At 46.0% G+C, this 72,089-nt stretch overlaps 2 long non-coding RNA genes and 1 pseudogene across 2 annotated transcripts; all 3 read left to right on the top strand.

Moving 5' to 3' along the window:
- The first annotated feature begins 2,024 nt into the window (after positions 1–2,024).
- LOC132958761 (putative uncharacterized protein DDB_G0271606) lies at positions 2,025–2,664 on the top strand (annotated as a pseudogene).
- Positions 2,665–51,699: 49,035 nt separating this feature from the next.
- On the top strand, positions 51,700–52,537 carry LOC132958086 (uncharacterized). Its single transcript, XR_009666715.1, has 3 exons — positions 51,700–51,940; positions 52,140–52,204; positions 52,368–52,537. It is a non-coding gene; the product is annotated as an uncharacterized LOC132958086 (long non-coding RNA).
- Positions 52,538–52,711: 174 nt separating this feature from the next.
- Positions 52,712–54,059, top strand: LOC132958457 (uncharacterized). Its single transcript, XR_009666777.1, has 4 exons — positions 52,712–52,887; positions 53,008–53,072; positions 53,162–53,310; positions 53,404–54,059. It is a non-coding gene; the product is annotated as an uncharacterized LOC132958457 (long non-coding RNA).
- Positions 54,060–72,089: the final 18,030 nt, after the last annotated feature.

Here is a 72,089-nt window from a genome sequence, read left to right as displayed (position 1 = left end):
CTACAGCAGCTCCAACAACGGCGACAGCAGCTTCAACAACAACCACAGCTGCTCCAACACCAACCACAACGACAGCAGCTCAAACAAGAACCACAGCTGCTCCAACACCAACCACGGCTGCTCAAACAGCCAGAACAGCAGCTCCAACAACAACCATAGCAGCTGCAACAACAAAAGCAGGTCCAACAACAACCACAGCAGCTCCAACAACGACGACAGCAGCTCCAACACCAACCACGGCTGCTCCAACAGCCAGAACAGCAGCTCCAACAACAACCATAGCAGCTGCAACAACAAAAGCAGGTCCAACAACAACCACAGCAGCTCCAACAATGACGACAGCAGCTCCAACAACAACCACAGCTGTTCCAACTACAACCACAGCTGCTCCAACAACCACAGCAGCTCCAACAACAACCACAGCAGCTCCAACAACAACCACAGCAGCTCCAACAACAACAGCAGCAGCTCCAACAACAACCACAACTGCTCCATCAACAACCACAGCATCTCCAACAACAACCACAGCCGCTCCAACAACAACCACAGGAGCTACAACAACAACAGCAGCTCAAACAACAACCACAGCAGCTCCAACAACAACAGCAGCAGCTCCAACAACAACCACAGCAGCTCCAACAACATCCACAGCAGCTCCAACAACAACAGCAGAAGCTCCAACAACAACAACAGCATGTCCAACAACAACCACAGCCGCTCCAACAACAACCACAGCCTCTCCAACAACAACCACGGCCTCTCCAACAACAACCACTGGAGCTCCAACAACCACAGCCGCTCCAACAACAACCACGGCCTCTCCAACAACAACCACGGCCTCTCCAACAACAACCACGGCCTCTCCAACAACAACCACTGGAGCTCCAACAACCACAGCCTCTCCAACAACAGCATCTCCAACAACAACCAAAGCAGCTCAAACAACCACCACATATGCTCCATCAACAACAACAGCAGCTCCAACAACAACCACAGGAGCTTCAACAACAACAGCAGCTCAAACAACCTCCACAGATGCTCCAACAACAGCATCTCCAACAACAACCACGGCCTCTTCAACAACAACAGCAGCAGCTCCACCAACAACCAAAGCAGCTCAAACAACCACCACATATGCTCCATCAACAACAACAGCAGCTCCAACAACAACCATAGCCGCTCCACAAACAACCACAGTACATACAAAAACCGCCACAGCTGCTTCAACAACAACAGCAGCTCAGACAACCTCCACAGATGCTCCAACAACTGCCACTGCTCCTCCAACAACAACCACAGGAGCTCCAACAATAGCCGCTCCAACAACAACCACAGCACCTCCAACAACAACCACAGTTGCTCCTACAACAAAAACAGCTCAAACAACAATCACAGCTGCTCCAACAACAACCACAGCAGCTCCAACAACGACGACAGCAGCTCCAACAACGACGACAGCTGTTCCAACTACAACCACAGCTGCTCCAACACTAACCACAGATGCTCCTACAACCACTACAGCAGCTCCAACAACGGCGACAGCAGCTTCAACAACAACCACAGCTGCTCCAACACCAACCACAACGACAGCAGCTCAAACAAGAACCACAGCTGCTCCAACACCAACCACGGCTGCTCCAACAGCCAGAACAGCAGCTCCAACAACAACCATAGCAGCTGCAACAACAAAAGCAGGTCCAACAACAACCACAGCAGCTCCAACAACGACGACAGCAGCTCCAACACCAACCACGGCTGCTCCAACAGCCAGAACAGCAGCTCCAACAACAACCATAGCAGCTGCAACAACAAAAGCAGGTCCAACAACAACCACAGCAGCTCCAACAATGACGACAGCAGCTCCAACAACAACCACAGCTGTTCCAACTACAACCACAGCTGCTCCAACAACCACAGCAGCTCCAACAACAACCACAGCAGCTCCAACAACAACCACAGCAGCTCCAACAACAACAGCAGCAGCTCCAACAACAACCACAACTGCTCCATCAACAACCACAGCATCTCCAACAACAACCACAGCCGCTCCAACAACAACCACAGGAGCTACAACAACAACAGCAGCTCAAACAACAACCACAGCAGCTCCAACAACAACTGCAGAAGCTCCAACAACAACCACAAGTGCTCCAACAACAACCACAGCATCTCCAACAACAACTACAGATGCTCCAACAACAACCACAGATGCTCCAACAACATCATCTCCAACAACAACCAAAGGAGCTCAAACAACCACCACATATGCTCCATCAACAACAACAACCAGAGAAGCTCCAACAACAACAACATCATCTCCAACAACAACCACAGCCGCTCCTACAACAAAAACAGCAGCTCAAACAACTTCCACAGATGCTCCAACAACAGCATATCAAACAACAACAGCAGCAGCTTCAACAACGACTACAAGTGCTCCAACAACAACCACAGCATCTCCAACAACAACCACAGCTTCTCCAACACTAACCGCAGCTGCAACAACAAAAGCAGTTCAAACAACAATCACAGCTGCTCCAACAACAACCACAGCAGCTCCAACGACGACGACAGCAGCTCCAACAACAACGACAGCTGTTACAACAACAACCACGGCCTCTCCAACAACAACCACTGGAGCTCCAACAACCACAGCCGCTCCAACAACAACCACGGCCTCTCCAACAACAACCACGGCCTCTCCAACAACAACCACGGCCTCTCCAACAACAACCACTGGAGCTCCAACAACCACAGCCTCTCCAACAACAGCATCTCCAACAACAACCAAAGCAGCTCAAACAACCACCACATATGCTCCATCAACAACAACAGCAGCTCCAACAACAACCACAGGAGCTTCAACAACAACAGCAGCTCAAACAACCTCCACAGATGCTCCAACAACAGCATCTCCAACAACAACCACGGCCTCTTCAACAACAACAGCAGCAGCTCCACCAACAACCAAAGCAGCTCAAACAACCACCACATATGCTCCATCAACAACAACAGCAGCTCCAACAACAACCATAGCTGCTCCACAAACAACCACAGTACATACAAAAACCGCCACAGCTGCTTCAACAACAACAGCAGCTCAGACAACCTCCACAGATGCTCCAACAACTGCCACTGCTCCTCCAACAACAACCACAGGAGCTCCAACAATAGCTGCTCCAACAACAACAACAGCATCTCCAAAAACAACCACAGCCGCTCCAACAACAACCACAGCACCTCCAACAACAACCACAGTTGCTCCTACAACAAAAACAGCTCAAACAACAATCACAGCTGCTCCAACAACAACCACAGCAGCTCCAACAACGACGACAGCAGCTCCAACAACGACGACAGCTGTTCCAACTACAACCACAGCTGCTCCAACACTAACCACAGATGCTCCTACAACCACTACAGCAGCTCCAACAACGGCGACAGCAGCTTCAACAACAACCACAGCTGCTCCAACACCAACCACAACGACAGCAGCTCAAACAAGAACCACAGCTGCTCCAACACCAACCACGGCTGCTCCAACAGCCAGAACAGCAGCTCCAACAACAACCATAGCAGCTGCAACAACAAAAGCAGGTCCAACAACAACCACAGCAGCTCCAACAACGACGACAGCAGCTCCAACACCAACCACGGCTGCTCCAACAGCCAGAACAGCAGCTCCAACAACAACCATAGCAGCTGCAACAACAAAAGCAGGTCCAACAACAACCACAGCAGCTCCAACAATGACGACAGCAGCTCCAACAACAACCACAGCTGTTCCAACTACAACCACAGCTGCTCCAACAACCACAGCAGCTCCAACAACAACCACAGCAGCTCCAACAACAACCACAGCAGCTCCAACAACAACAGCAGCAGCTCCAACAACAACCACAACTGCTCCATCAACAACCACAGCATCTCCAACAACAACCACAGCCGCTCCAACAACAACCACAGGAGCTACAACAACAACAGCAGCTCAAACAACAACCACAGCAGCTCCAACAACAACAGCAGCAGCTCCAACAACAACCACAGCAGCTCCAACAACATCCACAGCAGCTCCAACAACAACAGCAGAAGCTCCAACAACAACAACAGCATGTCCAACAACAACCACAGCCGCTCCAACAACAACCACGGCCTCTCCAACAACAACCACGGCCTCTCCAACAACAACCACTGGAGCTCCAACAACCACAGCCGCTCCAACAACAACCACGGCCTCTCCAACAACAACCACGGCCTCTCCAACAACAACCACGGCCTCTCCAACAACAACCACTGGAGCTCCAACAACCACAGCCTCTCCAACAACAGCATCTCCAACAACAACCAAAGCAGCTCAAACAACCACCACATATGCTCCATCAACAACAACAGCAGCTCCAACAACAACCACAGGAGCTTCAACAACAACAGCAGCTCAAACAACCTCCACAGATGCTCCAACAACAGCATCTCCAACAACAACCACGGCCTCTTCAACAACAACAGCAGCAGCTCCACCAACAACCAAAGCAGCTCAAACAACCACCACATATGCTCCATCAACAACAACAGCAGCTCCAACAACAACCATAGCCGCTCCACAAACAACCACAGTACATACAAAAACCGCCACAGCTGCTTCAACAACAACAGCAGCTCAGACAACCTCCACAGATGCTCCAACAACTGCCACTGCTCCTCCAACAACAACCACAGGAGCTCCAACAATAGCTGCTCCAACAACAACAACAGCATCTCCAAAAACAACCACAGCCGCTCCAACAACAACCACAGCACCTCCAACAACAACCACAGTTGCTCCTACAACAAAAACAGCTCAAACAACAATCACAGCTGCTCCAACAACAACCACAGCAGCTCCAACAACGACGACAGCAGCTCCAACAACGACGACAGCTGTTCCGACTACAACCACAGCTGCTCCAACACTAACCACAGATGCTCCTACAACATCATCTCCAACAACAACCAAAGCAGCTCAAACAACCACCACATATGCTCCATCAACAACAACAACCAGAGAAGCTCCAACAACAACAACATCATCTCCAACAACAACCACAGCCGCTCCTACAACAAAAACAGCAGCTCAAACAACTTCCACAGATGCTCCAACAACAGCATATCAAACAACAACAGCAGCAGCTTCAACAACGACTACAAGTGCTCCAACAACAACCACAGCATCTCCAACAACAACCACAGCTTCTCCAACACTAACCGCAGCTGCAACAACAAAAGCAGTTCAAACAACAATCACAGCTGCTCCAACAACAACCACAGCAGCTCCAACGACGACGACAGCAGCTCCAACAACAACGACAGCTGTTACAACTACAACAACAGCTGCTCCAACACTAACCACAGATGCTCCTACAACCACGGCAGCAGCTCCAACAACGTTGACAGCAGCTTCAACAACAACCACAGCTGCTCCAACACCAACCACAACGACAGCAGCTCAAACAACAACCACAGCTGCTCCAACACCAACCACGGCTGCTCCAACAACCAGAACAGCAGCTCCAACAACAACCACAGCAGCTCCAACAACGACGACAGCAGCTCCAACAACAACCACAACTGCTCCAACAACAACTACAGCTGCTCCTACAACAACCACAGCAGCTCCAACAACAACCACAGCTGCTCCAACAACAACCACTGCAACTTCAACAAAGACGACAGCTGCTCCAACACCAACGACAGCTGCTCCAACACCAACGACAACTGCTCCAACAACCATGACAGCATCTCCTACAGCCACAACTGCAGCTCAATCAACAACAACAGCTGCTCCTACGACCACAACAGCAGCTCACACAACCATAGCAGCTCCTACAGTCACAACAGCAGCTCAATCAACAACCACAGCTGCTTCAACCACAACCACAGCTGATCCAACAACCACAGCTGCTCCAACAACGACAGCTGCTCCAACAACCACGACAGCCACTCCAACAACCACGACAGCAGCTCCAACAACAACCACACCTGCTTCTAGAACTATGACAGCAGCTCCAACAACAACAACCACAGCAGCCCCACAAACCACCACAGCAGCTCCAACAACAATCACAACTGCTCCAGCAACAACAGCTGCTCCTACAACCACTACATCTGCTTCTAGAACTATGACAGCAGCTCCAACAACAACAACCACAGCAGCCCCACAAACCACCACAGCACCTCCAACAACAACCACTGCAGCTCCAACAACAACAATAGCTGCTCCAAAAACAACAGCTGCTTCAACAATCAGAACTGCTCCAACAGCCACAACAGCTGTTCCAACAACAACCACAGCAGCTCCAACAACAACCACAGCTGCACCAACAACAACCACAGCAGCTCCAAAAACGACAACAGCAGCTCCAACAACAACCACAGCTGCTCCTACAACCACTACAGCAGCTCCAACAACATCCACTGCAGCTCCAACCACAACCACAACTTCTCCAACAACTACCACTGCAGCTCCAACAACCACCACAGCCGCTCCAACAACAACCGCATCCGCTCCAACAACAACGACAACTTCTCCATCAACTACCACTGCAGCTCCAACAACAACCACTGCAGCTCCAACAACAACTACAGCTGCTCCAACAACCACAGCTGCTCCCACAACCATAACAACAGTTTCAACAACAACAACACCGACTCCAACAACAACAACAGCCGCTCCAACAACCACAGCAGCTCCTACAGCCACAACAGCAGCTCAATCAACAACCACAGCTACTCCAACCACAACCACAGCTGCTCATACAACAACAGCAGCAGCTCCAACAACAACCACAGCTGTTCCTACAACAACAACAACAGCAGCTCCAACAACAACCACAACTGCTCCAACACCAACGACAGCTGCTCCAACAACAACCACATCTGCTTCTAGAACTATGACAGCAGCTCCAACAACAACAACCACAGCAGCCCCACAAACCACCACAGCAGATCCAACAACAACCACAACTGCTCCAGCAACAACAGCAGCTCCAACAACAACAGCTGCTTCAACAATCACAACTGCTCCAACAGCCACAACAGCAGCTCCAACAACAACCACAGCAGCTAAAACAACAACCACAGCTGTTCCAACCACAACCACAGTTGCTCCAACAACAACAGCTGCTCCAACAACAACCACATCAGCTCCAACAACAACCACAGCAGCTCCAACAACGACAGCAGCCGCTCCAACAACAACTACAGCTGTTCCAACAACAACCACAGCAGCTCCAACAACAACCACAGCAGCTCCAACAACAACTAAAGCTGCTCCAACAACAACCACAGCAGCTCCAACTACCACTGCAGCTCCTACAACCATTACAGCACCTCCAACAACAACCACTGCAGCTCCAACAACAACAATAGCTGCTCCAAAAACGACCACAGCTGGTCCAAAAACAACCACAGCTGCTCCAACAACAACAGCTGCTTCAACAACCACAACTGCTCCAACACCAATGACAGCTGCTCCAACAACCACAGCTGCTCCAACAGCAATAGCTGCTCCTACAACCACGACAGCCGCTCCAACAACGACGACATCAGCTCCAACAATAACCACAGCTGCTCCAACTACAACCACACCTGCTCCAACAACCATGATAGCAGCTCCAACATCAACCACAGCAGCTCCAACAACAGCACCTGCTCCAACAACCATGACAGCAGCTCCAACATCAACCACCGCAGCTCCAACAACAACCACAGCTGCTCCAACAACAACCACAGCTGCTCAAACAACAACCACAGCTGATCTAACAACAACCACCACAGCTCCAACAACAACCACAGCAGCTCCAATACCAACCACAGCAGCTCCTACAACAACAGCAGCTCCAACAACCACAGCTGATCTAACAACAACCACCGCAGCTCCAACAACGACGACAGCAGCTCCAACAACAACCACAGCTGCTCAAACAACAACCACAGCTGCTCCAACACCAACCACAGCAGCTCCAACAACAACCACAGCAGCTCCTTCAACAACAGCAGCTGCTCCAACAACAACCACAGCCACTCCAACAACAACCACAGCAGCTCCAACAACGACAACAGCAGCTAAAACAACAACCACAGCTGTTCCAACCACAACCACAGTTGCTCCAACAAGAACAGCTGCTCCAACAACAACCACATCAGCTCCAACAACAACCACAGCAGCTCCAACAACGACAACAGCAGCTAAAACAACAACGACAGCTGTTCCAACCACAACCACAGTTGCTCCAACAACCACATCTACTCCAACAACCACAGCTGCTCCAACAACAACCACATCAGCTCCAACACTAACCACAGCAGCTCCTACAACAACAGCCGCTCCATCAACAACCACAGCTGCTCCAACAACAACGACAGCTGCTGCTCCAACAACAACCGCAGCAGCTCCAACATCCACAGCTGTTCCAACCACAACCACAGCTGCTCCTACAACTATGACAGCAGCTCCAACAGCAACAACCACAGCAGCCTTACAAACCACCACAGCAGCTCCAACAACCACAGCAGCTCCTACAGCCACAACAGCAGCTCAATCAACAACCACAGCTGCTCCAACCACAACAACAGCTGCTCAAACAACAACCACAGCTGCTCAAACAACCACAACAGCAGCTCCAACAACAACCACAGCAGCTCCAACACCAACCACAGCAGCTCCAACACCAACCACAGCAGCTCTGACAACCACAGCTGCTCCAACAACAACCACAGCAGCTCTAACACCAACCACAGCAGCTCCTACAACAACAGCAGCTCCAAAAACCACAGCTTCACCACCAACAACCACCGCAGCTCCAACAACAACCACAGCCGCTCCAACAACAACCACAGCAGCTCCAACAACGACAACAGCAGCTAAAACAACAACCACAGCTGTTCCAACCACAACCACAGCTCCTCCTACAACTATGACAGCAGCTCCAACAGCAACAACCACAGCAACCTCACAAACCACCACAGCAGCTCCAACAACCACAGCAGCTCCTACAGCCACAACAGCAGCTCAATCAACAACCACAGCTGCTCCAACCACAACAACAGCTGCTCAAACAACAACCACAGCTGCTCAAACAACCACAACAGCAGCTCCAACAACAACCACAGCAGCTCCAACACCAACCACAGCAGCTCCTACAACAACAGCAGCTCCGACAACCACAGCTGCTCCAACAACAACCACAGCAGCTCTAACACCAACCACAGCAGCTCCTACAACAACAGCAGCTCCAAAAACCACAGCTTCTCCACCAACAACCACCGCAGCTCTAACAACAACCACATCTGCTCCAACAACAACCACAGCCGCTCCAACAACAACCACAGCAGCTCCAACAACGACAACAGCAGCTAAAACAACAACCACAGCTGTTCCAACCACAACCACAGTTGCTCCAACAACCACAGCTGCTCCAACAACAACAGCTGCTCCTACAACCACGACAGCCGCTCCAACAACGACGACAGCAGCTCCAACAACGACAACAGCAGCTAAAACAACAACCACAGCTGTTCCAACAACAACCACAGCTGCTCCAACAACAACTACAACTGTTCCAACGACAACCACAGCAGCTCCAACAACAACTACAGCTGCACCAACAACAACCACAACAGCTCCAAAAACGACGACAGCAGCTCCAACAACAACCACAGATGCTCCAACTACAACAACAGCAGCTCCAACAACCATGACAGCAGCTCCAAGAACAACCACAGCTGCTTCAACAACAACCACAGCTGCTTCATCAACAACCACAGCTGCACCAACAACAACCACAGCAGCTCCAACAACGACGACAGCAGCTCCAACAACAACCAAAGCAGCTCCTACAACAACAGCAGCTGCTCCAACAACAACCACAGCCGCTCCAACAACGACGACAGCAGCTCCAACAACAACCAAAGCAGCTCCTACAACAACAGCAGCTGCTCCAACAACAACCACAGCCGCTCCAACAACAACCATAGCAGCTCCAACAACGACAACAGCAGCTACAACAACAACCACAGCTGCTCCAACAACCACAGCTCCTCCAACAACAACCACATCAGCTCCAACAAGAACCACAGCAGCTCCAACGACAACAGCAGCTAAAACAATAACAACAGCTGTTCCAACCACAACCACAGTTGCTCCAACAACCACAGCTGCTCCAACAACCACAGCTGCTCCAACAACAACCACATCAGTTCCAACAACAACCACAGCAGCTCCAACAATGACAGCTGTTCCAACCACAACCACAGCTACTCCAACAACCACAGCTGCTCCAACACTAACCACAGCAGCTCCTACAACCACAGCTGCTGCTCCAACAACAACAGCTGCTCCTACAACCACGACAACAGCTCCAACAACAACCACAGCAGCTCCAACAACAACAACCACAGCAGCCCCACAAACATCCGCAGCAGCTCCAACATCCACAGCTGTTCCAACCACAACCACAGCTGCTCCTACAACTATGACAGCAGCTCCAACAGCAACAACCACAGCAGCCTCACAAACCACCACAGCAGCTCCAACAACCACAGCAGCTGCTACAGCCACAACAGCAGCTCAATCAACAACCACATCTGCTCAAACAACAACCACAGCTGCTCAAACACCCACAACAGCAGCTCCAACAACAACCACAGCAGCTCCAACACCAACCACAGCAGCTCCTACAGCCACAACAGCAGCTCAATCAACAACCACAGCTGCTCCAACCACAGCTGCTCAAACAACAACCACAGCTGCTCAAACAACCATAACAGCAGCTCCAACAACAACCACAGCAGCTCCAACACTAACCACAGCAGCTCCTACAACAACAGCAGCTCCGACAACCACAGCTGCTCCAACAACAACCACAGCAACTTTAACACCAACCACAGCAGCTCCTACAACAACAGCAGCTCCAAAAACCACAGCTTCTCCACCAACAACCACCGCAGCTCCAACAACAAACACAGCTGCTCCAACAACAACCACAGCCGCTCCAACAACAACCACAGCAGCTCCAACAACGACAACAGCAGCTAAAACAACAACCACAGCTGTTCCAACCACAACCACAGTTGCTCCAACAACCACAGCTGCTCCAACAACAACCACATCAGCTCCAACAACAACCACAGCAGCTCCAACAACGACAACAGCAGCTAAAACAACGACAGCTGTTCCAACCACAACCACAGTTGCTCCAACAACCACATCTACTCCAACAACCACAGCTGCTCCAACAACAACCACAGCAGCTCCAACACTAACCACAGCAGCTCCTACAACAACAGCCGCTCCATCAACAACCACAGCTGCTGCTCCAACAACAACCACAGCTGCTGCTCCAACAACAACAGCTGCTCCTACAACCACGACAAAAGTTCCAACAACAACCACAGCAGCTCCAACAACAACAACCACAGCAGCCCCACAAACAACCGCAGCAGCTCCAACAACCACAGCTGTTCCAACCACAACCACAGTTGCTCCAACAACAACAGCTGCTCCAACAACAACCACATCAGCTCCAACAACAACCACAGCAGCTCCAACAACGACAACAGCAGCTAAAACAACAACGACAGCTGTTCCAACCACAACCACAGTTGCTCCAACAACCACATCTACTCCAACAACCACAGCTGCTCCAACAACAACCACATCAGCTCCAACACTAACCACAGCAGCTCCTACAACAACAGCCGCTCCATCAACAACCACAGCTGCTCCAACAACAACGACAGCTGCTGCTCCAACAACAACAGCTGCTCCTACAACCACGACAACAGTTCCAATAACAACCACAGCAGCTCCAACAACAACAACCACAGCAGCCCCACAAACAACCGCAGCAGCTCCAACATCCACAGCAGCTCCTACAGCCACAGCTGTTCCAACCACAACCACAGCTGCTCCTACAACTATGACAGCAGCTCCAACAGCAACAACCACAGCAGCCTCACAAACCACCACAGCAGCTCCAACAACCACAGCAGCTCCTACAGCCACAACAGCAGCTCAATCAACAACCACAGCTGCTCCAACCACAACAACAGCTGCTCAAACAACAACCACAGCTGCTCAAACAACCACAACAGCAGCTCCAACAACAACCACAGCAGCTCCAACACCAACCACAGCAGCTCCAACACCAACCACAGCAGCTCTGACAACCACAGCTGCTCCAACAACAACCACAGCAGCTCTAACACCAACCACAGCAGCTCCTACAACAACAGCAGCTCCAAAAACCACCGCAGCTCCAACAACAACCACAGCTGCTCCAACAACAACCACAGCCGCTCCAACAACAACCACAGCAGCTCCAACAACGACAACAGCAGCTAAAACAACAACCACAGCTGTTCCAACCACAACCACAGTTGCTCCAACAACCACAGCTGCTCCAACAACAACCACATCAGCTCCAACAACAACCACAGCAGCTCCAACAACGACAACAGCAGCTAAAACAACGACAGCTGTTCCAACCACAACCACAGTTGCTCCAACAACCACATCTACTCCAACAACCACAGCTGCTCCAACAACAACCACAGCAGCTCCAACACTAACCACAGCAGCTCCTACAACAACAGCCGCTCCATCAACAACCACAGCTGCTGCTCCAACAACAACCACAGCTGCTGCTCCAACAACAACAGCTGCTCCTACAACCACGACAACAGTTCCAACAACAACCACAGCAGCTCCAACAACAACAACCACAACAGCCCCACAAACAACCGCAGCAGCTCCAACAACCACAGCTGTTCCAACCACAACCACAGTTGCTCCAACAACAACAGCTGCTCCAACAACAACCACATCAGCTCCAACAACAACCACATCAGCTCCAACAACGACAACAGCAGCTAAAACAACAACGACAGCTGTTCCAACCACAACCACAGTTGCTCCAACAACCACATCTACTCCAACAACCACAGCTGCTCCAACAACAACCACATCAGCTCCAACACTAACCACAGCAGCTCCTACAACAACAGCCGCTCCATCAACAACCACAGCTGCTCCAACAACAACGACAGCTGCTGCTCCAACAACAACAGCTGCTCCTACAACCACGACAACAGTTCCAATAACAACCACAGCAGCTCCAACAACAACAACCACAGCAGCCCCACAAACAACCGCAGCAGCTCCAACATCCACAGCAGCTCCTACAGCCACAGCTGTTCCAACCACAACCACAGCTGCTCCTACAACTATGACAGCAGCTCCAACAGCAACAACCACAGCAGCCTCACAAACCACCACAGCAGCTCCAACAACCACAGCAGCTCCTACAGCCACAACAGCAGCTCAATCAACAACCACAGCTGCTCCAACCACAACAACAGCTGCTCAAACAACAACCACAGCTGCTCAAACAACCACAACAGCAGCTCCAACAACAACCACAGCAGCTCCAACACCAACCACAGCAGCTCCAACACCAACCACAGCAGCTCTGACAACCACAGCTGCTCCAACAACAACCACAGCAGCTCTAACACCAACCACAGCAGCTCCTACAACAACAGCAGCTCCAAAAACCACAGCTTCTCCACCAACAACCACCGCAGCTCCAACAACAACCACAGCCGCTCCAACAACAACCAGAGCAGCTCCAACGACGACAACAGCAGCTAAAACAACAACCACAGCTGTTCCAACCACAACCACAGCTGCTCCTACAACTATGACAGCAGCTCCAACAGCAACAACCACAGCAGCTCCAACAACGACAACAGCAGCTAAAACAACAACCACAGCTGTTCCAACCACAACCACAGTTGCTCCAACAACCACAGCTGCTCCAACAACAACAGCTGCTCCTACAACCACGACAGCCGCTCCAACAACGACGACAGCAGCTCCAACAACGACAACAGCAGCTAAAACAACAACCACAGCTGCTCCAACAACAACTACAACTGTTCCAACGACAGCCACAGCAGCTCCAACAACAACTACAGCTGCACCAACAACAACCACAACAGCTCCAAAAACGACGACAGCAGCTCCAACAACAACCACAGCTGCTCCAACTACAACCACAGCAGCTCCAACAACAACCACAGCAGCTCCAACAACGACAACAGCAGCTAAAACAACGACAGCTGTTCCAACCACAACCACAGTTGCTCCAACAACCACATCTACTCCAACAACCACAGCTGCTCCAACAACAACCACAGCAGCTCCAACACTAACCACAGCAGCTCCTACAACAACAGCCGCTCCATCAACAACCACAGCTGCTGCTCCAACAACAACCACAGCTGCTGCTCCAACAACAACAGCTGCTCCTACAACCACGACAACAGGTCCAACAACAACCACAGCAGCTCCAACAACAACAACCACAGCAGCCCCACAAACAACCGCAGCAGCTCCAACAACCACAGCTGTTCCAACCACAACCACAGTTGCTCCAACAACAACAGCTGCTCCAACAACAACCACATCAGCTCCAACAACAACCACAGCAGCTCCAACAACGACAACAGCAGCTAAAACAACAACGACAGCTGTTCCAACCACAACCACAGTTGCTCCAACAACCACATCTACTCCAACAACCACAGCTGCTCCAACAACAACCACATCAGCTCCAACACTAACCACAGCAGCTCCTACAACAACAGCCGCTCCATCAACAACCACAGCAGCTCCAACAACAACGACAGCTGCTGCTCCAACAACAACAGCTGCTCCTACAACCACGACAACAGTTCCAATAACAACCACAGCAGCTCCAACAACAACAATCACAGCAGCCCCACAAACAACCGCAGCAGCTCCAACATCCACAGCAGCTCCTACAGCCACAGCTGTTCCAACCACAACCACAGCTGCTCCTACAACTATGACAGCAGCTCCAACAGCAACAACCACAGCAGCCTCACAAACCACCACAGCAGCTCCAACAACCACAGCAGCTCCTACAGCCACAACAGCAGCTCAATCAACAACCACAGCTGCTCCAACCACAACAACAGCTGCTCAAACAACAACCACAGCTGCTCAAACAACCACAACAGCAGCTCCAACAACAACCACAACTGCTCCAACAACAACTACAGCTGCTCCTACAACAACCACAGCAGCTCCAACAACAACCACAGCTGCTCCAACAACAACCACTGCAACTTCAACAAAGACGACAGCTGCTCCAACACCAACGACAGCTGCTCCAACACCAACGACAACTGCTCCAACAACCATGACAGCATCTCCTACAGCCACAACTGCAGCTCAATCAACAACAACAGCTGCTCCTACGACCACAACAGCAGCTCACACAACCATAGCAGCTCCTACAGTCACAACAGCAGCTCAATCAACAACCACAGCTGCTTCAACCACAACCACAGCTGATCCAACAACCACAGCTGCTCCAACAACGACAGCTGCTCCAACAACCACGACAGCCACTCCAACAACCACGACAGCAGCTCCAACAACAACCACATCTGCTTCTAGAACTATGACAGCAGCTCCAACAACAACAACCACAGCAGCCCCACAAACCACCACAGCAGCTCCAACAACAATCACAACTGCTCCAGCAACAACAGCTGCTCCTACAACCACTACATCTGCTTCTAGAACTATGACAGCAGCTCCAACAACAACAACCACAGCAGCCCCACAAACCACCACAGCACCTCCAACAACAACCACTGCAGCTCCAACAACAACAATAGCTGCTCCAAAAACAACAGCTGCTTCAACAATCAGAACTGCTCCAACAGCCACAACAGCTGTTCCAACAACAACCACAGCAGCTCCAACAACAACCACAGCTGCACCAACAACAACCACAGCAGCTCCAAAAACGACAACAGCAGCTCCAACAACAACCACAGCTGCTCCTACAACCACTACAGCAGCTCCAACAACATCCACTGCAGCTCCAACCACAACCACAACTTCTCCAACAACTACCACTGCAGCTCCAACAACCACCACAGCCGCTCCAACAACAACCGCATCCGCTCCAACAACAACGACAACTTCTCCATCAACTACCACTGCAGCTCCAACAACAACCACTGCAGCTCCAACAACAACTACAGCTGCTCCAACAACCACAGCTGCTCCCACAACCATAACAACAGTTTCAACAACAACAACACCGACTCCAACAACAACAACAGCCGCTCCAACAACCACAGCAGCTCCTACAGCCACAACAGCAGCTCAATCAACAACCACAGCTACTCCAACCACAACCACAGCTGCTCATACAACAACAGCAGCAGCTCCAACAACAACCACAGCTGTTCCTACAACAACAACAACAGCAGCTCCAACAACAACCACAACTGCTCCAACACCAACGACAGCTGCTCCAACAACAACCACATCTGCTTCTAGAACTATGACAGCAGCTCCAACAACAACAACCACAGCAGCCCCACAAACCACCACAGCAGATCCAACAACAACCACAACTGCTCCAGCAACAACAGCAGCTCCAACAACAACAGCTGCTTCAACAATCACAACTGCTCCAACAGCCACAACAGCAGCTCCAACAACAACCACAGCAGCTAAAACAACAACCACAGCTGTTCCAACCACAACCACAGTTGCTCCAACAACAACAGCTGCTCCAACAACAACCACATCAGCTCCAACAACAACCACAGCAGCTCCAACAACGACAGCAGCCGCTCCAACAACAACTACAGCTGTTCCAACAACAACCACAGCAGCTCCAACAACAACCACAGCAGCTCCAACAACAACTAAAGCTGCTCCAACAACAACCACAGCAGCTCCAACTACCACTGCAGCTCCTACAACCATTACAGCACCTCCAACAACAACCACTGCAGCTCCAACAACAACAATAGCTGCTCCAAAAACGACCACAGCTGGTCCAAAAACAACCACAGCTGCTCCAACAACAACAGCTGCTTCAACAACCACAACTGCTCCAACACCAATGACAGCTGCTCCAACAACCACAGCTGCTCCAACAGCAATAGCTGCTCCTACAACCACGACAGCCGCTCCAACAACGACGACATCAGCTCCAACAATAACCACAGCTGCTCCAACTACAACCACACCTGCTCCAACAACCATGATAGCAGCTCCAACATCAACCACAGCAGCTCCAACAACAGCACCTGCTCCAACAACCATGACAGCAGCTCCAACAACAACCACCGCAGCTCCAACAACAACCACAGCTGCTCCAACAACAACCACAGCTGCTCAAACAACAACCACAGCTGATCTAACAACAACCACCACAGCTCCAACAACAACCACAGCAGCTCCAATACCAACCACAGCAGCTCCTACAACAACAGCAGCTCCAACAACCACAGCTGATCTAACAACAACCACCGCAGCTCCAACAACGACGACAGCAGCTCCAACAACAACCACAGCTGCTCAAACAACAACCACAGCTGCTCCAACACCAACCACAGCAGCTCCAACAACAACCACAGCAGCTCCTTCAACAACAGCAGCTGCTCCAACAACAACCACAGCCACTCCAACAACAACCACAGCAGCTCCAACAACGACAACAGCAGCTAAAACAACAACCACAGCTGTTCCAACCACAACCACAGTTGCTCCAACAAGAACAGCTGCTCCAACAACAACCACATCAGCTCCAACAACAACCACAGCAGCTCCAACAACGACAACAGCAGCTAAAACAACAACGACAGCTGTTCCAACCACAACCACAGTTGCTCCAACAACCACATCTACTCCAACAACCACAGCTGCTCCAACAACAACCACATCAGCTCCAACACTAACCACAGCAGCTCCTACAACAACAGCCGCTCCATCAACAACCACAGCTGCTCCAACAACAACGACAGCTGCTGCTCCAACAACAACCGCAGCAGCTCCAACATCCACAGCTGTTCCAACCACAACCACAGCTGCTCCTACAACTATGACAGCAGCTCCAACAGCAACAACCACAGCAGCCTTACAAACCACCACAGCAGCTCCAACAACCACAGCAGCTCCTACAGCCACAACAGCAGCTCAATCAACAACCACAGCTGCTCCAACCACAACAACAGCTGCTCAAACAACAACCACAGCTGCTCAAACAACCACAACAGCAGCTCCAACAACAACCACAGCAGCTCCAACACCAACCACAGCAGCTCCAACACCAACCACAGCAGCTCTGACAACCACAGCTGCTCCAACAACAACCACAGCAGCTCTAACACCAACCACAGCAGCTCCTACAACAACAGCAGCTCCAAAAACCACAGCTTCACCACCAACAACCACCGCAGCTCCAACAACAACCACAGCCGCTCCAACAACAACCACAGCAGCTCCAACAACGACAACAGCAGCTAAAACAACAACCACAGCTGTTCCAACCACAACCACAGCTCCTCCTACAACTATGACAGCAGCTCCAACAGCAACAACCACAGCAACCTCACAAACCACCACAGCAGCTCCAACAACCACAGCAGCTCCTACAGCCACAACAGCAGCTCAATCAACAACCACAGCTGCTCCAACCACAACAACAGCTGCTCAAACAACAACCACAGCTGCTCAAACAACCACAACAGCAGCTCCAACAACAACCACAGCAGCTCCAACACCAACCACAGCAGCTCCTACAACAACAGCAGCTCCGACAACCACAGCTGCTCCAACAACAACCACAGCAGCTCTAACACCAACCACAGCAGCTCCTACAACAACAGCAGCTCCAAAAACCACAGCTTCTCCACCAACAACCACCGCAGCTCTAACAACAACCACATCTGCTCCAACAACAACCACAGCCGCTCCAACAACAACCACAGCAGCTCCAACAACGACAACAGCAGCTAAAACAACAACCACAGCTGTTCCAACCACAACCACAGTTGCTCCAACAACCACAGCTGCTCCAACAACAACAGCTGCTCCTACAACCACGACAGCCGCTCCAACAACGACGACAGCAGCTCCAACAACGACAACAGCAGCTAAAACAACAACCACAGCTGTTCCAACAACAAACACAGCTGCTCCAACAACAACTACAACTGTTCCAACGACAACCACAGCAGCTCCAACAACAACTACAGCTGCACCAACAACAACCACAACAGCTCCAAAAACGACGACAGCAGCTCCAACAACAACCACAGATGCTCCAACTACAACCACAGCAGCTCCAACAACCATGACAGCAGCTCCAAGAACAACCACAGCTGCTTCAACAACAACCACAGCTGCTTCATCAACAACCACAGCTGCACCAACAACAACCACAGCAGCTCCAACAACGACGACAGCAGCTCCAACAACAACCAAAGCAGCTCCTACAACAACAGCAGCTGCTCCAACAACAACCACAGCCGCTCCAACAACGACGACAGCAGCTCCAACAAAAACCAAAGCAGCTCCTACAACAACAGCAGCTGCTCCAACAACAACCACAGCCGCTCCAACAACAACCATAGCAGCTCCAACAACGACAACAGCAGCTACAACAACAACCACAGCTGCTCCAACAACCACAGCTCCTCCAACAACAACCACATCAGCTCCAACAAGAACCACAGCAGCTCCAACGACAACAGCAGCTAAAACAATAACAACAGCTGTTCCAACCACAACCACAGTTGCTCCAACAACCACAGCTGCTCCAACAACCACAGCTGCTCCAACAACAACCACATCAGTTCCAACAACAACCACAGCAGCTCCAACAATGACAACAATAGCTAAAACAACAACGACAGCTGTTCCAACCACAACCACAGCTACTCCAACAACCACAGCTGCTCCAACACTAACCACAGCAGCTCCTACAACCACAGCTGCTGCTCCAACAACAACAGCTGCTCCTACAACCACGACAACAGCTCCAACAACAACCACAGCAGCTCCAACAACAACAACCACAGCAGCCCCACAAACATCCGCAGCAGCTCCAACATCCACAGCTGTTCCAACCACAACCACAGCTGCTCCTACAACTATGACAGCAGCTCCAACAGCAACAACCACAGCAGCCTCACAAACCACCACAGCAGCTCCAACAACCACAGCAGCTGCTACAGCCACAACAGCAGCTCAATCAACAACCACATCTGCTCAAACAACAACCACAGCTGCTCAAACACCCACAACAGCAGCTCCAACAACAACCACAGCAGCTCCAACACCAACCACAGCAGCTCCTACAGCCACAACAGCAGCTCAATCAACAACCACAGCTGCTCCAACCACAGCTGCTCAAACAACAACCACAGCTGCTCAAACAACCATAACAGCAGCTCCAACAACAACCACAGCAGCTCCAACACTAACCACAGCAGCTCCTACAACAACAGCAGCTCCGACAACCACAGCTGCTCCAACAACAACCACAGCAACTTTAACACCAACCACAGCAGCTCCTACAACAACAGCAGCTCCAAAAACCACAGCTTCTCCACCAACAACCACCGCAGCTCCAACAACAAACACAGCTGCTCCAACAACAACCACAGCCGCTCCAACAACAACCACAGCAGCTCTAACACCAACCACAGCAGCTCCTACAACAACAGCAGCTCCAAAAACCACAGCTTCACCACCAACAACCACCGCAGCTCCAACAACAACCACAGCCGCTCCAACAACAACCACAGCAGCTCCAACAACGACAACAGCAGCTAAAACAACAACCACAGCTGTTCCAACCACAACCACAGCTCCTCCTACAACTATGACAGCAGCTCCAACAGCAACAACCACAGCAACCTCACAAACCACCACAGCAGCTCCAACAACCACAGCAGCTCCTACAGCCACAACAGCAGCTCAATCAACAACCACAGCTGCTCCAACCACAACAACAGCTGCTCAAACAACAACCACAGCTGCTCAAACAACCACAACAGCAGCTCCAACAACAACCACAGCAGCTCCAACACCAACCACAGCAGCTCCTACAACAACAGCAGCTCCGACAACCACAGCTGCTCCAACAACAACCACAGCAGCTCTAACACCAACCACAGCAGCTCCTACAACAACAGCAGCTCCAAAAACCACAGCTTCTCCACCAACAACCACCGCAGCTCTAACAACAACCACATCTGCTCCAACAACAACCACAGCCGCTCCAACAACAACCACAGCAGCTCCAACAACGACAACAGCAGCTAAAACAACAACCACAGCTGTTCCAACCACAACCACAGTTGCTCCAACAACCACAGCTGCTCCAACAACAACAGCTGCTCCTACAACCACGACAGCCGCTCCAACAACGACGACAGCAGCTCCAACAACGACAACAGCAGCTAAAACAACAACCACAGCTGTTCCAACAACAACCACAGCTGCTCCAACAACAACTACAACTGTTCCAACGACAACCACAGCAGCTCCAACAACAACTACAGCTGCACCAACAACAACCACAACAGCTCCAAAAACGACGACAGCAGCTCCAACAACAACCACAGATGCTCCAACTACAACCACAGCAGCTCCAACAACCATGACAGCAGCTCCAAGAACAACCACAGCTGCTTCAACAACAACCACAGCTGCTTCATCAACAACCACAGCTGCACCAACAACAACCACAGCAGCTCCAACAACGACGACAGCAGCTCCAACAACAACCAAAGCAGCTCCTACAACAACAGCAGCTGCTCCAACAACAACCACAGCCGCTCCAACAACGACGACAGCAGCTCCAACAAAAACCAAAGCAGCTCCTACAACAACAGCAGCTGCTCCAACAACAACCACAGCCGCTCCAACAACAACCATAGCAGCTCCAACAACGACAACAGCAGCTACAACAACAACCACAGCTGCTCCAACAACCACAGCTCCTCCAACAACAACCACATCAGCTCCAACAAGAACCACAGCAGCTCCAACGACAACAGCAGCTAAAACAATAACAACAGCTGTTCCAACCACAACCACAGTTGCTCCAACAACCACAGCTGCTCCAACAACCACAGCTGCTCCAACAACAACCACATCAGTTCCAACAACAACCACAGCAACTTTAACACCAACCACAGCAGCTCCTACAACAACAGCAGCTCCAAAAACCACAGCTTCTCCACCAACAACCACCGCAGCTCCAACAACAAACACAGCTGCTCCAACAACAACCACAGCCGCTCCAACAACAACCACAGCAGCTCTAACACCAACCACAGCAGCTCCTACAACAACAGCAGCTCCAAAAACCACAGCTTCACCACCAACAACCACCGCAGCTCCAACAACAACCACAGCCGCTCCAACAACAACCACAGCAGCTCCAACAACGACAACAGCAGCTAAAACAACAACCACAGCTGTTCCAACCACAACCACAGCTCCTCCTACAACTATGACAGCAGCTCCAACAGCAACAACCACAGCAACCTCACAAACCACCACAGCAGCTCCAACAACCACAGCAGCTCCTACAGCCACAACAGCAGCTCAATCAACAACCACAGCTGCTCCAACCACAACAACAGCTGCTCAAACAACAACCACAGCTGCTCAAACAACCACAACAGCAGCTCCAACAACAACCACAGCAGCTCCAACACCAACCACAGCAGCTCCTACAACAACAGCAGCTCCGACAACCACAGCTGCTCCAACAACAACCACAGCAGCTCTAACACCAACCACAGCAGCTCCTACAACAACAGCAGCTCCAAAAACCACAGCTTCTCCACCAACAACCACCGCAGCTCTAACAACAACCACATCTGCTCCAACAACAACCACAGCCGCTCCAACAACAACCACAGCAGCTCCAACAACGACAACAGCAGCTAAAACAACAACCACAGCTGTTCCAACCACAACCACAGTTGCTCCAACAACCACAGCTGCTCCAACAACAACAGCTGCTCCTACAACCACGACAGCCGCTCCAACAACGACGACAGCAGCTCCAACAACGACAACAGCAGCTAAAACAACAACCACAGCTGTTCCAACAACAACCACAGCTGCTCCAACAACAACTACAACTGTTCCAACGACAACCACAGCAGCTCCAACAACAACTACAGCTGCACCAACAACAACCACAACAGCTCCAAAAACGACGACAGCAGCTCCAACAACAACCACAGATGCTCCAACTACAACCACAGCAGCTCCAACAACCATGACAGCAGCTCCAAGAACAACCACAGCTGCTTCAACAACAACCACAGCTGCTTCATCAACAACCACAGCTGCACCAACAACAACCACAGCAGCTCCAACAACGACGACAGCAGCTCCAACAACAACCAAAGCAGCTCCTACAACAACAGCAGCTGCTCCAACAACAACCACAGCCGCTCCAACAACGACGACAGCAGCTCCAACAAAAACCAAAGCAGCTCCTACAACAACAGCAGCTGCTCCAACAACAACCACAGCCGCTCCAACAACAACCATAGCAGCTCCAACAACGACAACAGCAGCTACAACAACAACCACAGCTGCTCCAACAACCACAGCTCCTCCAACAACAACCACATCAGCTCCAACAAGAACCACAGCAGCTCCAACGACAACAGCAGCTAAAACAATAACAACAGCTGTTCCAACCACAACCACAGTTGCTCCAACAACCACAGCTGCTCCAACAACCACAGCTGCTCCAACAACAACCACATCAGTTCCAACAACAACCACAGCAGCTCCAACAATGACAACAATAGCTAAAACAACAACGACAGCTGTTCCAACCACAACCACAGCTACTCCAACAACCACAGCTGCTCCAACACTAACCACAGCAGCTCCTACAACCACAGCTGCTGCTCCAACAACAACAGCTGCTCCTACAACCACGACAACAGCTCCAACAACAACCACAGCAGCTCCAACAACAACAACCACAGCAGCCCCACAAACATCCGCAGCAGCTCCAACATCCACAGCTGTTCCAACCACAACCACAGCTGCTCCTACAACTATGACAGCAGCTCCAACAGCAACAACCACAGCAGCCTCACAAACCACCACAGCAGCTCCAACAACCACAGCAGCTGCTACAGCCACAACAGCAGCTCAATCAACAACCACATCTGCTCAAACAACAACCACAGCTGCTCAAACACCCACAACAGCAGCTCCAACAACAACCACAGCAGCTCCAACACCAACCACAGCAGCTCCTACAGCCACAACAGCAGCTCAATCAACAACCACAGCTGCTCCAACCACAGCTGCTCAAACAACAACCACAGCTGCTCAAACAACCATAACAGCAGCTCCAACAACAACCACAGCAGCTCCAACACTAACCACAGCAGCTCCTACAACAACAGCAGCTCCGACAACCACAGCTGCTCCAACAACAACCACAGCAACTTTAACACCAACCACAGCAGCTCCTACAACAACAGCAGCTCCAAAAACCACAGCTTCTCCACCAACAACCACCGCAGCTCCAACAACAAACACAGCTGCTCCAACAACAACCACAGCCGCTCCAACAACAACCACAGCAGCTCCAACAACGACAACAGCAGCTAAAACAACAACCACAGCTGTTCCAACCACAACCACAGTTGCTCCAACAACCACAGCTGCTCCAACAACAACCACATCAGCTCCAACAACAACCACAGCAGCTCCAACAACGACAACAGCAGCTAAAACAACGACAGCTGTTCCAACCACAACCACAGTTGCTCCAACAACCACATCTACTCCAACAACCACAGCTGCTCCAACAACAACCACAGCAGCTCCAACACTAACCACAGCAGCTCCTACAACAACAGCCGCTCCATCAACAACCACAGCTGCTGCTCCAACAACAACCACAGCTGCTGCTCCAACAACAACAGCTGCTCCTACAACCACGACAACAGTTCCAACAACAACCACAGCAGCTCCAACAACAACAACCACAGCAGCCCCACAAACAACCGCAGCAGCTCCAACAACCACAGCTGTTCCAACCACAACCACAGTTGCTCCAACAACAACAGCTGCTCCAACAACAACCACATCAGCTCCAACAACAACCACAGCAGCTCCAACAACGACAACAGCAGCTAAAACAACAACGACAGCTGTTCCAACCACAACCACAGTTGCTCCAACAACCACATCTACTCCAACAACCACAGCTGCTCCAACAACAACCACATCAGCTCCAACACTAACCACAGCAGCTCCTACAACAACAGCCGCTCCATCAACAACCACAGCTGCTCCAACAACAACGACAGCTGCTGCTCCAACAACAACAGCTGCTCCTACAACCACGACAACAGTTCCAATAACAACCACAGCAGCTCCAACAACAACAACCACAGCAGCCCCACAAACAACCGCAGCAGCTCCAACATCCACAGCAGCTCCTACAGCCACAGCTGTTCCAACCACAACCACAGCTGCTCCTACAACTATGACAGCAGCTCCAACAGCAACAACCACAGCAGCCTCACAAACCACCACAGCAGCTCCAACAACCACAGCAGCTCCTACAGCCACAACAGCAGCTCAATCAACAACCACAGCTGCTCCAACCACAACAACAGCTGCTCAAACAACAACCACAGCTGCTCAAACAACCACAACAGCAGCTCCAACAACAACCACAGCAGCTCCAACACCAACCACAGCAGCTCCAACACCAACCACAGCAGCTCTGACAACCACAGCTGCTCCAACAACAACCACAGCAGCTCTAACACCAACCACAGCAGCTCCTACAACAACAGCAGCTCCAAAAACCACCGCAGCTCCAACAACAACCACAGCTGCTCCAACAACAACCACAGCCGCTCCAACAACAACCACAGCAGCTCCAACAACGACAACAGCAGCTAAAACAACAACCACAGCTGTTCCAACCACAACCACAGTTGCTCCAACAACCACAGCTGCTCCAACAACAACCACATCAGCTCCAACAACAACCACAGCAGCTCCAACAACGACAACAGCAGCTAAAACAACGACAGCTGTTCCAACCACAACCACAGTTGCTCCAACAACCACATCTACTCCAACAACCACAGCTGCTCCAACAACAACCACAGCAGCTCCAACACTAACCACAGCAGCTCCTACAACAACAGCCGCTCCATCAACAACCACATCTGCTGCTCCAACAACAACCACAGCTGCTGCTCCAACAACAACAGCTGCTCCTACAACCACGACAACAGTTCCAACAACAACCACAGCAGCTCCAACAACAACAACCACAACAGCCCCACAAACAACCGCAGCAGCTCCAACAACCACAGCTGTTCCAACCACAACCACAGTTGCTCCAACAACAACAGCTGCTCCAACAACAACCACATCAGCTCCAACAACAACCACAGCAGCTCCAACAACGACAACAGCAGCTAAAACAACAACGACAGCTGTTCCAACCACAACCACAGTTGCTCCAACAACCACATCTACTCCAACAACCACAGCTGCTCCAACAACAACCACATCAGCTCCAACACTAACCACAGCAGCTCCTACAACAACAGCCGCTCCATCAACAACCACAGCTGCTCCAACAACAACGACAGCTGCTGCTCCAACAACAACAGCTGCTCCTACAACCACGACAACAGTTCCAATAACAACCACAGCAGCTCCAACAACAACAACCACAGCAGCCCCACAAACAACCGCAGCAGCTCCAACATCCACAGCAGCTCCTACAGCCACAGCTGTTCCAACCACAACCACAGCTGCTCCTACAACTATGACAGCAGCTCCAACAGCAACAACCACAGCAGCCTCACAAACCACCACAGCAGCTCCAACAACCACAGCAGCTCCTACAGCCACAACAGCAGCTCAATCAACAACCACAGCTGCTCCAACCACAACAACAGCTGCTCAAACAACAACCACAGCTGCTCAAACAACCACAACAGCAGCTCCAACAACAACCACAGCAGCTCCAACACCAACCACAGCAGCTCCAACACCAACCACAGCAGCTCTGACAACCACAGCTGCTCCAACAACAACCACAGCAGCTCTAACACCAACCACAGCAGCTCCTACAACAACAGCAGCTCCAAAAACCACAGCTTCTCCACCAACAACCACCGCAGCTCCAACAACAACCACAGCCACTCCAACAACAACCAGAGCAGCTCCAACGACGACAACAGCAGCTAAAACAACAACCACAGCTGTTCCAACCACAACCACAGCTGCTCCTACAACTATGACAGCAGCTCCAACAGCAACAACCAAAGCAGCTCCAACAACGACAACAGCAGCTAAAACAACAACCACAGCTGTTCCAACCACAACCACAGTTGCTCCAACAACCACAGCTGCTCCAACAACAACAGCTGCTCCTACAACCACGACAGCCGCTCCAACAACGACGACAGCAGCTCCAACAACGACAACAGCAGCTAAAACAACAACCACAGCTGCTCCAACAACAACTACAACTGTTCCAACGACAGCCACAGCAGCTCCAACAACAACTACAGCTGCACCAACAACAACCACAACAGCTCCAAAAACGACGACAGCAGCTCCAACAACAACCACAGCTGCTCCAACTACAACCACAGCAGCTCCAACAACAACCACAGCAGCTCCAACAACGACAACAGCAGCTAAAACAACGACAGCTGTTCCAACCACAACCACAGTTGCTCCAACAACCACATCTACTCCAACAACCACAGCTGCTCCAACAACAACCACAGCAGCTCCAACACTAACCACAGCAGCTCCTACAACAACAGCCGCTCCATCAACAACCACAGCTGCTGCTCCAACAACAACCACAGCTGCTGCTCCAACAACAACAGCTGCTCCTACAACCACGACAACAGGTCCAACAACAACCACAGCAGCTCCAACAACAACAACCACAGCAGCCCCACAAACAACCGCAGCAGCTCCAACAACCACAGCTGTTCCAACCACAACCACAGTTGCTCCAACAACAACAGCTGCTCCAACAACAACCACATCAGCTCCAACAACAACCACAGCAGCTCCAACAACGACAACAGCAGCTAAAACAACAACGACAGCTGTTCCAACCACAACCACAGTTGCTCCAACAACCACATCTACTCCAACAACCACAGCTGCTCCAACAACAACCACATCAGCTCCAACACTAACCACAGCAGCTCCTACAACAACAGCCGCTCCATCAACAACCACAGCAGCTCCAACAACAACGACAGCTGCTGCTCCAACAACAACAGCTGCTCCTACAACCACGACAACAGTTCCAATAACAACCACAGCAGCTCCAACAACAACAACCACAGCAGCCCCACAAACAACCGCAGCAGCTCCAACATCCACAGCAGCTCCTACAGCCACAGCTGTTCCAACCACAACCACAGCTGCTCCTACAACTATGACAGCAGCTCCAACAGCAACAACCACAGCAGCCTCACAAACCACCACAGCAGCTCCAACAACCACAGCAGCTCCTACAGCCACAACAGCAGCTCAATCAACAACCACAGCTGCTCCAACCACAACAACAGCTGCTCAAACAACAACCACAGCTGCTCAAACAACCACAACAGCAGCTCCAACAACAACCACAGCAGCTCCAACACCAACCACAGCAGCTCCAACACCAACCACAGCAGCTCTGACAACCACAGCTGCTCCAACAACAACCACAGCAGCTCTAACACCAACCACAGCAGCTCCTACAACAACAGCAGCTCCAAAAACCACAGCTTCTCCACCAACAACCACCGCAGCTCCAACAACAACCACAGCCGCTCCAACAACAACCAGAGCAGCTCCAACGACGACAACAGCAGCTAAAACAACAACCACAGCTGTTCCAACCACAACCACAGCTGCTCCTACAACTATGACAGCAGCTCCAACAGCAACAACCACAGCAGCTCCAACAACGACAACAGCAGCTAAAACAACAACCACAGCTGTTCCAACCACAACCACAGTTGCTCCAACAACCACAGCTGCTCCAACAACAACAGCTGCTCCTACAACCACGACAGCCGCTCCAACAACGACGACAGCAGCTCCAACAACGACAACAGCAGCTAAAACAACAACCACAGCTGTTCCAACAACAACCACAGCTGCTCCAACAACAACTACAACTGTTCCAACGACAACCACAGCAGCTCCAACAACAACTACAGCTGCACCAACAACAACCACAACAGCTCCAAAAACGACGACAGCAGCTCCAACAACAACCACAGCTGCTCCAACTACAACCACAGCAGCTCCAACAACAACCACAGCAGCTCCAACAACGACAACAGCAGCTAAAACAACGACAGCTGTTCCAACCACAACCACAGTTGCTCCAACAACCACATCTACTCCAACAACCACAGCTGCTCCAACAACAACCACAGCAGCTCCAACACTAACCACAGCAGCTCCTACAACAACAGCCGCACCATCAACAACCACAGCTGCTGCTCCAACAACAACCACAGCTGCTGCTCCAACAACAACAGCTGCTCCTACAACCACGACAACAGTTCCAACAACAACCACAGCAGCTCCAACAACAACAACCACAGCAGCCCCACAAACAACCGCAGCAGCTCCAACAACCACAGCTGTTCCAACCACAACCACAGTTGCTCCAACAACAACAGCTGCTCCAACAACAACCACATCAGCTCCAACAACAACCACAGCAGCTCCAACAACGACAACAGCAGCTAAAACAACAACGACAGCTGTTCCAACCACAACCACAGTTGCTCCAACAACCACATCTACTCCAACAACCACAGCTGCTCCAACAACAACCACATCAGCTCCAACACTAACCACAGCAGCTCCTACAACAACAGCCGCTCCATCAACAACCACAGCTGCTCCAACAACAATGACAGCTGCTGCTCCAACAACAACAGCTGCTCCTACAACCACGACAACAGTTCCAATAACAACCACAGCAGCTCCAACAACAACAACCACAGCAGCCCCACAAACAACCGCAGCAGCTCCAACATCCACAGCAGCTCCTACAGCCACAGCTGTTCCAACCACAACCACAGCTGCTCCTACAACTATGACAGCAGCTCCAACAGCAACAACCACAGCAGCCTCACAAACAACCACAGCAGCTCCTACAGCCACAACAGCAGCTCAATCAACAACCACAGCTGCTCCAACCACAACAACAGCTGCTCAGACAACAACCACAGCTTCTCAAACAACCACAACAGCAGCTCCAACAACAACCACAGCAGCTCCAACACAGACCACAGCAGCTCCAACACCAACCACAGCAGCTCTGACAACCACAGCTGCTCCAACAACAACCACAGCAGCTCTAACACCAACCACAGCAGCTCCTACAACAACAGCAGCTCCAAAAACCACAGCTTCTCCACCAACAACCACCGCAGCTCCAATAACAACCACAGCCGCTCCAACAACAACCACAGCAGCTCCAACAACGACAACAGCAGCTAAAACAACAACCACAGCTGTTCCAACCACAACCACAGCTGCTCCTACAACTATGACAGCAGCTCCAACAGCAACAACCACAGCAACCTCACAAACCACCACAGCAGCTCCAACAACCACAGCAGCTCCTACAGCCACAACAGCAGCTCAATCAACAACCACAGCTGCTCCAACCACAACAACAGCTGCTCAAACAACAACCACAGCTGCTCAAACAACCACAACAGCAGCTCCAACAACAACCACAGCAGCTCCAACACCAACCACAGCAGCTCCTACAACAACAGCAGCTCCGACAACCACAGCTGCTCCAACAACAACCACAGCAGCTCTAACACCAACCACAGCAGCTCCTACAACAACAGCAGCTCTAAAAACCACAGCTTCTCCACCAACAACCACCGCAGCTCTAACAACAACCACAGCTGCTCCAACAACAACCACAGCCACTCCAACAACAACCACAGCAGCTCCAACAACGACAACAGCAGCTAAAACAACAACCACAGCTGTTCCAACCACAACCACAGTTGCTCCAACAACCACAGCTGCTCCAACAACAACAGCTGCTCCTACAACGACAACAGCAGCTAAAACAACAACCACAGCTATTCCAACCACAACCACAGTTGCTCCAACAACCACAGCTGCTCCAACAACAACAGCTGCTCCTACAACCACGACAGCCGCTCCAACAACGACGACAGCAGCTAAAACAACAACCACAGCTGTTCCAACAACAACCACAGCTGCTCCAACAACAACTACAACTGTTCCAACGACAACCACAGCAGCTCCAACAACAACTACAGCTGCACCAACAACAACCACAACAGCTCCAAAAACGACGACAGCAGCTCCAACAACAACCACAGCTGCTCCAACTACAACCACAGCAGCTCCAACAACCATGACAGCAGCTCCAAGAACAACCACAGCTGCTTCAACAACAACCACAGCTGCTTCAACAACAACCACAGCTGCACCAACAACAACCACAGCAGCTCCAACAACGACGACAGCAGCTCCAACAACAATCAAAGCAGCTCCTACAACAACAGCAGCTGCTCCAACAACAACCACAGCCGCTCCAACAACAACCATAGCAGCTCCAACAACGACAACAGCAGCTACAACAACAACCACAGCTGCTCCAACAACCACAGCTGCTCCAACAACAACCACATCAGCTCCAACACTAACCACAGCAGCTCCTACAACAACAGCCGCTCCATCAACAACCACAGCTGCTCCAACAACAACGACAGCTGCTGCTCCAACAACAACAGCTGCTCCTACAACCACGACAACAGTTCCAACAACAACCACAGCAGCTCCAACAACAACAACCACAGCAGCCCCACAAACAATCGCAGCAGCTCCAACATCCACAGCTGTTCCAACCACAACCACAGCTGCTCCTACAACTATGACAGCAGCTCCAACAGCAACAACCACAGCAGCCTCACAAACAACCACAGCAGCTCCTACAGCCACAACAGCAGCTCAATCAACAACCACAGCTGCTCCAACCACAACAACAGCTGCTCAGACAACAACCACAGCTGCTCAAACAACCACAACAGCAGCTCCAACAACAACCACAGCAGCTCCAACAACGACGACAGCAGCTCCAACAACAACCAAAGCAGCTCCTACAACAACAGCAGCTGCTCCAACAACAACCACAGCCGCTCCAACAACAACCATAGCAGCTCCAACAACAACAACAGCAGCTACAACAACAACCACAGCTGCTCCAACAACCACATCAGCTCCAACACTAACCACAGCAGCTCCTACAACAACAGCCGCTCCATCAACAACCACAGCTGCTCCAACAACAACGACAGCTGCTGCTCCAACAACAACAGCTGCTCCTACAACCACGACAACAGTTCCAACAACAACCACAGCAGCTCCAACAACAACAACCACAGCAGCCCCACAAACAACCGCAGCAGCTCCAACATCCACAGCTGTTCCAACCACAACCACAGCTGCTCCTACAACTATGACAGCAGCTCCAACAGCAACAACCACAGCAGCCTCACAAACAACCACAGCAGCTCCTACAGCCACAACAGCAGCTCAATCAACAACCACAGCTGCTCCAACCACAACAACAGCTGCTCAGACAACAACCACAGCTGCTCAAACAACCACAACAGCAGCTCCAACAACAACCACAGCAGCTCCAACAACGACGACAGCAGCTCCAACAACAACCAAAGCAGCTCCTACAACAACAGCAGCTGCTCCAACAACAACCACAGCCGCTCCAACAACAACCATAGCAGCTCCAACAACGACAACAGCAGCTACAACAACAACCACAGCTGCTCCAACAACCACAGCTGCTCCAACAACAACCACATCAGCTCAGACACTAACCACAGCAGCTCCTACAACAACAGCCGCTCCATCAACAACCACAGCTGCTCCAACAACAACGACAGCTGCTGCTCCAACAACAACAGCTGCTCCTACAACCACGACAACAGTTCCAACAACAACCACAGCAGCTCCAACAACAACAACCACAGCAGCCCCACAAACAACCGCAGCAGCTCCAACATCCACAGCTGTTCCAACCACAACCACAGCTGCTCCTACAACTATGACAGCAGCTCCAACAGCAACAACCACAGCAGCCTCACAAACAACCACAGCAGCTCCTACAGCCACAACAGCAGCTCAATCAACAACCACAGCTGCTCCAACCACAACAACAGTTCCAACAACAACCACAGCAGCTCCAACAACAACAACCACAGCAGCCCCACAAACAACCGCAGCAGCTCCAACATCCACAGCTGTTCCAACCACAACCACAGCTGCTCCTACAACTATGACAGCAGCTCCAACAGCAACAACCACAGCAGCCTCACAAACAACCACAGCAGCTCCTACAGCCACAACAGCAGCTCAATCAACAACCACAGCTGCTCCAACCACAACAACAGCTGCTCAGACAACAACCACAGCTGCTCAAACAACCACAACAGCAGCTCCAACAACAACCACAGCAGCTCCAACAACGACGACAGCAGCTCCAACAACAACCAAAGCAGCTCCTACAACAACAGCAGCTGCTCCAACAACAACCACAGCCGCTCCAACAACAACCATAGCAGCTCCAACAACGACAACAGCAGCTACAACAACAACCACAGCTGCTCCAACATCCACAGCTGCTCCAACAACAACCACATCAGCTCCAACACTAACCACAGCAGCTCCTACAACAACAGCCGCTCCATCAACAACCACAGCTGCTCCAACAACAACGACAGCTGCTGCTCCAACAACAACAGCTGCTCCTACAACCACGACAACAGTTCCAACAACAACCACAGCAGCTCCAACAACAACAACCACAGCAGCCCCACAAACAACCGCAGCAGCTCCAACATCCACAGCTGTTCCAACCACAACCACAGCTGCTCCTACAACTATGACAGCAGCTCCAACAGCAACAACCACAGCAGCCTCACAAACAACCACAGCAGCTCCTACAACAACAGCAGCTCCAAAAACCACAGCTTCTCCACCAACAACCACCGCAGCTCCAACAACAACCACAGCCGCTCCAACAACAACCACAGCAGCTCCAACAACGACAACAGCAGCTAAAACAACAACCACAGCTGTTCCAACCACAACCACAGCTGCTCCTACAACTATGACAGCAGCTCCAACAGCAACAACCACAGCAACCTCACAAACCACCACAGCAGCTGCAACAACCACAGCAGCTCCTACAGCCACAACAGCAGCTCAATCAACAACCACAGCTGCTCCAACCACAACAACAGCTGCTCAAACAACAAACACAGCTGCTCAAACAACCACAACAGAAGCTCCAACAACAACCACAGCAGCTCCAACACCAACCACAGGAGCTCCTACAACAACAGCAGCTCCGACAACCACAGCTGCTCCAACAACAACCACAGCAGCTCTAACACCAACCACAGCAGCTCCTACAACAACCACAGCAGCTCCAACAACAACCACAGCAGCTCCAACAACGACAACAGCAGCTAAAACAACCACAGCTGTTCCAACCACAACCACAGTTGCTCCAACAACCACATCTACTCCAACAACCACAGCTGCTCCAACAACAACCACAGCAGCTCCAACACTAACCACAGCAGCTCCTACAACAACAGCCGCTCCATCAACAACCACAGCTGCTGCTCCAACAACAACCACAGCTGCTGCTCCAACAACAACAGCTGCTCCTACAACCACGACAACAGTTCCAACAACAACCACAGCAGCTCCAACAACAACAACCACAGCAGCCCCACAAACAACCGCAGCAGCTCCAACATCCACAGCTGTTCCAACCACAACCACAGCTGCTCCTACAACTATGACAACAGCTCCAACAGCAACAACCACAGCAGCCTCACAAACCACCACAGCAGCTCCAACAACCACAGCAGCTCCTACAGCCACAACAGCAGCTCAATCAACAACCACAGCTGGTCCAACCACAACAACAGCTGCTCAAACAACAACCACAGCTGCTCAAACAACCACAACAGCAGCTCCAACAACAACCACAGCAGCTCCAACACCAACCACAGCAGCTCCTACAACAACAGCAGCTCTGACAACCACAGCTGCTCCAACAACAACCACAGCAGCTCTAACACCAACCACAGCAGCTCCTACAACAACGGCAGCTCCAAAAACCACAGCTTCTCCACCAACAACCACCGCAGCTCCAACAACAACCACAGCTGCTCCAACAACAACCACAGCCGCTCCAACAACAACCACAGCAGCTCCAACAACGACAACAGCAGCTAAAACAACAACCACAGCTGTTCCAACCACAACCACAGCTGCTCCTACAACTATGACAGCAGCTCCAACAGCAACAACCACAGCAGCCTCACAAACCACCACAGCAGCTCCAACACCAACCACAGCAGCTCCTACAACAACAGCAGCTCCGACAACCACAGCTGCTCCAACAACAACCACAGCAGCTCTAACACCAACCACAGCAGCTCCTACAACAAAAGCAGCTCCAAAAACCACAGCTTGTCCACCAACAACCACCGCAGCTCCAACAACAACCACAGCTGCTCCAACAACAACCACAGCCGCTCCAACAACAACCACAGCAGCTCCAACAACGACAACAGCAGCTAAAACAACAACCACAGCTGTTCCAACCACAACCACAGTTGCTCCAACAACCACAGCTGCTCCAACAACAACAGCTGCTCCTACAACGACGACAGCCGCTCCAACAACGACGACAGCAGCTCCAACAACGACAACAGCAGCTAAAACAACAACCACAGCTGTTCCAACAACAACCACAGCTGCTCCAACAACAACTACAACTGTTCCAACAACAACCACAGCAGCTCCAACAACAACTACAGCTGCACCAACAACAACCACAGCAGCTCCAAAAACGACGACAGCAGCTCCAACAACAACCACAGCTGCTCCAACTACAACCACAGCAGCTCCAACAACCATGACAGCAGCTCCAACAACAACCACAGCTGCTTCAACAACAACCACAGCTGCACCAACAACAACCACAGCAGCTCCAACAACGACGACAGCAGCTCCAACAACAACCACAGCTGTTCCAACCACAACCACAGTTGCTCCAACAACCACAGCTGCTCCAACAACCACAGCTGGTCCAACAACAACCACAGCAGCTCCAAAAACGACGACAGCAGCTCCAACAACAACCACAGCTGCTCCAACTACAACCACAGCAGCTCCAACAACCATGACAGCAGCTCCAACAACAACCACAGCTGCTTCAACAACAACCACAGCTGCACCAACAACAACCACAGCAGCTCCAACAACGACGACAGCAGCTCCAACAACAACCACAGCAGCTCCTACAACAACCACAGCCGCTCCAACAACAACCATAGCAGCTCCAACAACGACAACAGCAGCTAAAACAACAACCACAGCTGTTCCAACCACAACCACAGTTGCTCCAACAACCACAGCTGCTCCAACAACCACAGCTGCTCCAACAACAACCACATCAGCTCCAACAACAACCACAGCAGCTCCAACAATGACAACAGCAGCTAAAACAACAACGACAGCTGTTCCAACCACAACCACAGTTGCTCCAACAACCACAGCTGCTCGAACAACCACTGCTGCTCCACCAACAACCACATCAGCTCCAACAAGAACCACAGCAGCTCCAACGACAACAGCAGCTACAACAATAACAACAGCTGTTCCAACCACAACCACAGTTGCTCCAACAACCACAGCTGTTCCAACAACAACCACATCAGCTCCAACAACAACCACAAGATCTCCAACAACGACAACAGCAGCTAAAACAACAACGACAGCTGTTCCAACCACAACCACAGTTGCTCCAACAACCACAGCTGCTCCAACAACGACAACAGCTCCAACAACAACCACAGCAGCGCCAACAACAACAACCACAGCAGCCCCACAAACAACCGCAGCAGCTCCAACATCCACAGCTGTTCCAACCACAACCACAGCTGCTCCAACAACCAGAACAGCAGCTCCAACAACAACCACAGCAGCTCCAACACCAACCACAGCAGCTCCTACAACAACAGCAGCTCCGACAACCACAGCTGCTCCAACAACAACAACAGCTCCAAAAACCACAGCTTCTCCACCAACAACCACCGCAGCTCCAACAACAACCACAGCTGCTCCAACAACAACCACAGCCGCTCCAACAACAACCACAGCAGCTCCAACAACGACAACAGCAGCTAAAACAACAACCACAGCTGTTCCAACCACAACCACAGTTGCTCCAACAACAACAGCTGCTCCTACTGCCACAACAGCAGCTCAATCAACAACCACAGCTGCTCCAACCACAACCACAGCTGCTCCAACACCAACCACAGCTGCTCAAACAACCATAACAGCAGCTCCAACAACAACCACAGCAGCTCCAACACCAACCACAGCAGCTCCTACAACAACAGCAGCTCCGACAACCACAGCTGCTCCAACAACAACCACAGCAACTCTAACACCAACCACAGCAGCTCCTACAACAACAGCAGCTCCTACAACAACAGCAGCTCCAAAAACCACAGCTTCTCCACCAACAACCACCGCAGCTCCAACAACAACCACAGCTGCTCCAACCACAACCACAGTTGCTCCAACAACAACAGCTGCTCCTACTGCCACAACAGCAGCTCAATCAACAACCACAGCTGCTCCAACCACAACCACAGCTGCTCCAACACCAACCACTGCTGCTCCAATAACCACAACAGCAGTTCCTTCAACAACAACAGCAAGTGCTCCAACAACAACCACAGGCATATGTAAGCAATATTCAGTGCTGCCTGATCAAAATTATATCAATTTGCAAAACTGTTTATCCAACTAATGTGTTTTCATTTTCTCCTCATTTACAGCTTCAAGTGGAATAAGTCACAAGATCAGTCTTCTCACTGCATTGTGTCTGGTACCCTTGTCATGGCTACTGTCAAACCAGAAATAGCATCAGCATTGATTGCCATTTGAATTTCAGTTACAAGATCAATGTGTTTCCTAGTATGTTGATTGTGGGGGGAGAGGAGATGGGGGGTTTCGGGGTTGATCTGTCTTCAATTTTGCCCTGATAGGACACAGTTATGATTGGATGGATTAGGTATATCTGTTGAAACTGAAGAGCAATATGGTCCACTGACTCATCACTAGAATTAAAAGCAAATATATAATAACCTTGTCTCTAAAGCTCTGGGATCCCAGAAAATGATTGCATTGTCTCTCAAAATGACGTGCACTTTAGTCAACTGATTGAATTCTTTCTTGGGGGCAGTCCAAGGGAAGTAGCTGGTGTGTGATCTGTGGATGTTTGTAGCTTGTAGCACTGTTCTGAGCGACATGAGACTCATGCCTACGGTGGCCCTGAAGTGCAAAACACAACAACAAATCAAAAAACACAACCACAAATCAAAAAACACAACCACAAATCACAAAACCCAACCACAAATAAGAAAACACAACAACAAATAAGAAAACACAACAACAAATCAAAAAACACAACAACAAATCAAAAAACAGAACAACAAATCACAAAACACAACGACAAATCAAAAAACACAACAACAAATCAAAAAACACAATGACATTATCTTTACCGGAAAAGGTAGGTACCTGCAGTCGACAAAGGTCGTCGCTGATTGGACGAACGCAATGTCCGTCTTTTTAACGGGAAGCATTCTGCTTTCGCAAGTTGATTTCAAAACATGAGCGAAACCGGAGAATCAGACTTAGGCTGTTTTCGAAACTGCGTACCACATACTACTATCTGAATCAGTATGCAGTATATACTGTATACTGCATACTGAGTTCAACAGTAGTATGTAGTATGACTGCCAGTCGTTGGTTATTTTGCAGTATGCTTTACCCGGTTGAACTAATTTCCGGTCCTGGAATGCGGAAGTAAACAACAGCCCATCTGGAGGTAATTGAACATAATTAAAATAAAACAAGTCTACAATCTCTCATATATTCTCTCATTTATACACAATGCCCTGGGTTGAAATATGATTGGCATGCTATTAAAATTGTAGTATACTTTTCAGGTTTAACTTTTACTCAACTGTGAATAATATGTAGTAATAGAGCAAGCCAAGGACCCTGTAATTGCAGCTGCTTGTCCAGCTGTGGCACATGCACTGTACAGTCTAAAAAGCAGGAAAATCTGAGGTGGTAAGACATATAAATATATGAACATGTCATATTTGTTATTGGTTCATAATGTGGCAAGATATTCAGTCACCGCCACCGACGAGTTCAATCAGCTGCACTCCGGCATTTTGATCTCTGACCTGGCACTTTGCATTGTGGGAAACAGTACGTGAGGTAGACTGGTGCAATGCATACTGTACATTTTTTCCGAGTCAGTATGACATCCTGGTATTTTTGGCATATTGCGGATCTCACAGTTGTTTGCATACTGCATAGCCTACTGCATTTTGGCCAAATCAGTATGTACTAGTAGTATAGTATGCAGTTTCAAAAACAGCCTTAGTCTCTACTCTCAGAGAATATTTTGATGCATGCCATACATATGAGGTGATATTGGATATGCTGTCAACCTTTCACAACATTCAAATTAGTATCCGTACGCTAAAGACACGTTTAAAAGAAGCAGGTTTGTACAGACGACGGAACTATTCTCCACTAGCCGAGGTGAGACGTATATATTAGATGTATATTTATCTAATGTTTATTTGTCAATTCTACTCATTGACAGCTTCAAGTGGAGTAACCCACAAGATCAGTCTCATTACCGCGCTGTGCCTGGTACCCTTGTCATGGCTTCTGTCTTACCCGCAATAGCATCAGTGCTGATTTCTCCTTATTTCCACCGCCATTACTGGTTCCAAAAAAGACGTTGATGTCAGTAAAAATTATTGTCTTTAACCTTTCTTTGGATTAACTATGGTAAATCAACCTTGCATTTCCTGAACAAAAATGTTAATGGCTGTAGAAACTATTCATTTTCTGTCCCGGCCGGACTATGATTATGGACTGGACACCTGGTCCACTGAATCTTCACAACAATTATTAAACCAGTGAAACCACTTAAACTGAAAAATGAAACTGTTAACCTTGTCTCCTGCTGTCAAAGCATTATTTTCAATTTTGCAGGAATATTTTTTTGGCTATCCTTTATTTAAAATTAATGTTTGTGAAATTACTTTATTAAAATAAAAAATACATATTTTTCAGTTTTTACAAGCAAATACGTCAAATTTCTTGCATATAATGTAAAAGTTGTAAGACAGAAGTTCCATTGAGATTGTTGTACAGGTGAGATGTTGTTTCTGCTTGGCTTTTTCCAGCCTCTCGCACCTCCTACGGTGCCATTTGGTCAGCTGCAAAGCCGCCGTTCACCGAGTTTCGCCCCCTAAGCCAGTACATCTCCTGGCGGTGGGCAGTGGCTTGTTGGGGACGTCTCCCTAACACCCCCTGCAGCTGCCTCTATCGGGGTGTTAGCCCCCAACTGATGTCCTTCCTCCAGAGCCAAAGCCAGTAGCTGGCTTTTTCTGCTTCTTCTCCTAACTCCCTCAATACTTTGCGCAGGTTCGATCCCGTGGTGCCAGCACTGCGGAGAAGTTGGACAACCGCACTGATGACAAAGCCCCGGCATCCGACCTCAACAGGATAGACCCTAGCCTTCCATCCTGCCTCGCGGCACTCCGCTGCCAGCTCGGAGTACTTCAGATGTTTCCTTTCATGGGCTGCTGTCATGCCTTCTTCCCAGGGGATGGTAAGCTCAGTGATGAGTACCCTTTTCTCCTCAGTGGACCACACTACGATGTCGGGCCGGAGAGTCGTTATTGTGATCTCTCTTGGGAAGACCAGCTGCTTTCTGAGGTCTACTATCATCTGCCATTCTTTGCCAGGTCTAAGTATGGTGTTCCTGACGTTCCGAGGTGCTTGGAGAGCGTTGCCTGGCTTGACAAATGTAGTTAAGGTAGACTTTGATGTTTCTGGACTACGGTTTGCTGCTACCCTACATCTCTCCAAAATCTCAGCCAGTTTGGCAAAGACTTGATCATGGCGCCACCTGCAGCGACCCTGGGTCAGTGCAACCTTGCACCCCAATAATATGTGCTGGAGGCTCGCCTTACTGTTGTTGCCCAGGGGGCAACCGACTTCACTCCCAAACCACAGAGTGAGGTTCCGAGGGCATGGGAGGGTGTCGTAGGCGGCACCTTCAAGCACCTTTAATTACGATGAGTTGCACACCACAGTCCTGAAATAATGCATTTAGTTTAATGGAGGAACATTAAGTATGTGATACACTGTAAATATCAAAACAATGCGATGTCAATCTTATTCATACAAACCATATTTAGGGAATCAAACATAGCTGTATTCTGTCAGAAGTTTGTGTGTACATTCCTGTCAGCACCTCAACAATGATCAGAATTTAAAAATGTAAGAATTTGTAGTCTGTCGTGTGATCAATTGCAATTTCACTTAAAGATTTTCACCCTTACCCAGGTACAGACTTTTAAGGAATACCAAATCAGGATTTGCAGTACTTTAAAGGGGACCTCACACTACTTTGTCCACAGGAGGCCCCAAAATCCACACAGCTGAAAGACTGTCAAAGCTGCTTTAAATAAGAAATATAACGTTTGATACTGATGTATTTGGTGAAATATTTTATGAAGACTAAACCTTCATTTAATTACAACCCTAACATGTAAATTATCTACTTTGTCACATAAGCAAAACAGTTCTCTAGTGTAAATTAAATACCAAGATTGATTGTCATCTGTCACAAAGGAAAAAAATCAGGAATAGGAACCAAAGTGCAGAATCAAGCCAAATAATATTTATTAAACAAAAAGGCAAATGCAAAACAAAAACTTACTTTCTCTCTCTTGGTTTGTAAAAACTTGTAAGTATGACTCTGTGATGGAAAGCGTGAAATTAATAAAATATAATTCTTAAAAGCCAAAACATCCAACAAAAATCCACAAAAGAAACTAGGAGCCAAACACTGGCACACAGGAAGGGAGACAACCGACATGGGGAACATCTGACAATGAACTGACAACAAGAGGGAAGGAACACTGTGACTAAATAGACATGGGGTAATCAGACACAGGTGAGACAAAGGACACAGGTGTAGACAATGAGGGCAATCAGGACTGGAGGGAAAACACACAGAGGCAGAGAGAAATACAAGACAAGAAACACTGAACTACACAATGAGGGACACAGGGGGTACATCGCAGTTCCCTTAATTGTATCCAAGTGTCCTCCACTTGCCTCCTGCACTTGCGTCTTAGTCCCTCTCACCAGAGATGCATGGAGGGATGCAAGGAAACGAAGCAGAGGAGAGAGGAAATGAGGAGATATGTTTTAAGAGACATGACACCTCCTTTCCTCTGTAGCGTCACGTGAAGCGACGTCCATTTGTCATGATGACATCAGCTGATAACGTTCAGCTGTCAGTCGACTTAAACAGCTGTTTATGTCCGCACAAATATAAACTGTATTGTTTCTAATAAAATACACACAGTAGCAGTGTTTAGTCTCTTTATGTTACCTGATAACAAACAACTGTAGACTACATGAAGAACAACCTGCAGTCTGCTTAAAACCTTTTGTCTACTGACGAAAAGATTTAATATTGAATTGTTCATTTATTTTTGACTAATAATTTGATAATGAACTCTATATTTCATAAACAACGATATTTTATAATGTCCTAGGAATACGGGAAATTATTTAAGTTCTAATCAAAACGAAAACGAGAAAAAAAACGTGACATTTTTCAAACACGAAGATCATTAATGATCAGTCTGACATGAAACTTCATTAACATAATGGTGAATGTAAATCGTGTTTCTGACTGACAGATGACTCCCATGCTGTCAGCCGTTCATTCTCAATATAATAAATTAAAACGGACAGTCTGACTGATCATGAAAAGAAAATATAGCCTACCTGTTGTAGTTATGAAGGAATCGTTTATGATCATTTGATTTTAACACTTCATACTAACAGACTTTTTGTTTGACAGTGAATCAAAAACAAATCAAATATAAAGTCGGGATCGGTCTATACACTCCATTATATTGATTTTATAGAATTTATGCTTCATATTTCGTTGTTAATCTTCATGTCAGACACTTTTTGTAATCCCAGCTCATCACAGACTGATTCTTTACAAACTGACAGATGTTTACAGTCTGTTTAAATGTCCGACTTTTCTCCGTTATTAAACTCCGCTCATGTTGATAAGTTTCATTGAAGTTTCAATCAGTCAATGAGTGATATTCGATAAGGGGGCGTGCCTGTCAGTAAGAAGACTTCTGCAAAGTCAGCTCTCGTGTATCCTCGGTCATTGCTCCTCAGATCTCTGTCCTCTCTCCTCGATCATCTCTCCTCCGTTCATTTACAAGAGCTCTGGGATGATCCTTAACATGGCGGGTCTAAAACTACTTCCGGATCGGCCGAGGAGTGAGGACCAAGGAGACAGCATTTAAGAGAACTGCTACTTTGATTTATACATGCTTTTATTAATAGTCAGAGATAAACGGAAATATATGTTATGTTTTTGTTGTTTCTTTTACATTTACTTTTTTTCTTAAAGGATGAAAATAATCTGATTACTTTTTTTTGGTTCCTGATATTATATTTTAAACATTTTGTTTCATAAGAAAGTAAGACAAATCAGCACCAGCAGTGATACATTAACACTGTCAACAAGTCTGCAGCTAGACAGCTTAAGTAACAACTGTAATTCCTTTTACCAATATGCAAGATATCTCCTGGATTAAATCATAAAATGACCTTACTGTTGAAGTGCTAGTTTCTATGTCAACAACGAAGAAGCCAGTATGCCCTTCTAAGTTAAGATTCAGGTTAGGATATTTGTTTATTTGACCAGAGAAGTAGGCGATTTTACACAGCCGTTTTAACCCCTCTCCCCTCGGTTCGCCAGGCAAACTTCAAAGCAACAGGTGTTATGCCGATGGAAGAGGACAAACAAATTGATTTAGATAAACCACGACCAGAAACGTGTTAAAACTAGAATAAATATTAGAGGTGCTTTTGAAAAATGGAGAGAGATAAGAACGCAGAAAGGTTTCAAGACCGATGCAGAGCTGATTAAACATGGACTGAACAGCAACCTTGGTGCACATCGAGTCTGAGGAGGAGAGTGCGCAGAATTTGGACTTCAATACCCATTTTTAATGCGGGAGATACAAATTGCTCATTGAAAATAATATTGACAATAGGCTACACAATGCATCTACAATAACTGACTTTAATTTTTTCCTTCATAAAAGTAGGCCTACATAGAGGAGTGTCCCAGGGGGCGTGTAAAAGCATGTTTGAGGGGTTGGGTGTTTTTCAAAAAGAAAACATTTTACCAAATTAAAAAAAGAGGCAAGTAACCACAAAATGTGAACATAAATCATTCAAAATGTACCATGGTGTGACAAAGTGGACTCGACCAGGCCATTTGTCACTTCTTAGGTCATATTAATATTCCAGTTAATATTATTTATGCATTTGTTTTATGTTTATTTAATCACCTGTTTTGTTAACCATGAACTCCTCAAATAGCATACATGCATACTATCCTGAATTTGTTTTGAGTGGTCCTATATTGAGTTGATATTTCCATCTTTTCTTAATAATAATAAAAAATAATGACCGACAAACATGTTTTTTTAATTCTAGACTTGGTGGTTTAATTTCGTAGTTTTACAGTTATGGTAAGTGAAGTAGCCTAATTTCCTTTGTCTACAAACAAACTTACCTGTCGTGGGAATCATTCAGGAAGGGGGGCCGCCAATTGTTTCACTGTGTTTAAGCTTTCTGTGACGTCAGCAATAATGTCAAACACGATACCATGTCTGAGGGGAAAGCTGCTAACAGTATGGTTATCTATTTCTTTAATGTGTGATCCCTATGGGAGAATAGCGCATGTTGTGATGCCTTCAAATACCTTGGGAAATTTGATTATTAGCCGAAGTGGTTTTGTGTCTGTATTGTTTTTTCTATTTTATGATGAGTAGGCCTATACTGTATCTGTGTCCCCAACCCTGTAGGGAGGATGGTTAGAGCCATGGTGTTGGTAATTGGGGAGGTTTGGCTCTATAAAGGAGAGTCGTTTGTGAGCTGTGGGGGAACAACAGGTCAAAAACAGACACAAGGACTTATCCTGTGATGAGTTTGTTTATGCGCATTTTATTATGTTAATAGTTTTCAGTTCATATTCATGTTTTTGTTGCATCTTTCCTGGTTGCACTTTTAAATAAATGTCCACTGATGGGACCCTCAACACAGAATCATGAGTCTGCCTCCTACTTCATCACCACACCCTTAATAACTTTATTGACTCTGAATATTCTCAGCCAATACAGTAGAATATGCTACGACGGAGGATTAGGGCCACTTTAAAAAAATAAATAAAAATTAAATTTCAAGATTAAAGTCGTAAATTTACGAGATTAAAGTCGTTTACGAGTTTAATCTCGTTTATGAGTTTAATCTCGTAAATTAACGAGTTCGAGACCAGCCTGCGCGAATATGATGAAAGTAGAACTCTTAAAGTCTTTAAAGAACAAAAGAATTAAGTCATTATTTTAGTCTATATTAGAAGAGCAGCAGCATCCTGTTCTCAAATGACAAACATGGAGCATCTTGTCCTAAAGGTATCACTAATAAGGAAATAGTCTACTTCCTTGTGTAGTCGGTAAAAACAGTTAGTTCAAGAGAAGTTTTCACTTCAACTTGCAAGACCTTGTTTATCTGTAAAATGATGAACAGGACACAAACTGGCTCTGCACATGAGACACTTTAACAAGGCAGACCGATAACAGACACAAATAGTTGTGTTGGGGCTTTACTTATACAGATATGAAACTATACATGCTTTTGGCACATCATCATCTTCACATTGTCATAAAATATCAGCACCCTGAAAAGATACTGCAAGAAACTGTGGCTTTTCCGAAGAAAGAACCACACTGACTTGGAGAAAGTTGTCTGCAGAGGAAAATACTTTAAGAGTTCTACTTTCATCATTTTGCGCAGGCTGGTCTCGAACTCGTTAATCTACGAGATTATTCTCGTAAATGTACGACTTTAATCTCGAAATTTAAAAGAAAAAAATTTAACGTGGCCCTAATCCTCCGTTGTAATATGCAGCTCTATAACATATGGCTTTTATTGCATTCTGTCTAGTTTTATCACCACTTAGCTAGTGATTACCCATTCAAAAGAACTCTTTTGTGTTAGTCATAAACTGCTGCCATACCGGTCAAACTTCTTTCAACATTCACATTGGAATGCACCTGCAGCTTGTGTTACAGGACAAAAGAAGGGAGGATGCCACAGTGCTGTGTAAAGATTATGACAGATGAAATTATGTATTTGGGGATTTGGCTTTGTTCACTGCAAAGGTGTCATAACATTTCAGAACTATTCAATAGGTAAGAGACACGTAATGAGCTTATATTCCTTTACAATATATAAAGCCCTGGATACATAAAGGCTGACACATGAGATTGAGTGTTTAAAAATCACAGCAGTGAACTGGAGTTGTTCAAAACAATTTAAACAAATTTTTATTAGTCATTTAAGACATCATCCAACTCTGACACAAAGTGAGGACTATTATCCCACCCCATAAGAACTCAGTTCCTTCCACATACGGATTATTAGCTGGGAGGGGTTTAGGCAGACATTTTTATAGTTGAAGATAGGATTATTTTTATCTTCCTGCATTACAGCTTCAGACAGGCTCCACACTAAGGCGGAAACAATTAAAATATAGTTTGCCTATAGTATGTGGCCATCATATGGGCCAACATATTAATAATTATATTAATATGATAAAATATTTCATTTACCATCTACATTTACAGACAATTTCTTTTCACGGGATATGCAGCAACAAATGCAGTGCAAACCCTCTCAGTTTACATTTCTTTAAACATGGAGTCTGTGATGCCTGTGATTTCATGTAATCAGTTTGAACAAAAGCATCTTGCAGGAAGTTTGTCAATGCTATTTTTGGGTCAGTCAAACCGGTTCGCTCAGAAAGAGAGAACTGGGCGCTGCATAGTTTACTTTGGCTACAACAATTAGCTTATTCAATACCAACAGAGAGTCTGAGAGATGTGTGAATCGAAACTAGCATCTAGCAGACATGTTTGAGCATATACAGAGACATTTTTGCAACAAAAACTCACAAAAAGAGAAACTCTTTATTACAATTACGAATTAGTGCAGAAGTGACATATCACCTCACAAAGTTAAATCCTATAAAACTCAGGAAAACTACCAAAGCTGCTAAACAGCTCTGCAGTATGAGTCGGGGCACAGCTAGCTGACCAAAACAGCATGGCAGGGCCTGCAGAAAATCATGGACTGTAAGGGCCGGATTAGCACCGTAGTGGCTGTAGACCCCTCTTTGGTGGAGGGTTAAAACTCTTATATTACTTTGATATCAGCGATTCTGTTATAATGAACATACCATGCAGTCACAGCAGTCTCTGCACCATGTTAATGTCCTAATAATGTTAGTATTTACAAAGCAGAAGTGTAAAGTTATCCAGATAACTGTAAAAAAGAGTTATACGTGTGATAGTGTTCACATGTATTGAGTGACATTTGAATATAAAACATTTACATAAACATATGTACATTTTTCTGTCTTGTTTCCATTAATGGACATTTTACACAATATGTTTGAAATTGTAAAGTTGGAATTGCATTTAATGCAGAAAATAGAATACTGGATCAGCATCAGTTGGAGGCTCTATGTGGAGGAATACTGAAAGACAGAGCGTGCTGGCCACATTTCAGCACTCAAAAACTTCTTCAAGGGCTTTTCCCTTGCTTGAATTGACTTCAGTGTTGTAGATATGACACAATAACACTGTCCAGCCCAGATCTTTGGTTCAACAGTACCCTGAGAGAGATCTCTGTACCCCTACAAGTTCTCACATCCGGTCTCAGGACACAGGATTCATCTTTTCCCACTAATTATTTAGACTGTGTAGCCTGTCCGATAGATTCCCAGAGGAGACTCACCTTCCCCGTTGGACTTACCACAGGGAGGTAAGGCAGAGAGTTATTTATAACCCTGCACAGACTACCATCTCTATCAGTTTAAAACATGTAGGCCTAAATTACACCCCAACTTGGCACATAGGAGATATCCGTATCTCCAAAGTCAAAACATGGCGTCATTCACACTCCTTAAGCAAGATGCATTTGTAGATTAGGTACAAAAGACATTTCAAGATGTGCTGAAATCCACATTCCCTGCAAAGTGACTATAAAGGGGTTGAGTATCTCTTATAGACCAAAAGCAATGGACTGAAAACCCCCTTTATCTGTCAATCTTTCGCTCTGTGTTAGGTGGGGGTTGTTTCTGCTGTAGATGTTCAATGATGAAATCACTAAAACAGACTGTGTATTATTTTAGACTTTATTCAGCTGAGGTCAGACACAAACACAAATCGCTGACAAAGGTTTCATCTTTACAGTGTTGCTTATATTCTGTTAGAAGGTACAGCCTACAATTTAATTTGTATTATTTGGGTATACCTCTAAAAGGCTAGAAAGATAAAATGACAATGATCTGTAAATGTCAGACATACTATACGTTCCAATCTCAACAAACACTGTTTCCTTTTAAGTTCACAACAAATACTTGGCTCCTATCCAAATATAGATCTGCTGCTGTGAGATGTCCAACATATACAGTTCTGCGAGATGGCGGTGTTGGGGAGGTGGAGGGGCGCACGAAACATCAGCGTGAAGGGACTAAGGGAGAGAAAGAATCATATTTAAAAGGGGAGCAGTACGATGATAGGTTGAAAATAAGGGCGGAACACCATGCCATTGGTTAGGTGAATATCGCTGACGAGACATCTGATTAACCAATGACAGCCCCCAGAAGATGACAGCTCAAGAATGACAGCGGAAACGAGAGTAAGCGTGCAAAAAAAGAAAGATGAATGAGAAAGACCCGATCGTGAATGCAGTTATATAGTCTTCCTTACTGAACTTACGCTAGAGCTTCATTACCTGCATTGTAACTTGATTAAAAATAATAAATTAAGTGTCAAAAATACATAGCATTAACTCATAATCTAAGAGGGAAATAAATGGGGAGCTTTTACGTCATGGAATTCATAAAAAATAAAAACGATGACCTCGACATTGTAAGAATGCCACAGGTAGAGAACTCTTAACATCTTTAAAGGAAACCCATTTGTTATTATTAGTTCCCAATTTGTTTAATTTACTGAAAGGCTGAAAGGCCTTGCATTAAAAATTAGGATTTAGAAAATTCAACAACTATATGCAAAAATCAAGGACTGTACTTACAATGCCGAGGTTTGGTTGAAATTTAGAAATTAAAATAAAGGGGAGTAAATGGCCTGGCATTAAGGTTGTGACCAATGTAAGGGAAATGTTGTCCTACAACCGGGTGGACTGGTTTAAAGTTGGAAAACAGGATGGATGTCACCGAGGTGAAAGGTTTACAAATCGCAGACGTGAACTGGACTAATTGAAGAAAAAAGTTTTCATTCACCAGTTAAGAAAGAATCTAAAAAGATCCAGAGGGTGAATGAATAACTCTTCATCCTACAATTTAAGGTAGTTACATTTTTAGTATTTCAACTTTTGTACATTTTTACACAATTGTTGTTAAAAAATTAAAAAAATCTAAAGTGACCATTTGTATTTGTTTTTAATAAAACACTGTTGTAGCTCAAATCACACCAGACTACTTACATTCAATTTAATATAACAGTTTAATACAACAGTGAGTACTTGACAATTTGAGAAATATTAAAAAACTTCACTTCCACTCTTTGTTGCTTCAAGGACTCTGTCTGTCCACATACAGATCATAGCTGGGGGTCCAGGGGGAATACATTTTACAGAAAATAAGACCCCCATTCTCTTCCTGTGTCACAGCTTAGAGAGGCTCCAAACAAACTTTGTGAATTAGCCCCTAATTTTATATTTCTTGTCACATAGTATGTATTTATGTGCACAAATTCTTACAACCTAACAGTTTATTTTGAATGTGTGTTCCCATGGCTTAAATAAACAGAAATAAGGATATGTGAGGGAAAATTTCCTTTTGGCCATAAATAAATGATGGCCACTCTCCCTAAAAGCCTCGATTTAAATATGTAGCTTTACTCTTCTTCAGTTGTAAGGACTCTGGTCAAAAGACAAAGGTAAAATTTATCAGTTCTTTCAGAGTTTGAAGTCTGTGGTAAAGGAAAATAATGATTACAAAGTAAGCATAACTTGCACTGTGATATTAAGTTAAATTGTTTTTATACAATGTGAGAAGTATGTAAGAGTTAAATCAACTAGAGGATAAGAGAGGTATATAAAGTTTCCTCATGCCTAAAAGTCTTGAAATCCTTTAATCAATTCAGTCATTAGCAGGACAAATAACCCACAACAAGCAGTGTGTTAACTATCTGTTTGATTTCAAACAACATTTTCAAAAAGTTCCACAACAAAAAAGTTAATTCAATTTACATTTGATCGTGGTTAGTATATTGTATTACGTATTTGACCTTCCGTTGTAATGATTTCATGAAAAAGCTTAACAATGGCAATGAATCTACTAAGGGATAGATGTTGTACAGATTTTCTTTTCCACATTATTCTCTTTTGATTAAAGTTCTGAATTATTTGCACTGTTTCTTTTTGATAGACTGTGAAGGAGAAAAGATGGCTGTTGGAAAGATAACATCATTTATTATGATTTTAACAGGTAAGCTGAGTGTAATAAATATACTACCTGCATTGTAACTTGATTAAAAATAATAATTTAAATGTCAAAAATACATAACATTAATTCATAATCTTAGGGGGAAATAAATGGGGAGCTTTTACGTTATGGAATTCATAAGAAATAAAAACGATGACCTCGACATTGTAAGAATGCCACAGGTAGAGAACTCTTAACATCTTTAAAGGAAACCCATTTGTTATTATTAGTTCCCAATTTTTTAAATTTACTGAAAGGCTAAAAGCCCTTGCATTAAAAAGTAGGATTTAGAAAATTCAACAACTATATGCAAAAAACAAGGACTGTACTTACAATGCTCCAGGTTTGGTTAAAATTTAGAAATAAAAATTAAAGGGGAGTAAATGGCCTAGCATTAAGGTTGTGACCAATGTAAGAGAAATGTAGTCCTACAACCGGGTGGACTGGTTTAAAGTCGGAACAGTAATTCCAATCCAACAAGTTATTCCCCAAGCTTTCTCCCCCGATATTCTACTTCATGCAATCAAGACTGAAGTTATGTTATAGGACCACAAGCATAAATAATAATAAAAATGTAATTTGTGTTTAAAATTAAAACATATTCGATATTTGTTGTTTCTATATACAGAATTTATCATAATTATTTCAATACAACTTCAACAGCTCTAAGAATATCTCCAGCAACAACAGAAACAGCTACTCCAACAACCACAGCCGCTCCAACAACGACCACAGCCGCTCCAACAACAACCACAGCTGCTCCAACAACAACCACTGCTGCTCCAACAACAACCACAGCATTTCCAACAACCACGACTGCAGCTCCAACAACAACCACAGCCGCCCCAACAACAACCACAGCTGCACCAACAACAATTCCAATAACAACCACATCAGCTCCAACAACCACTGTCGCTGCAACAACAACCACAGCAGTTCCAACAATGATAGCTAGTCCAATAACCCCTACACCTGCTCCTTCAGTCATAGGTGTACAAACAACCAACACAGTTGGTCCAACAACCAGCACAGCTGCTGTACCTGTTTATATGCTTAAAGTTATGTTGGTAAATGAAACTTTTACAGATGCGCTGAATGACCCCAGCACCCCTCAATACCAAGATCTTGAAAGACGACTTGTAGCAAGAGTGAGTAGAATGGCTTGCATTTTTCAAGACTACATCTTTGGGTTCCATGAGTTATGAAAGAAAGTAATTTATATAATTAAATTGTGTTCAACGTAATCCTAATTTTCCGGTTTCATTTTTATTTGCATGATTTTTGATCTTAAGAAAACTGTTTCTGAGCCAAATAAAGGCCCTTACATCTTCCTGTTCTTTCTTACAGTGTGAAGCCATATACCGAAGAGAATTTGGTGATCTCTTTGTGAAATGCTCTGTGATAGGTTTCAGGTAAAATCCCTTTTTGTCTGACGTTGGTCAATTTTTATTTTCCATTACACTTATTAATTTTTAGGATTTTTAATTTTAATGACATTTTTCTTATTTTTACGTCTCACTAGCACTCAGCAATAAAATTTCCTCATGTGTTGTCTCATTTGGTATCATTATACAGATCTGTTGCAACACGAGCTGACAGAGTTGAAGCACATCTTGCAATTACTTTTAACCAAACTACTCCAGCTGCAGACCTCCCACAGAATAGTGCTGTTGCTCAAACTCTTGTTCAAGCTGCAAATGATAACAATAATGTTGACGTGAGCTTTAGTCCCAATGAAATTTCAGTAGTAGGTAAGTTATCATCACTCTATTTTTTTAGGTTTGTGAAATTGACACCAATGTCAGTTTGATATCAACTCTGTTAAAGAAATATACTTGGTTTGAGCACAATTGATCATGAACTTATTCCTTTACTATTATTTTTCATAGCTGGTCCAGTTCCAGCATTTCTTACCACTGAAGCTCCTGCCACTGCAGCACCTGCCACTGAAGCTCCTGCCACAGCAGCACCTACTTCTGCGTCAGATATAGTTTTTAACGTGACTTTCAGATCTCTTCTCACCCCTATTACAACTGATTTGCTGGATACATCATCCCCGGCTCTTCAGAGCCGATCTTCAATGATAACGACACAGGTATGTCTCAAACATCAAAATCAAATCTTCCATACTCAAGAAAACTAAAATGTGTTCTATTTATATTTACAAAATATTGCTGTTACATGTTTTTTAATATCTTTGTTTTTGTTTATGCAGCTTGAACCTCTGTTTAAAAATACATTCCAATCCTCATTCAAGTCTTTGACCGTCACTGCCTTCAGGTACTTTTTCCACAATGACTAACTTACAAATTGAAAATATTATCTTGATCTTGAATCTGACAAAATATTGTTTTCCTCTCCCTCTGCAGTAATGGATCAATCATCAATCATATGACCCTTACATTTATTAGCACATTTGTTCCTAATGACACTCAGATTGCAGAAGTTTTGTTTAATGCATCATCAACTGTAGTTGGCTTTGACATTGAAGGAACCTCTGTCACCATCAATGGCATATGTAAACAATATTCAGCTCTATCTGATCAAAAGTATATCAATTTGCAAAACTGTTTATTCAACTAATGTGTTTTCATTTTCTCCTCATTTACAGCTTCTAGCGGAATAAGCCACAAGTTCAGTCTTCTCACTGCATTTTGTCTGGTATCCTTGTCATGGCTACTGTCAAACCAGAAAGAGCATCAGCATTGATTGCACTCTGAATTTCGGTTACAACATGAATACCATTACCGGTATGTCAATTGTGTGTGTGTGTGTGGGGGGGGGACTGATCTGTTATCAACTTTGCCCTGATAGGACACAGTTATGACAGTGGATTAGGTATGTCTGTTGAAAAAATATATATAATAACACCGTCTCTAAAGCTCTGGGATCTTGGAAAATGATTGCATTGTCTCTCAAAATGACATGTACTTTAGTCAACTGATGGAATTCTTTCTTGGGGGCAGTCCAAATTAAGTAGCTGGTATGTGATCTGTGGATGTTTGTAGCTTGTAGCATTGCTCTGAGCGGCATGAGACTCATGTCCAACCGTTCTACTCTTAAATGTAAAAATGGACAAACGTCAAAACTCAAGATACCTGTGATGAAGCTCACTGCTGTTGCATATTTTAATTTTGCTGATAATTGTTTGCATTGTACATGCACATAGTTACTGTAAACACAGAAAAGCATAGAACTTAATTTGATAGATTGGCCCATTGTCATAAATAACCAGTCTATCTGTTTGAGTCTGTATCCGGCAGATATCCGATAACAGGATGGATCAGTGCAAACAAACTTATAGCCTTTCTATAGGCTCCGTATATATGTAAAATCCTTGTGAAGCTTCCATAGGGATCATTGTAAAAAAAACACCTGCCATAAATAATTTAAAGAAATACACATCTTACAGTAAGCTGCACACCCCTTCACTAATTTATTGTATTATTAAGGGGATTTTGAGGAATATCTATTTCAAATCAATGCTCTTTAAATGTCCTTATTTATTTAAAGTATATTTATGTAATCCTGTATTGCTGTATTTTGTGAGACTTTTTGTTGTTCATATATTACCAGTCACATACTTTACAATGAACAGAATAAAAACTCTAAAAAGATTTTTTTTTTTTTTTTTAATGTTTTAAATCAAGTTATTAGATTTTTTAATTTTGTGTCTGTATATTGTGTTTCACGTTGTCTTCATGATTAGTAGCTGTCATTTGAGCACAGGTGAAGTTTACGAGCTATAAAATAATGCCTATATTTTCTAATGATGGCCTTTTGCAGTCACTCAGTCACACCCATCATTGTGTCAGAGAAACCTATTTGCTCAGATGGAGTGAACTGGTGGGGGCATAGTTTACTTTGGCTATGAGATCATGTTTTTTCAATACAAACAGAGATTCTGAAAGATATGTGCATCAAAACTTAACATCTAGCAAATATATACACAGAGTACATTTTTTATTTCTAGTTTGGAGTTGAACAATAACCTTTAAATGTGAATGCAAATAGTAATTTGCTATCTAGATGCAGGAGGACTGATGCTGAACTCCTGTGTAGCTGGATGAATCAGCAGGTAATGAAAGCCCATCAGTAATTACATGTCAGGCGCGACAGGAGCAGTTTGTAGGACAATGCCATAAATTGCTTACTCATCTCATTCAAATGCCATTCATCTAGTCTGCTTGGTTTTAGAAATGCCAATATGGGTGTTCTTGAATGGTCATAGGAGCCATTACGTCTATTAAGAATTACAAATTAACAAAACCTAGACAAATAATGACAAATAATAATTCTAAGCTTGACATTAGTGAGCAGAGCAAATCTAACAAGACTTTTTTTTTCTATTTAATGCATCAACTTGAGAAAGTTTTGACGCAGTCCATACTATGCTAGGAAGGGGGTGCTGTTGCATTACAAATGGCAATGAAATAGGGATGACTGATGTTGATCATTATAGCACATGAAGTTGAGCAGCTCTAAGATGCACATTTTTATGTAAAGTAATTTTAATAGTTGTAATAGTTGTAGAGCTGATATTAGTAGCTGTAGCAGTAGGCGTACGATCCAGAATGAGAAAAGGGAGATCAGCATCTCCTGGGAAGATAGGTGATTGGCCACAGATAATCTGCAATAATGATCATCTGTATGAATGCATACAGATAGAGACATAGAGATAGTGAGGGAGCTGGACAGACAGTTGCTCAGTTTGCAAGGTGTGTGGTGGAGGGGCCGATTATTATTACTGTATATAACATGGATATAGTCCAGTGATGTCACACACTGGTTTGTGATTGGTTTGAAGACCAATGATGGCGGTTGCAACATTGGAAATGCTGCTTCGAACTAATTTTCAATCAACAGGATTTAAGGCATAGATGTGGAGTTAATCCACCTCTTTCATTCTGGAGGTCTCAAGAAAATGCCCCAAGGTTCAATTTTAGTATCCATTATATTTTCAAAATTGTCAGTTTATTACGTTCCTGGAGGAAACTGATGCGGATCATCAGGACTTACTGTACCACTCTCGTGTCCGCTGGTTAAGTTTGGGCAAAGTGTTTCAACGAGTGTGGGAGCTGAAAGAGGAGATCAGCGCATTTTTGGAGTTAATGGGGAAATCCGACAAATTTCCTGAGCTAAGCGATATACCTACGTATGTGAGCAGACATTCAGCGTCATGAACATCAACAAAGCCCCTCAGAGATCCAAGTTAACTGACCAACACCTCGGATCTATCCTGAGAATTACCACTACAAAACTAACTCCAGACTTTAATGCACTGGCAAAAAAGGGAGATCAACAACACTGTTCCCACTGAAACTGAACGTGAGTTTCTCTACTGTGTTTATTTAAATTTAAATTAATTAAATGAATGCATTTGGAAATCAATTTGTACAATGAGCCTTGCATATTCATGCTTTGCTACCTGTTAAAGGCCAAATCCTTTCATGTAATGGCTTTTACATGTCATTTATATTAGTTCACACAAACACTCCATCCATCTGTTCTTGGCCCGGCCCCTCTGTCAAATTTTAGAACCCATTGTGGCCCACGAGTCAAAAAGTTTGCCCACCCCTGGGTTAGACATTATCCCTTTTGACATTGGTTTGACAGAGAGAAATGTATCAATAGGATTGACAGGTGGTTTAGAAGGGAACCGTGGAATTAAACCCTGTACATAATGCCTAATCTGTAAAAAACGAAAGAAATGCGTTCTAGGGATACCAAAGGCATCACTTAGTTGAGAGAAGCATGCAAACTGATTATCAAAGAACAGATCATCAAAACATCTCAAGCCTTTATTGTGCCAAATCTTGAATACACCATCAGAAGTCGAAGGGACAAAGTGGTGATTAGCTGCAATCGGGCTTTGCAATGAAAAGGTCTGCAGTCCGAAATGTTTTCGAAATTGGGTCCAGATGTGCAGAGACTGTTTTAATAAGGGATTACTTTTAGGAAAATCAGAGGCTAGTGGAAGTGCAGCACCCAAAGGGGCGGGCAAGGATATTGGAGCACTAGCATAGACCTCCATCATTACCCAGATAGGACATGACGGTTCCAGATGAAAGTGCACCCAATACATCATACAGTGAATATTAGCTGCCCAGTAATAATACTGGAAATTAGGCAGAGCCATTCCACCAGTCTGCTTTGGTTGTTGAAGAAAAGCTTTACGTAATCGAGGGCGCTTGCCATTCCAGATGTAGGACGTGATTAAAGAATCAAGAGATTTGAAAAAAGTCTTTGGGACAAGAATCGGGAGGCATTGGAAAAGACACAAAAATTTTGAAAGAAGTGCCATTTTAATTGAATTTATTTTACCAATGAGAGACAGGGATAAAGGGGACCATTTGGACAAAATCGGTTTAACTTGATCAAATAAACATAGGAAATTATGTTTAAACAGATGTCTCAATTGTCTTGTGACACAAATTCCAAGATAGTAGAAATGGTCTGTCACCACTTTAAATGGAAGGTTGGTAAGGTTAAGTCTCAGGGCTTCTTAGCTAATTTGAAAGAGTTCGCTTTTATAAAAATTAATTTTATATCCTGAAAACTGACTAAAAAGTTCAAATAAGGTGAGGGCTTCCGGTAAGGATGACGCTGGTTCCGAAACATAAATGAGTAAATCATCTGCATAAAGAGAGACCTTGTGCTCGACTCCTCCCCTGTATATCCCCTGTATTTTCTTATTGTTACGAATAGCTATCGCAAGCTCTATGGTAATAGCAAAAAGGAGCGGGCTAAGAGGGCAACCCTGCAGTGTCCCCCTGTGTAGGACGAAATATTTTGAGTAATGGTTATTAGTTAATACAGAGGCAGAGGGAGAGGTATAAAGTAGTTTAATCCAAGAACAAAAAACAGAGCCGAAACCAAATTTTTTAAGTGTCATGAAGAGATAGTCCCATTCTACTCGGTCGAATGCTTTTTCAGCATCGACAGAGAGAAGACATTCAGACTCACCATGTTTGGGGGAATACAAAATGTTGAATAGCCGACGAATATTAAAAAACGAATGCCGATTCTTTATAAACCCAGTTTGGTCAGGGGATATGACGGAGGGGAGGACATCCTCTAACCTGCGAGCCAGAGCTTCAGCAAGGATCTTCACGTCCGTATTTAACAATGATATGGGCCTGTAGGAGGCACAATCTAGTGGGTCCTTATCTTTTTTCAACAAAAGAGAGATGCAGGCCTGGTTATATGAAGGAGGGAGTTCACCTGAGTCAAGTGAGTCAGAAATCACTAAACACAAAAAAGGAGTAAGCTCAGCAGAAAACGTCTTGAAAAAATCTGATGGGAGACCGTCAGGGCCAGGAGATTTGCCCGATTGCATGGATAATATTGCAGCAGTGATTTTGCCTTGGGTGATAGGTGCTTCTAGATTGTTCCTCACTTCTTGAGAAATGGATGGTGCATCCAAATTACTAAAGAAGTTATCCATGATATCTTTATCTGTGTAGCTGTACAATCTGAATTATATAAACTGGAGTAAAAAACTCGAAATGTTTCATTGATTGCTTTCTGATCAGATGTTACACACCCATTGTCTGTCCGTACCCCGGCAATAAGCTGCTTCGCCCTCAGACCCCGCAGTTGATTGGCTAACAATTTGCCTGATTTCTCACCATGCTCATAAAAGTTGCTTCTGTTCCGAAGTAATTGGCTCTCAACCAGATGAGATGTAAGAACATTAAATTCAGTCTGGAGTTTTAAACGTTTCTTATACAGTTCAGGTGAGGGTGAATTTGCATACTGTTTATCAATATCCAAAATCTGACTAGCAATTTCAGTTTGTTTTTGTTTTGAGCACTTTCTTTTATATGCTGCAAATGATATAATCACGCCTCTCAGATACGCTTTCATGGCCTCCCAAATTGTTTTATTGGACATTCCCGGTGTTTTATTGGTGCTTAGAAATGTTTTGATGTGGTTGGATATGTGTGTCAAAAAACTCTCATCCGTAAGCAGCAGCGGGTCCAGCCTCCAGTGCTTCCTTGCTATATCAAAGTCTTGGAAGGCCAGGGTAAGAACAATGGGTGCATGATCAGGTATAATAATGCTCTCATAGCTACAGGATTTGAGATTTGAAATTAAAGAATTATCTAGGAAAAAATAATCAATGTGAGTATAAGTAAGTACAAGTAGGTGTAAGTATGGTGAACGTGGGAAAAGAAAGAATATTCTCTTCCAGTGGGGTACAAAAACCGCCAGGGGTCAGAAAGGCTAAAGTCAGAAAGAAAAGATTTAATACAACTGGCAGATTTGTTAAGCGCAGTAAGCTTTGGAGAGGAACGGTCTAGCACTGCATCCAGGAAACAATTAAAATCCCCTCCCCTTTATTTTCAGTTCATATTAATAACCTGTGTGAAAAAAGCACCGGCTTTCAATGTGTCCAGTCTCATCTGCAGAACTTAAAATTGGTAATAGACACTGATGAAATATGTTGTTTTCTAAATTAAATGAGTTAACTAGGAATGGTTGATTTTAGCTTCCCAAGGAAATCAAATCAAGCTAGTCAAAAGCGACAAGTACTAGGATTTACTTAGTGATTGGGAGTTATCTTACAAAGCACATATTGCCAATGTGGCAATATGGGAAAAAAAGTTTTTAAAGAATTGTGCATCATCAATATTTGGAGCATACACATTAGCCAGTGCCACTGACTTATTACAGAGTTTGCCTGAGACAATAATGAAGCGTCCGTTTTTGTCTGATATAATATTTGTGGGCTCAAAAGGAATATTTTTATCAATAAGGATAGCCGCTTGCCTTCCCCTTAAAGTTTGAGTGGAAAAACTGCCCGGTCCAGCCCCTCCCCAAACGCCACTGGTCAGAATCATGTAAGTGAATTTCTTGGAGAAACACTACCCCAGCTCTGAGCTGTTTTAGGTGAGTAAAGACTTTGGACCTCTTCACTGGATGGTTTAACCCCTTAACGTTCCAGCTAATTAAATTGAGATTACCCTTCATTGAGGGCCAATTTAGAAGGAGTGACTGAGATGAGTAGCTTAGAAAGAAAACGAAAATAAATGCAAAAGTAAAAAATATCTGAGAAGCAGAGACGAGAAAACGAAAATAAAACAAACAAAAAATGACCTCCCACAAACCCCTTTCCCACACCTGTCCCCACATATAGCTCTCCTCACCAGGTCCTAAAACAACCATACCAAAAAAGTACTTCCTAACTTAACTATTTCCTACTAATGCATTAGACAGTTAACCCTATAACATCAGAATACCATTGGATAAATGCCTGAATAAGCTAAGTAAGCAACATCAATAAAGCACAGGTTAACCTAAATTTGAACCAGAACATTACCTGTTTACTTCGATTATAACACCAGAAAAGCGTAGTTCAGGACTACATTAGCTGGTCATCTGAATTAATTAGCTACCCATGCACTTTACTTTGACAAGTGTTGATCAAGATAAAATGTGTGGCAGGAAACTGAACATGTGCAGCCAGCTATATTGATTGGCGTATAAACCAGAGTAGATCGCGGAAAAAGAGAAAAGGACAGCTCAAATCTCCAATTATTTACTAACATATGTCCGTTTATTTCTCTAGTCTCTTCCATGTTAATCATGACGGAGTAGAGGAGCTCTGTTCCAAATTCTGTATGTAGCGGGCAGCTTCAGACACAGACGATAACCACTTTTTCTCACCATTCCGGAGAGTAATGCGCAGCTTCGCTGGGAAGAGCAGAGATGGTCGCAGTCCTCTTTTAAAAAGTTCGGCCATAACATCCTTATATTCAGCCCGTTGCTTCAAAACATCTGCCGTGTAGTCCTCGTAAAAGTGGACTTTGTGGCCATCATACTCCAGCTCACCTTGTTTGCGTGCCTCCCTCATTACCAAGTCTTTCACCTGAAAGCGATGGAAGCGAATGATGACAGGACGGGGTCTCTCCTGAGGTCCAGGTTTAGGTGCGAGGCTGCGGTGGGCTCTGTCGAGCTCCGGGGCAGAAGTGAGCACCTTGTCGCCAAAATTGTCGAGGAGAAGCTGTGAGAAAAAGGCAGTGGGCCGGGGGCCCTCGACAGACTCTGGTAAGCCCACAATGCAAATACTTTGTATCCTGCTTCGTCCCTCCAAGTCGGAGAGCTTAGCTTTCAGCCACTTGTTGTCCCCCTGAAGTGATGCGCATGTAGCTTCTAGTAACTAGGTTGGGAAGGTTGGGAACCCCTGGTCTAGAGCAACTAGAATCTAGTTGCTCTAGACCAGGGGTGCCCAACCTTTTTTGTACCAAGATCTACTTTTAAAGTTGCCGGTCTGCAGAGATCTACCAGTCCACATAGTGAGCCATAGCCTTTACCGACAGCCTACAAACGCATTTAATACTCACACAACAAACAGAAAATAATTTAAGATATAATAAATGAGAGTTCTGTAAAAAATAATACAATATCAACATGCTTTTTTTTTAACTCTTATTTTAGGCTACATTTTAATATTATGTTTGTATTTATATCACATATGTTTTTCCCTTAATTTAGTTTACAACAAACAACTTTAATCTGTGTGGAGATGTTCACAGACTACAGCAGGCTGCTGTGAGATGATGTTGCTTTTGTTAAATTAGCTGCAGACACGGTGAGAGTGAACCGACCGTTTGACCGGGTCACGTGTGTTCCCGCCTCGGTCCGTACAGATCACGGATCACAGATCAACTGTGTGCTGTAGCACTAAAAGGAAAAAGGTTCACGTGGTGGCTGGGGCTCCAGTGCAAGTGTGTGTGTGTATGTGTGTGCGTTTGCGCTGTATGTTGGTGTGTCTCAGCGTGCCCCGCGATGCTCACAGTCATGACAGCAGAGAGGAGCAGAGAACAGTAGCTGCATCAAATGTGCTTAATACTCATAGCATAGTTTCTATATATGACTTTTTGGTAAAACATTTACCCCCCCCGGTTTTACCTGCACGTCCTTGCGCGTGCCTGCACTCTCTTGCGCGCGCTCTCTCTCTCAATTGTATTTTATATTGACTAAACATCTTGCGATCGACTGAGAATCAGTCAACGATCTACCTGTCGATCGCGATCGACTGTTTGGGCACCCCAGTTCTAGACGTTGGCTAACCTCCTCCGCGTTAGACTCGAGATCGGTGATACGCCGTCCCTGCCCCGAAACCGTGGCCTGAATCTGGTCAAGTTTCGTGTCCAAGTTAGCAAACGATGTTTTGAAGTCCAAGGCTAGCGCTGCTGGGTGCTGCTCGAGTAGGTCTGATATATGAGCTGCTGTTAAGCTAGCGTCACCATTAGCACTAGCCACGGAGCTCTCTGCAGCTGGATCTTTCCTTGTTTGTTTCCCGGACCTAGACATATTTGTGCCGTATTTTTCAGTTGCTTTAAGTTATATCTCAGATACAAGATGTTTCAGTACGAGAAATAGGGTTTATGGTAAGAAATGAAAGGTTAAAAGTGGGAGCTAGAAAACCACGCGCCTACTCCATCCTCTGCAAAACCGGAAGTCCAGAAAACATTTGGCTCTTTCTGAATGACAAAAAACACAAGACCATTGGACAGTACCTGTATTTTTTAAATGTTATCCTGTGGATACAACTCCTGCACTCCATTTGCAAACCAATTAGCATAGATAGTTGTTGTTTACTCTTAACGTAGCCTATTGTTTAAAATAAAAACATTTTAATAATGTAATGTTTATTTAAGACTTGTGTTGCTGCCCTCTTAGCCCGGTCACTTGTAAACGAGATCTCAATGGGTTAATTTCCTGGTTAAATAAATGGAACCAGTCTCATGTTGAACAGCCTGCTGCGACTGTGTTGGGTTTGTTAAGGGGACAGAGATGAGACAGACGGTGAGATAGAAAGAGACAAACAAACTCAGAAACAAACTTAATGTATAAAACTGATTTATGGCTGTAATGCCAGTAAAGATAAAAGCATTGGTTTTTAGCAAACATACTAATGCTAACTACTAATGTTCCCTTAGGAAATTTACTATTATTAAATGTGATAAATATCACATATTTGGTTACACATTTTAGGGTGTGCCACAAATACATATCAAATACATGTATCATGTTGTATAGATAATGGAGGGATGGATTGATGGACATGCTTTTTTATTTAAGTAGCTTATTTGAAATATATTTAATTATAATTGTAATTTATTTGAACAAAAGCAACAATTACTTGTTTCCTGAAAATGTCCTAACATAGAATGAAATTATAAAATAAGTAATCACAATGGATTCACCAGCAGAAATGAATAATCTTTATCAGTTCACCTGCAGCTGGACAGCTAAAGTAACAAGTTGTTAATAATCTTTTTGATAGACTCACAAGGACACAAGATGGCTTTTGGAAAGACCATATTTATTCTGATTCAAACAGGTAAGAAGAGTGTGATTTACTACCTGCAAAGTACATTAAACAAAACTAATAATTGAGTAGTTGGAAATTATATCCAAGATTCATAATCTATGGGGGGAAACAAAAAGTAATCTTGTTGCTATACAAAATTCAAAAGAAATTAATATGATTGTGAATTATGTTATTAGATCCCTGATATTAAAGTAACAAAACAAAAATACAATTTGTCTATTTTAAAATCAAAACTAATTCAATATTTTCCAATATCAATAGTTCTATTAATATCTCAAGCAAAGACAACTACAGCTCAAACAACTACTACAGCGGTTCCGACAATGACCACAGCAGCTTCAACAATCACGACAAGTGCTCCAACAACAACCACAGGTGATCCAACAACAACCACAGCTGCTCCAACACCCAACACTGCAGCTCCAACAACAACCACTGCTGCACCAACAACAACCACTGCAGCTCCAACAACCACCACTGCAGCTCCAACAACAACCACAGCAGCTCCAACAACAACCACAGCTGCTCCAACAACAACCACTGCAGCTCCAACAACCACCACTGCTGCTCCAACAACAACCACAGCTGCTCCAACAACCACCACTGCAGCTCCAACAACAACCACAGCTGCTCCAACAACAACCACAGCAGCTCCAACAACAACCACAGCTGCTCCAACAACAACCACAGCTGCTCCAACAACAACCACTGCAGCTCCAACAACAACCACAGCTGCTCCAACAACAACCACTGCAGCTCCAACAACCACCACTGCTGCTCCAACAACAACCACAGCCGCTCCAACAACCACCACTGCAGCTCCAACAACAACCACAGCCGCTCCAACAACAACCACAGCTGCACCAACAACAACCACTGCAGCTCCAACAACAACCACTGCAGCTCCAACAACAACCACAGCTGCTCCAACAACAACCACTGCAGCACCAACAACCACCACTGCTGCTCCAACAACAACCACTGCAGCTCCAACAACAACCACAGCTGCTCCAACAACAACCACAGCAGCTCCAACAACAACCACAGCTGCACCAACAACAACCACTGCAGCTCCAACAACCACCACAGCTGCTCCAACAACAACCACTGCAGCTCCAACAACCACCACTGCAGCTCCAACAACAACCACAGCTGCTCCAACAACCACCACTGCAGCTCCAACAACAACCACAGCTGCTCCAACAACAACCACAGCAGCTCCAACAACAACCACAGCTGCTCCAACAACAACCACAGCTGCTCCAACAACGACCACTGCAGCTCCAACAACCACCACTGCAGCTCCAACAACCACCACTGCTGCTCTTGTAAACGAGATCTCAATGGGTTAATTTCCTGGTTAAATAAATGGAACCAGTCTCATGTTGAACAGCCTGCTGCGACTGTGTTGGGTTTGTTAAGGGGACAGAGATGAGACAGACGGTGAGATAGAAAGAGACAAACAAACTCAGAAACAAACTTAATGTATAAAACTGATTTATGGCTGTAATGCCAGTAAAGATAAAAGCATTGGTTTTTAGCAAACATACTAATGCTAACTACTAATGTTCCCTTAGGAAATTTACTATTATTAAATGTGATAAATATCACATATTTGGTTACACATTTTAGGGTGTGCCACAAATACATATCAAATACATGTATCATGTTGTATAGATAATGGAGGGATGGATTGATGGACATGCTTTTTTATTTAAGTAGCTTATTTGAAATATATTTAATTATAATTGTAATTTATTTGAACAAAAGCAACAATTACTTGTTTCCTGAAAATGTCCTAACTTAGAATGAAATTATAAAATAAGTAATCACAATGGATTCACCAGCAGAAATGAATAATCTTTATCAGTTCACCTGCAGCTGGACAGCTAAAGTAACAAGTTGTTAATAATTCCCTGTAGTATGTAACATTTTTCTTTTTTCCATGTTTGATTTTAATTTCTGAAGATAAATAAGTATTTTCACCTTACTGATAAATAAAGAAGATGTCATAGAATACAACTGTTGCGACGAAAGCAGTGTTTTTTAATAATTCTTTGTGTAGAATATTCCTGTGACTGCTTTAAAAAAATATTTCAAATCTTTTGCATGCTCCCCTTAATGAGCATCAGCAGTTGTTTTTATGTCTATAGGCTACTACAATTATATGCTGAAATGGTCAACAGCTAAATTTGGGACCAGCTAAATACATATTAAGGTAAGTGAGGTAATTTTATGTTGTATTTAAAAATTTACCCAAACGACTAAATATTTGATGAACCATACCAATACGATAGAACTTGATAACAGTTATTGCTCTTTTTAGCATTTTGTTTTAATAACCCATTCAAAAGATATCTTTCTTAATTTGTTTTTCATAACTTTCTTGTCATACCAGTGGAACGTCTTTCTACATTCACATAAGTGGAATGCACCGGCAGCTTTTGTCACAGGACAAAAAAGGGAGTGTGCCACAATACTGTGCCAAGATAATGACAGATGAAACAAAAGAAATTCTGTTTATAATGATTTGCCTTTGTTCACTGGAAAGGCGTCGCAACATTTCAGAAATATTCAATACGTAAGAGACACATAGTCATCTATTATTCCTTTCCGATATATAAAGCCCTTAAAACAGGATGGTTGTCACCTAGCTGAAAGGTTTACAAATCGCAGCCGTGAACTGGACTAATTGAAGAAAAAAGTTTTCTTTCATCAGTTTAGACAAAATCTTAATCTGATACAGAGACTGAATAAATAACTCTAGATTGATCTTTTGTTTTGAGGTGAGTAAATGTTTCCTTCTGTATTTAAGCTTTTGTACATTTTTACAAAATTATTGTTTAGAAAATTCCAAAAATCAAAAGTGATGATTTTTATTTGTTTTGAATACAACACTGTTGTAGCTCAAGTTACACCAGAATACTTGTATTAAATTAAATATAACAATTTAACATAACAGTGAGTACTTGACAATTTGAGAACTATAATTATCTTCACTTCCACTCTTTCCTACTACAAGGACTCTGTCTGTTCACATACTGATCATTAGCTGGGAGTCCCTGGGGAAGAACTTTTTACAGAAAATAAGACCCCCATTCTGTCCCTATGTCACAGCTTAGAGAGGCTCCAAACAAACTTTGTGAATTTGCTCCTCAGTTTATATTAATTTTCAAATAGTGTGTATTTATGTGTAAAATGCATCTTACCTCTTATTGAGAAACTGGTAGTTAAGATAAAAAATTATTAAAGACAGATTAAGAGATGCGGAGGAGTTGAAGAAACATGTTTTGTTGTGTCAATTAAATGTTGGGAAAAAGGTTTACATGATCTTCTAAACTCTTACAACCTAAAAGTGTATTTTGAATCTGAGTTCCCATGGCTTCAATAAACTGAAATTAGGATATGTGAGCAAAACTTTACTATTGGTCATAAATTAATAATGGCCACTCTCCCTAAAAGACTGGATTTAAAATGATTTGTTACTCTCCTAAAGACAAAGGTCAAATTCATCAGTTCTTTTGAAGATTGAACTCTGTGGTGAAGGAAAATAATGATTACAAAGTAACCATAACTTGCAGTTATATTAAGTTCAATTAAGCCATTTCATTGTAAATGTTTCTATACATTGTAAGAAGTATGTAACAGTTTAATCATATATATAATCATATATATATATATATAAAGTTTCCTCATGCCTTATAGTGTTTTTATCCTTTAACATATTCAGTCATTAGCAGGCTATCTGACTATCTGTTAGATTTCAAACAAATTTCCAAAAAGTTCAAGAAAAAGAAAGTTAATTCAAGTTAGATTTTATCGATTTTATTGTATTACATATCTAACCTTCCTTTGTAATGATTTTGATTCTGATTATTATTTCATTTTAAAAAAGTATCATGAAAAGAAAGTTTCATTAAAAATAATGATTCTCCTAAGAGATAGGTGTTGTACAGATTATTTCTTTAATAATTCCCTTTTAATTAAATTTCTGCATTGTCTGCACTGATTTCTTTTTGATAGACTCACAAGGACACAAGATGGCTTTTGGAAAGACCATATTTATTCTGATTCAAACAGGTAAGAAGAGTGTGATTTACTACCTGCAAAGTACATTAAACAAAACTAATAATTGAGTAGTTGGAAATTATATCCAAGATTCATAATCTATGGGGGGAAACAAAAAGTAATCTTGTTGCTATACAAAATTCAAAAGAAATTAATATGATTGTGAATTATGTTATTAGATCCCTGATATTAAAGTAACAAAACAAAAATACAATTTGTCTATTTTAAAATCAAAACTAATTCAATATTTTCCAATATCAATAGTTCTATTAATATCTCAAGCAAAGACAACTACAGCTCAAACAACTACTACAGCGGTTCCGACAATGACCACAGCAGCTTCAACAATCACGACAAGTGCTCCAACAACAACCACAGGTGATCCAAAAACAACCACAGCTGCTCCAACACCCAACACTGCAGCTCCAACAACAACCACTGCTGCACCAACAACGACCACAGCTGCTCCAACAACAACCACTGCAGCTCCAACAACCACCACTGCAGCTCCAACAACAACCACAGCTGCTCCAACAACAACCACTGCAGCTCCAACAACTACCACTGCTGCTCCAACAACAACCACAGCTGCTCCAACAACAACCACAGCTGCTCCAACAACAACCACTGCAGCTCCAACAACCACCACTGCTGCTCCAACAACCACCACTGCTGCTCCAACAACAACCACAGCAGCTCCAACAACAACCACAGCTGCTCCAACAACCACCACTGCAGCTCCAACAACAACCACAGCTGCTCCAACAACCACCACTGCAGCTCCAACAACAACCACTGCAGCTCCAACAAAAACCACAGCTGCTCCAACAACAACCACTGCAGCTCCAACAACTACCACTGCTGCTCCTACAACAACCACAGCTGCTCCAACAACCACCACAGCTGCTCCAACAACAACCACTGCAGCTCCAACAACCACCACTGCTGCTCCAACAACCACCACTGCTGCTCCAACAACCACCACTGCTGCTCCAACAACAACCACTGCAGCTCCAACAACAACCACAGCTGCTCCAACAACAACCACTGCAGCTCCAACAACCACCACAGCAGCTCCAACAACAACCACAGCAGCTCCAACGACAACCACAGCAGCTCCAACGACAACCACAGCCGCTCCAACGACAACCACAGCCGCTCCAACGACAACCACTGCAGCTCCAACAACCACCACAGCAGCTCCAACGACAACCACAGCAGCTCCAACAACAACCACAGCAGCTCCAACAACAACCACAGCTGCTCCAACAACAACCACTGCAGCTCCAACAACCACCACTGCTGCTCCAACAACCACCACAGCTGCTCCAACAACAACCACTGCAGCTCCAACAACCACCACTGCTGCTCCAACAACCACCACTGCTGCTCCAACAACCACCACTGCATCTCCAACAACAACCACAGCTGCTCCAACAACAACCACTGCAGCTCCAACAACAACCACAGCTGCTCCAACAACAACCACTGCAGCTCCAACAACCACCACTGCTGCTCCAACAACCACCACTGCTGCTCCAACAACAACCACTGCAGCTCCAACAACCACCACTGCAGCTCCAACAACAACCACAGCTGCTCCAACAACCACCACTGCTGCTCCAACAACAACCACAGCTGCTCCAACAACAACCACAGCTGCTCCAACAACAACCACTGCAGCTCCAACAACCACCACTGCTGCTCCAACAACAACCACTGCAGCTCCAACAACAACCACAGCAGCTCCAACAACCACCACTGCTGCTCCAACAACAACCACAGCAGCTCCAACAACAACCACAGCTGCTCCAACAACAACCACGGCAGCTCCAACAACAACCACAGCTGCTCCAACAACAACCACTGCAGCTCCAACAACCACCACTGCTGCTCCAACAACAACCACAGCCGCTCCAACAACAACCACAGCAGCTCCAACAACAACCACAGCCGCTCCAACAACAACCACTGCAGCTCCAACAACCACCACTGCCGCTCCAACAACAACCACTGCAGCTCCAACAACCACCACTGCCGCTCCAACAACCACCACTGCTGCTCCAACAACCACCACTGCTGCTCCAACAACAACCACTGCAGCTCCAACAACAACCACAGCTGCTCCAACAACAACCACTGCAGCTCCAACAACCACCACAGCAGCTCCAACAACAACCACAGCAGCTCCAACAACAACCACAGCAGCTCCAACGACAACCACAGCAGCTCCAACGACAACCACAGCCGCTCCAACGACCAACACTGCAGCTCCAACGACAACCACAGCCGCTCCAACGACCACCACTGCAGCTCCAACGACAACCACAGCTGCTCCAACAACCACCACAGCTGCTCCAACAACAACCACTGCAGCTCCAACAACAACCACTGCTGCTCCAACAACCACCACTGCTGCTCCAACAACAACCACTGCAGCTCCAACAACCACCACTGCAGCTCCAACAACAACCACAGCTGCTCCAACAACCACCACTGCTGCTCCAACAACAACCACAGCTGCTCCAACAACAACCACAGCTGCTCCAACAACCACCACTGCAGCTCCAACAACAACCACTGCAGCTCCAACAACCACCACTGCTGCTCCAACAACCACCACTGCTGCTCCAACAACCACCACTGCTGCTCCAACAACAACCACTGCAGCTCCAACAACAACCACAGCTGCTCCAACAACAACCACTGCAGCTCCAACAACCACCACAGCAGCTCCAACGACAACCACAGCAGCTCCAACGACAACCACAGCAGCTCCAACGACAACCACAGCTACTCCAACAACCACCACTGCAGCTCCAACAACAACCACAGCTGCTCCAACAACAACCACAGCAGCTCCAACAACAACCACAGCTGCTCCAACAACAACCACTGCAGCTCCAACAACCACCACTGCTGCTCCAACAACAACCACTGCAGCTCCAACAACAACCACAGCTGCTCCAACAACCACCACTGCAGCTCCAACAACAACCACAGCTGCTCCAACAACCACCACTGCAGCTCCAACAACAACCACAGCTGCTCCAACAACAACCACTGCAGCTCCAACAACAACCACAGCTGCTCCAACAACAACCACAGCAGCTCCAACAACAACCACAGCTGCTCCAACAACAACCACTGCAGCTCCAACAACAACCACAGCAGCTCCAACAACAACCACAGCTGCTCCAACAACAACCACTGCAGCTCCAACAACAACCACAGCTGCTCCAACAACAACCACAGCAGCTCCAACAACAACCACAGCTGCTCCAACAACAACCACTGCAGCTCCAACAACCACCACTGCTGCTCCAACAACAACCACTGCAGCTCCAACAACAACCACAGCTGCTCCAACAACCACCACTGCAGCTCCAACAACAACCACAGCTGCTCCAACAACCACCACTGCAGCTCCAACAACAACCACAGCTGCTCCAACAACCACCACTGCAGCTCCAACAACAACCACAGCTGCTCCAACAACAACCACTGCAGCTCCAACAACAACCACAGCTGCTCCAACAACAACCACTGCAGCTCCAACAACCACCACTGCTGCTCCAACAACCACCACTGCAGCTCCAACAACAACCACAGCTGCTCCAACAACCACCACTGCTGCTCCAACAACAACCACTGCAGCTCCAACAACCACCACTGCTGCTCCAACAACAACCACAGCTGCTCCAACAACCACCACTGTAGCTCCAACAACAACCACAGCTGCTCCAACAACAACCACAGCAGCTCCAACAACAACCACAGCTGCTCCAACAACAACCACTGCAGCTCCAACAACCACCACTGCTGCCCCAACAACAACCACAGCAGCTCCAACAACAACCACTGCAGCTCCAACAACAACCACAGCCGCTCCAACAACAACCACTGCAGCTCCAACAACAACCACAGCTGCTCCAACAACAACCACAGCCGCTCCAACAACCACCACTGCAGCTCCAACAACAACCACAGCTGCTCCAACAACCACCACTGCAGCTCCAACAACAACCACAGCTGCTCCAACAACAACCACTGCAGCTCCAACAACAACCACAGCTGCTCCAACAACAACCACTGCAGCTCCAACAACCACCACTGCTGCTCCAACAACAACCACTGCAGCTCCAACAACAACCACAGCTGCTCCAACAACAACCACTGCAGCTCCAACAACCACCACAGCAGCTCCAACAACAACCACAGCAGCTCCAACAACAACCACAGCTGCTCCAACAACAACCACTGCAGCTCCAACAACCACCACTGCTGCTCCAACAACAACCACAGCCGCTCCAACAACCACCACTGCTGCTCCAACAACAACCACAGCAGCTCCAACAACCACTACTGCTGCTCCAACAACAACCACAGCAGCTCCAACAACAACCACAGCAGCTCCAACAACAACCACAGCTGCTCCAACAACAACCACTGCAGCTCCAACAACCACAGCTGCTCCAACAACAACCACTGCAGCTCCAACAACAACCACAGCAGCTCCAACAACAACCACTGCAGCTCCAACAACCACCACAGCAGCTCCAACAACAACCACAGCAGCTCCAACAACAACCACAGCTGCTCCAACAACAACCACTGCAGCTCCAACAACCACCACTGCTGCTCCAACAACAACCACAGCCGCTCCAACAACCACCACTGCTGCTCCAACAACAACCACAGCAGCTCCAACAACCACTACTGCTGCTCCAACAACAACCACAGCAGCTCCAACAACAACCACATCAGCTCCAACAACAACCACAGCTGCTCCAACAACAACCACTGCAGCTCCAACAACAACCACAGCTGCTCCAACAACAACCACAGCTGCTCCAACAACCACCACTGCTGCTCCAACAACA

This window comes from Labrus mixtus, chromosome 23, assembly GCF_963584025.1.
Source record: "Labrus mixtus chromosome 23, fLabMix1.1, whole genome shotgun sequence".
In the NCBI taxonomy this organism is placed as follows: Eukaryota; Metazoa; Chordata; class Actinopteri; order Labriformes; family Labridae; genus Labrus; species Labrus mixtus.
The sequence above is the reverse complement of the archived record's forward strand: the minus strand, read 5'-3'. Positions and strand labels throughout refer to the sequence as shown.